The 67369-nt window shown below is 37.8% G+C and overlaps 2 protein-coding genes and 2 long non-coding RNA genes across 5 annotated transcripts in view; 1 reads left to right on the top strand and 3 right to left on the bottom strand.

Annotated features, from left to right (window-relative positions):
* Positions 1-16221, bottom strand: part of IKZF3 (IKAROS family zinc finger 3) — an 85812-nt gene extending 69591 nt beyond the window's left edge. For both annotated transcript variants that reach the window (XM_069074261.1, XM_069074262.1), the window contains exon 1: positions 16083-16221. In XM_069074261.1, coding sequence (XP_068930362.1) covers positions 16083-16221 — 139 coding nt within the window. The remainder of the gene's footprint in view (positions 1-16082) is intronic.
* Positions 16222-23297: 7076 nt separating this feature from the next.
* ZPBP2 (zona pellucida binding protein 2) lies at positions 23298-38085 on the top strand. The gene is made up of 6 exons (XM_069074258.1): positions 23298-23391; positions 29119-29280; positions 31528-31746; positions 32702-32787; positions 37074-37251; positions 37989-38085. Exons 1-6 carry the CDS (start codon positions 23313-23315, stop codon positions 38081-38083), a joined length of 819 nt encoding a protein of 272 aa, XP_068930359.1. The 5' UTR covers positions 23298-23312; the 3' UTR covers positions 38084-38085.
* On the bottom strand, positions 30372-47927 carry LOC138150805 (uncharacterized). The gene is made up of 4 exons (XR_011165655.1): positions 46683-47927; positions 36281-36448; positions 34151-34203; positions 30372-31353 (listed from the first exon to the last, which is right to left on the bottom strand). It is a non-coding gene; the product is annotated as an uncharacterized lncRNA (long non-coding RNA).
* Positions 47928-60462: 12535 nt separating this feature from the next.
* Positions 60463-66548, bottom strand: LOC138150802 (uncharacterized). The gene is made up of 2 exons (XR_011165654.1): positions 66373-66548; positions 60463-65467 (listed from the first exon to the last, which is right to left on the bottom strand). It is a non-coding gene; the product is annotated as an uncharacterized lncRNA (long non-coding RNA).
* Between the last annotated feature and the right edge of the window lie 821 nt (positions 66549-67369).

The following is a 67369-nucleotide window of genomic DNA, read 5'->3' as shown; positions in this document are numbered from 1 at the left end:
AGGAAGGAAGGAAGGAAGGAAGGAAGGAAGGAAGGAAGGAAGGAAGGAAGAAAGAAAGGAAGGAAGGAAAAAAGCTTCTCTTTGAACTTTCTACCCCATCTGTAATACCATCCTTCTCCTCCTAACATTAATTTCTTTTAAAAGTTATACATACTCCATGCCTCCACTTCCTTACTCTTCACTTAAGCCCTTGCAATCTAGCTTCATTCCTGATCACACTAGGCAAAATTGCTCTCTCAAAAAGCACCAATAACTTCTAATCATCAAGCTCAATGGTCTTTTTCAGTCTTCTTCCTCACTAGTCTATTTTCAGTTTTTGACACAGGTAGCCACCCCCTACCTTTACTCCCAAACAGAACATTCTCTCCTCTCATTAATCATCACATTTCCCAGGTTTTTCTCCCACCACTATTATGGCTTCTTCTCTTCTTTCTTTGTTCTCTTCCAAACCCCTTAATATGGGCAGGCCCCAAGGATCTGTCCTTGGTCCTCCTCTCTTTACCCTCTATATTCTGTCCCTTGGCAATTTCATTTACTTTCAGGTAGCTTCAGCTACCACCTCCTATGCAAATGACTCCCAAATATATCGCTCTAGTCCCTGACTCTGCTTCTGAGTTCCAGCCCAGAATCTCCAACTGTTTTTGGAACATCTATACTTGAATGTCCCACTGGCACCTTAAACTCAATGTGTACAAAACCAAGCTTATTATCTTCTCCATGAAACCTGTTCTTCTTTCTAACTTGACTATTTCTGTCTGTGGCACCATTGTTCAACCCAGTTTCCCATGGTCAAAACCCTGGGGTTAGCCTTGACTTTTCCCTCATCTCTCATATCCAGTCAGTAGCCAAGGTCTATCAATTCAACCTCTGCTACATCTCTCCCATCTGTCCCGAAGCCCCAGGGTACAAAATGAAGAATGCTGGATTTAAAGGGAGAGGATGTCAGTTCAAATCTCAGCTCTTCTGCTTCTTACCTATACGAATTTGTTCAAATCACCTCACTTGTCTGGGTCTTCATTGTCTTATGTGATATGAGATTAGAGTAGATGACTTCTAAGGTTCCTTCAAAAATCATATGAATAATCTTTTAACAGGTTTTTCTGCCTCCCCTCCCCTTCCTCTTCAATCCATCCTTCATTTCCCTGCTAGAATCATCTTTTTTACAATAGTTAGGTCATTGTTTCATGCCTACAAGAAATGGCATAAAAATATTATCCAGGAGTTTATGATCCTCTCAACTTCTTTTCTGAGGCAGGAAAGTCACATAACAAGGAGAGGTTAACAGATAAACAATCCAAGTGGCAATGTTAAAAGAGCTAGGAGAAGGTCTATGTGGCTCCTCTATGCAGAATTTATTTATTTATTTATGCTTTTTGGAGGGCAACTGGGGTTAAGTGACTTGTCCAAAGTCACATGGCTAGTAAGTGTGTCAAATGTCTGAGGCTGGACTTGAACTCAGGTTCTCCTGACTCCAGGGCCTGTGCCCTATTCACCTGTGCCACCTAGCCACCCCTCTATGCAGAATTTAGAAGAGAATATGGACAAAAGTAAAAATCTGTTAGAAAGTGTCAGAGGGCTGCAATGTACTGTTGGAAGTAATATTCAGCAATGAATCCACCCCACTGAAATAGTCAATTATTAAGTATGCTTGGATCTACTCATACTAATCCTCTCCTCAAAAATCTTCATTGGGTCCCTCTGCATATTAAGCTAATATACTTTGACTTCCAATATGGCACCACCCTATCGCCTTTCTAACCTTAATCTTATTTTCCTTTGCTGCCTTCCTTAAAACCCACTGTTGAACTTTATCCCTTCCTTTGAAGTCCAACTCAAGTCACTTTCTCTAATCCCAAATTTGTAATCTCACAGAATAGTTTGTTTTGCAACTTTGTAATATCTTTATTATATAATATTGTACATTATAGTTATCTATGTTTGTATCTTATCTCCTTACTAGACTGTAAGCTCCACTAAGGCAGGAATACCATTTATTTAAACTTTGCATCTTCTTCAACAACTAGCGACTTGCTCTGCACATAGTAAGTGTTCACTGAATTATGTGATTTATCCAAGGTCACAATGTTATTGTCACAACTAGGAAATAAAAAACTCTCTTGCATTTATTTCAATGTATGTTTTCCCCACCATTGCAACAAATTTTTAAAATAAATTTAAATGGTATTTAAAGTTTTCTCTAAACATTAGGATAATCATTATGACAGCAAGCGCCATTAAATGTCATTACAGTTCCCCAAAAAATTATGTAACTAATATTTATTTGGGGACTAGAAAGACAGTCAAGTTATAATAGATCTACTTCTTCAAGGTTATTAAACAGACTACAGGATCGCAAATTTAGAGATGAAAGGCACTTTAGAGGTCATCCAGTCCAATCTCCTAATTTTATGAGCAAACAGAACACCAGAGGAATGATGTGACTGGCCTAAAGTCACACAAATAGCAAATATCAGAGCCTGGATTAAAACCCAAGTCTCTGACTACAAATGCAAAATTCTTTCCACCTTTACCTCTACTGTCTCTTACATAGCCCAAGAAATTTCTAGTATTTTTCACTGTAGGTAGTCTCTAGAGGAGTAGTTCTGAACCGTTTTGTGCACTAGAGCCCTCTGTTCATCTAGTAAAGCTGATTGATCCCATTTTAGAAGAGCTTTTTAAAGCATAAAAGAAAATACACAAGATTAAAAAGGAAACCAAAAGTGTGTGAAAATAGAGGTGTAATTTTTTCCCCATCAAAGTTGACAGACCTCCCTGAAATCTACCTAGAGACCCCTTGAAGGCTTGTGGACCCCAAGCCAAGAACCCCTGCTGTAGAGGAAACTATGGATTGTGGGAGAAAATGGGGGAAAAGTCCAATTCTAGGGTGACTTGACAACTTCACAAATGTCTATCCTACATTTCCCTACCCTAAATTTTTAGGAAAATAAAGGTACTATCTTCACACACATATGTATGTGTACATATGTGCAATGTACACATATATGTTCACATATATAGGCTCTTCAGCTTTAAGATAATAGGCATGTGTGTATACACATATATACATGTGCAATACAACACAGTATAACAAAAGTCTTAGAGCAGTTTTAAGCTATTAAGAAGCTTATATACCTTGTCTATATGATATATAACACATATATACATACGTATACACCTTGCCTATATGATATACAAGACATATATGCATATACATATATATTAAACAGCATTATATAATATATGTATGTATACATATCATTGGAGGAACAGTATAGCTTAGTGATTAGAAAGCTGTCCTCAGAACAAGGGAGGCCTGAGTTCAAATCCTGTGTAAGACACATATTGACAGTTACCTTGGACTAGTTACTTAATCTCTCATTTTTCTAGGCAACTACCTAAGTTGCAGAAAAAATGCCAACCTGCATTGGTAGAGAGGATTTTTTTATTCAGGAGTTCCCTATATTAGTTAAATGATAGGTCAATTCTTTATCAATTATCTCTATACATTTATCCCTAAATAAAGAAGTTAAAGAGTCTCAATGATATTCAACACATATTTGTTGAATACCTACTATGTGCAAGGAACTATGCTAGGTGGTAATTAGGAAAAGAATAGGCATTTCACACACTATGGCTTTGTTTCAAAATGTTTGAGCTAAAATAATTTCAATGGTGGAAATGCTAAGATCGCAGTGACACATTTTATATACATTTTTATAACTTTCCTTCAACAAATTCTTTAGTTTTCTTTCTTTGTTAAGTGAGAGTAAACAAAAGCATCTTTTGAAAAAAAAAAATACCAGCAGCAATCTTTTAAAAACTCCAATGAAGACTATAACATAATTCAAAATATTAGAAATTCAAAGAACATGAGTATTATGATTAGTGCATGCGGTCAATTTTCCCACATTTAAAAAAGATTTCATATTCAAAGTTACTTTATCATTTCTATGCTGCACTAGTTTAAGCAATTAGGAGATTCAACACATATTTGACAGGGACTTGTACAATGAGCTGTGCCAGACAGAGGCAAAGGAAAGGTATGTCTATATCAGTTATATATTTAACAGGTATTACCTTGAAGTTTTCCTCACTAATTCCAACTAAACAAAGAAATTATTCTCAATGATATTCTAATTCTTACCAACCAAAACTTATATTCAAGTTGACATTTCAAGCTATGTCTCAATTCTTTAAAAAAAAAATTTTTTTTTTTTTGCTTTTTGGAGGGGAGAAGACAGGGTAATTGGGATTTAGTGACTTGCCCATGGTCACATGGCTAGTAAGTGTTAAGTGTCTGAAATCATATTTGAGCTCAGTTCCTCCTGACTCCAGGGTAGGTGCTCTATTTACTGTGCCACCCCTCTTAACATTTTTTAAACAAACTTGGACCTACTATTTAAAAAAATATTTTATTTTTTCCAATTTCATGTAAAAACAATTTTTACATTTTTTTTTACGTTTCAAATTCTATCACTCCCTTCCCTACACCCTCATTGAAAAGTCAAGCAATTTTATATAGGTTATACATGTGCAGTCACGCAAAATATATTTCCATATAAGTCATGTTGGACTATAAGCTGTAGAGTTTATTGGATATAGATGTCTTCATTTTTCCAGAAAAGGAATGGGTTTCTTCAGACCATCAAATGTGATCCAAAGGCCTCAGATGATTTTTCAAGAGGTCTGTGGTTAGAGCATCTCTGTTAGAATATTTTTCTGCTTCTGATGTATGATTGAACAATAAGATACTTGTGTATTGATCTACTATTCTATTAAGAGAAAAAATAAACTCACAATTTAAAAATAATTTTAATATAATATAGCATCCTCAAAGCCAGGAAGACCTAGGTTCAAAGTCCTGCCTCTAACACATACTGGGTTTATGACCCAGAAGAAATCACTTAACATCTCAGAATAAAGGCAATTCTTTAAGACTAAGGCAGAGAAGGTGCCCTAACCTGCACTGGTAAAAGTAGTTAAAAAAAAAAAAAGTTCTCCATAGTAACGAAATTACAGGTCCCATTCCTATCCCTATCTCTATCCCTATAAAAAAGTGGACTTAACACACACAAAATAAACATAATCAGTCTATTTTTTGATGATTCCAAAGTTACCTTTTTGCATGGTTACTATGAACATACTAAATGCATATTAAATGTAGGAACTGAGGTGGGTACCATATTATACAGTTATAAAGTTATACAAAATCTGGTCCCTACCCTCAAGAGACTCACAATTCAGTAAGGGAAATCAGGTATTAGTAAATCTCTACTACAGCAAGCATTATGTTGTAAGGATTAATGAAAAGTATTAAATGCTACTGTGATTTGTACTAAAGGCTGGGGGGGGGGGAGGAGTAATTTCCAGCTTGGAGGGTAGGGGTCAGAAAAGATATTGCAGATAAAGTAGTATTTGGATTGGACTTTAAAGGATGGACTTTAAAGATTTTGACTGACAAATGTGGAAGAAAGGTCTGGTCCTTCCAAGTAGAGGAAATGGCACAGGTATGAGGAAGAACAATGCCCAGAGAATGGAAATAACCCTAAGAAGCTGGAGAGGGATAGAATCTGAAGCTTTTTTTTTCTTTTTGGAGGGGGAGAAGGCAGGGCAATTAGGGTTAAGTGACTTGCCCAAGGTCACATGGCTAGTAAGTGTTAAGTGTCTGAGGTCAAATTTGAACTCAGGTTTGTCCTTCTGAGTCCAGGGCTGGTGCTCTATTCACGGCACTACCTAGCCACCCCAGAATCTGAAACTTAAAAAAAAAAAAAAACTATGAATGTAGGAAGGTATAGAAAGATGAGGCTCTAAAGGTATCTTGGTGTCTATCTGTAGATACACTTTTTTTTTTTGCTTTTTGGAGGGCAACTGGGGTTAAGTGACTTGCCCAAGGTCACATGGCTAGTTTTTGTGTTAAGTGTCTGAGGCCGAATTTGAATTCAGGTCCTCCTGACTCCAGGGTCGATGCTCTAATCACTGCGTCACTTAGCCACCCCTTATAGATATACTTTCATACTTCTGGATCTAGAATAAGAAAACCCCAAATAGGGTCGCAAAGAGTTGGACACAACTGAAATGACAGAACAACAACAAAAAAAAAAAAACTACTGTTGTAAAGGTGCTAAAGTATGACTTAGCAGACTCAATGCACCCTGAAAACTACCTAGTTAAAATAATTCCTCATATTAGCTTTTTTATTCATCATTTGTCTCTTTGTGTGAAATGTTGGAGAAGAATTATGATTATTTGAGTTTCTGAATGGGTAGGCTATGACGTCTATGCTTCTGGATCTAAAATAATAACACACATGTATAAAGCACTTTGAGATTTACCAAGTGTTTGAAACACTTTGAAGCAATTTTAATTTTTATTGATATATTTTGTTTTCATATAGTTTTCATTCACGGATATATTGTTACCCTTTCCTTGTAACAAAGAAGGAAAAAAATCAGTTCTGCATACCTAAGCAACACATAAACCTAGTTGGGTTATATGGTCAATGTTCCACATCCACAATTCCCTACTTCTGCAAAGAGTGGAAGGAAGCATATTTTCACATCTTTTCTTTTAGGGACAAGCTTGATCACTATAATTACTCAGCTTTCAGCTTCATGTTTTTTGTTTTTCAATTAGCATTGTCTACATAATTTCCAGGTTCTGCTTACTTCACTTTGTCTCAGTTCATCTATGTCTTACCTGCTTCTCTGTATTCGTATTCATTGTTTCTTAGGCACAATAATATTACATTACATTCACGTACTATGATTTATCTATGCATTCCACAAGTGATGGACATCTACTTTGTTTCTACTTCTTTGCTACTATAAAAAATGTTGTTAGAGATGTTTTGGTGCAAATGGGATCTTCCTATTTTTAACCTCTGTAGGATATATGACTAGCCATAGAATCTCTGGATCAAAGGGTATGGATATTTCAGTCACTTTCTTAGCAAAATTACAAATTGCTTTCCAGAACTGTTAGACCAATTCACTGTTTCACCAACAGTGTATTAATGTGTCTGTCTCCCCATAATCCCTACAAAAGCAGCTATGTCTCTTTTTCTGGTCATCTTCATCAAAACCTCCAAGTTATTTTGCATCTCAATTCTCTTGTTATTAGTAAATTTGGAGCAATCTTTTACATGGTTGTGGCTTGTATTTATTTTTCTCATGATAAGTTTGCAAAGTATTATCATTTTTGTTTTACAAGTGAGGTAAAATGGACTCAGAGATTAAGGGGTTTGTTTAGAATGGTAGACTAGATAGAGTGCTGGACCCAGAGTTAGAAAACTGTAGATTCAAATCCTACTCCAGACACATTTACTAGCTGCCTCCTTGACAATAAGTTAGTCACTTAACACCTCAGAGCCTTAGGTCCAATGTAAAATAGGGCAGTATAGGGAAAAGGGCATTGTCCTGAAGTCACAGGACCTGGGTTCAAATTCCACCTGTAATACTAATCATGTGACTGTGAGTGAATCACTTAACCTCTCAATGCTCCCATTTTCTCATCCATATGATAGAGATTGGCCTCTGAGGTCCCTCCAATGCTAGAGCTATGAGCCCATGATAATAATACTTATAATACTAACCTTTGGGGATTGTGGTGAGGAAAGTCCTTTGTAAATAACCAAGTAAATGTAAGTAACTATTAATATTGCTGTCAGGCTTTGAGACCAATTCTATTGACTTCCATGTCCAGTCTTCTCTTTCTACTATACTTTCTTCCTTTTCTTTTCTTTTTTACATTTTTATTTAAAGTTTTAAGTTGCAAATTCTACCCCTCCCTCCCTCCTTGAGATAGTAAGCAGATATAGGTTATATAGGTGCAATTATGTAAAATATTTCTGTATTAGTCATTTTGTATAAGACTCGGATAAAAGAAAAAAATGAAAGAAAGAAAGTGAAAATAGTATGCATCAGTTTGTATTCAATCAATATCAGTTCTTTCTTTGCAGGTGGATAGCATGCTTCATCATTAGTCCTTTAGGATTGTCTTGGATCATTGTATTTGTGAGAAGAGTTAAGTCATTCAATTTTTCATCAAACGATATTGTTGTTACTATGTACAACATTCTCCTGGCTCTGTTTGTTTCACCATGTAAGTCTTTCCAGTCTTCTGAAATCATCTTGCTTGTCATTTCTCATTCATTACAATCATATACTACAACTTGTTTATCCATTCCCCAATTGGTGGGTATTCCTTTGATATCTAGTTCTTAGCCACCACAAAAACAGCTGCTATAAATGTTTTTGTACAGATAAGTCCTTTTCCTTTTTTTGGATGTCTTTGGCGTATAGAACTAGCAGTGGTATTGCTGGATCAAAGGACATGCACAGTTTTATAACCCTTTGGGCATATCTCCTTCACTTTCTACTACATGCCCTTCACAGCAGGTGTTGGACAGGGCTAAAGGGAGAGGGGATATCCCGCTCAACTATAACTAACCTCGAGGTATTATACTTTAGAGTTTTTCATAACTTTATATTTTACACAGCATTTGTTACAATCCCTAACACATAGTAGGCACTCATTTGTTGAAATAAGAGAACATTATAATCTTCAATGACAATTTATGTTCACATTTCAATTGTTTTAGCTTGCATACATAAATAGTACTTTAAAGTTTGCAAAGTGCTTATTTGATCCTCACAAGGTATGTGCCAGGGTTATCCCTATTTTGCAAATGCGGAAACTGAGGCTGACAAAAATTATGTGACTTGTACAGGGTCATACAGCTTATAATTATCTGAGATGGGATCTGAACTCAGGTCTTCATGACTCCAAGTTCAGTTGTCTGCTAACAATAAATTGTGTATATAAATATAAACTAGAATGATAAATAGCAATTTTTACCCAAATGATGTGATGAATAACCTTAAACAAAGTTAAGACTGTAAAACCAAACAGTCTCCTTTGATCTCACTCTAACCAATAACACATAAATGGGAGACAAATGGATGGAATTTGGAGTTTGGTCTGTGGCTATGGAACAGGGTAGATTTTTGTTTGAACCTAAAAGTTTGATGTGGGAATCAGAACTGAAATTTCAGTGCTATCAACATGTATGATGACAGCATAAATAGTTCCTTAAATTCAATCTCTATCTTTATTCAAAAGTTAAATTGCCTTACAATAGTATAATTCCAGCTATTTAATAGTACAAGTCCTACAAATTGTTTTAAAGAGGATATACATAATTTGGAGGTTACTTTTTCTTTTATTCTACTAAATAAATCTATAAATCTACCTTCAAGTTGAGAGAGTTATTTCCTGGAATGAATCATAGAAAGTAAGATTAATTTAACCAAAATGCTATTTGAGACAACTATGAGGCATAAGAATCTTAGCCTGGTCATTAGGATGCTGGAGCTCTACCCTGTCTTTCACTTTAATCATTTGTGACTTTAGACAAATAACTTCTATCAGCCTCACTGAACTCAATGATCTCTAAGAAGACATACCAGGAAGAGTACTGAATTTAGAGTTAGAAAAGATGTGTGTCACCCTTATTGTTCAGTCTTTTTTCTGTCCTGTTTGCCATCTTCTTCTCCAGCTCATTTTTCAGATGAGGAAACTGAGGTAAGGGTTAGGTGACCTGCCCAGGAAATGGGCAGCTAGGAAATGTCTGAGGTCAGATTTGTACTTGGGAAGATGAGTCTTCCTGACTCCAGGCCCAGCACTCTATTCACTGAACAACCTAATTCTGCCCTAGTCACCCTGGACAAGTCCCTTAATCATGTTAGATTACAGTTTTTCACTGCTAAAGTAAAAGGATCATCAGATCACATATTTAGGGCTAGAAGTGGCCTTAAAGGTTATCAAGTGCAAATCCCTAATTTTTACAGATGAGGAAATGGGTGAAGAGAGAGGTTAAGTGCCCAGGGTCACACAGTTAGTAAATTTATGAGGTTGGATTCAAACCCAGGCTTTCCTGACTCTGAGGTTAGGTTTCTTTATATACCATCCCATGCTCACTCTCACTAGCTACATAATATTAAAAACCTAGAGAATATATATATATAGCTTACTGACTTACATATTTACTGTTCTCTATAAATGATCCATCCCATAGTAGTTCACACAATGACAGTTACAGGAAATTGTTCTGATAGGTCAAATATCCTGATAACAGTTAATAATCACTATTTGTTACCAAGAATCAGGTCAGCATATAGCAAGCAGGAAATGAACAGATTCTGCAGTAACAGAGAACTCTGAAATAAAGCAAAAAACATTCCTTTTTATCAACTGTAAGAATGGAACACTTTTCATAAGGTATTCTATGGAGGATAACTGCATTGCTCCGGGATAAAAGAGAGAAAAGAACTTTTAAAAAAAACACATAAGCAAATAATCAAGGGATGTATATTTTTGCAAAAAGAACAGTCAATTTGGGATGTGATAGGGGACTCCATGAATAAAGTAACCTAGACCATTCAAAATTCCCTTTTAGTCAACATTTTGTTCTCTTCCCTCATGAAAATTTTTACTAAAGTTTTTAACAGATCAACAAAATTAACACAGATCTTCTTGCTCAATTTTTTTCAGTAGAGACCTTTATAAAATGAGTTTTCTTTTCCATATTGCATAGATTGCCAGAAATATGATAAAAGAAAGTCTAACTATAGCACTCATTTCAGAGTTGTTGTGAGTTTCAAATAAGATCATACATGTAATGTATTCTGTTGAATTTTAAAACCTACATAAAACAGCTGTTGTTAGCAATTCTAAAGAGTAACCATTAGTGAATACTCATTTGGTTGCTTTATAACAATTCCCAATTGGTATCAAGAGTCAGAAGATGTATTAATTTTCAATTAATTAAAATAAGTAAACAATATTGCTCCATAAAAGTTAACTAATCACTTCTCATATCTTATATGGGGATGAGATTCACATACAATACTTTATAACATTAATTCCTCACACAAAGTTAACCACTTTGGATTCTCTAATAATTTTGTTCAGTTAGAGAAATAAGGTATCAACTTAGGCTTTTAAAAAATACAGTAAACTCTCTTAGCCAATATTACTAGGAAATGAGGTATACTGGCAAATAAAATATTAACAAAAAAGTTACCATTATATGTCAAATGTAAACTACCAATTTTCAGATAATTAAAATACAAGAAAAATTAAGATCATTTAAAAATAATTTTATCTTTCTTTGATTATTCAAAGGACACTTAAGATCTCTTTATAATATCCACAAAGCACAGAACCCTAAACTACCCAAAAAACAATGTGCTAACTCTTTAAAAACAGGCAGCTAGTAGTTATCAGTGGACAGAGCACTCGGCCTGAATTTAGGAAGATGTGAGTTTAAATTAGCCTCAGACACTTACTGCTCTGATGCTGGGCAAGTCACTTATCCTCTCTCAGACTCAGTTTCCTCATTTGTAAAATGAAAATAATAATACCATCTATCTCCCAAGCTTCTTTGGAGACTCAAATGTAGCAATGTTTATAAAGTGCTTATCAGAGTAACTGTAGTAGGCACTATATAAATGCTAGCTATTATTATCATCATCATTAATATTAAAAACTAGGTAACAATTTAACAGATGAGACATGAAAAGAGTATGTACTTAACTCAAGATCTGACAATGACCTCTTGTTTCTAAATAAGTGATGATGTGCATAAATGTATTTTCAATAGAACGGTTATAATGGAATAAGTTTTATTCAAATACTCAACAGAAAAAGCATATATCATTTGTATGGAACCATCCAAACCAAATTTATGGGCAGGCCGATATCTGATCAATATTTGATCCATACTTTTCAGGAGTAACGTTTTCTTGAATCTTTGCAGATATAAAGAAAATGGGCGCTTTTGTTATCACATAATATAGCCAAATAATGGAACAAAATGTTTACTGTTAATAGTGACACTTTTTCCATGTCATTTAATGTTCCTAAATCATTTAAGCATTCATTTAAATGATTACATTCTATGAAACGATGGTTCTAATGCCTATCAATAAAAATCTCTATCGAAAAACACTGTCCTCAGAAATAAATTGAGGTCCCACTAGAACTCCCCTGGAACTATTTGTGGCTTTTTTTTAGGGCAATTGGGATTAAGCAACTTGCCCAAGGTCACAGGACTAGTAAGTGTTAAGTGTCTGAGGAGGGATTTGAATTCAGGTCCTCCTGACTTCAGGGAATGTTCTACTCACTTCGCCACCTAGCTGCCCCTGTGGCTTGTTTTAAAGTTCCTTAGAGGAGCGACCAGGTAGCACAGCGAGTAAGAACACCGGCTCCAGTGTTGAGAAGACCTGGAGATCGAATCCCAGGCTCAGACACTTAGCACCCACCCAGAAACACCTGGCCGTGTAACCTTGAGCAAGTTACTTAACCCCAATTGCTTAAAAGAAAAAAAATAAAGTTCCTTAGAGCCAGTTCATGATCTTCATTTTACCTCTTATTCAATCTCTATGTGGTCTCATACCTCTTCCCTCATAGGAAATCTCCCTCAATAATCTTTCTCTCTCTCTGTCTCTCTCTTTCTCCACATATTTATGACACATGTACATACACATATCAAAATTCCAAATAACTGAAGGTTAACCTTCTATCAACCGCAACTATTTATAAAAGAGGAGAATATAGATGTTAAAAAGACTTCTTAATGTTTCTGAAGATAGCTGTTACAGGTTATGCTGAAAGGACTTTGTAATAACAGTAATAGCTAGCATTTATATAGCATTTACTATGCAATAATTATCTCATTTGATCCTCACAACAACCTCATTTGACAAGAAACTGAAGCAAACAGGTTAAGTGACTTGCCCAAAGTCAGCCAGTAAGTGTCTACAGTAGTATTTGAACTCAAATCTTCCTGGCTCCAAGCCCAGTGCTTAAGAGAAGGCCCTTAGGTCCTCACCCAGGTAGATGTGGAAAATAAATGAGTATATTAGAAGCCAGAGAGCACACCAACATCAACCAAAAGTGACAACTAACAGCAGAGGGAGGACAGGAAAGAACTAATACTAATAAAGCACAAATTGGATCCATTTAGTAAAGGAGCAAACACCATTTCATGACTCAACAAACCTTAAATGTGTCAATACTCTACTATATTCCCAAAATGCTAACACAAGCTAGCAAAACTGATATCTTTATGATTCTTTGACAGTAAGAAATGATTAAATTATGTTCAATGTACTCTAAAGGAGACTTCTCAAGTGTTTTAGATGGAAAATCTAAAAAAAGGTTTAGGATTAAAAGGGTGAACTTCAGTTAATGCAGTAAAATTATTTATGTGGAACATTTTATTTAGATGGAAATGTCAGATAATTGAGATAATAAAAGTATCTGAAAAATTGATTATGTAAAAAATAACTATAAAAGGCACTCCCAATTCAGTAAAATATAAAATAGCCTTTGGAGGAAAATATTTAGGGCCACAAATTTTGAGCAAGGATAAATAAAGGTTTTCAAGATCGATTTATAATATGCATTAATATCCCCGCACTGGTGTGCCAAGATTTGCACTTATCATAGGCTCATAGATTTAGAACTGGAAGAGCATTTCATTTCAAGGCCAATGAGTCTAACACCTCTCCCTACCCCCACCCAATTTGCTGATGAGAAAAATGAGACAGAGTATTTAAGTGATTTGTCCAGGGTCATGCAGTTAGTTAAGCATCTGTGGCAAGATTTAAAGTCAGGTCTTCCTGACTTCAGGTCCAGTGTACTATTTGTTCAACCTCTTAGCTAGCTGCCTTCAAAAATCTTCTTTTGTCTGATTCCCCCAGTACAGAAGGAAAACAAATAACTACACATATTTCTACATTTCAATTATGTTATCTGTACTCTTCAGCAACAAGTTTATAACAGGTAAAAGATGTTAAATTTGCCATCACTCCAAAGAATAGGCAGGAAAAATGCAATTCGATGGCATTCTTTTTAAGTATCTCACATTAGAAAGAGGTCAAATCCCAATACATAGAAGTGGGATTAAAAATGTCAACATACATAAGGATATTATTTTACCTATTTAAAAAAAACTAAGAGCCACATCAGTCAGTGGTGAGTGCCCACAGTGAACCAGGTGGCACTTACTCAATAGTGCCCTGCCCTCAACAAGCTTGTACTTGACCAAGTCAAACATATCCCATCTTCTTTTCTTGTGGTGTTTTTGGTTTAAGTTTTTGGTATTCAGTTTTTACAATGGGGTTTTTGTATGATGAATATTGTACCTAACCCTTGGCATTTCTAAACTCAAAACTAATCACAAGTTCCTTTATTTCCTACTTCACTTTTCTACTTACTAAAATGGGTACATCATTAATTTAATTCTTCATATAGCTCTTCATACAGCAACTTTGCCTCTTTACTTCTTTGTTTATTCTCTAAAAATTCCTTTTAGTAGATAGGTATATTAAATTCCATTATTCAGACAAATCTGTTTCTTCTCTTCATACATAATAAATCCACTGTTATCAAAATGTAGGAAGCCAATCACCTCAGTGTCATTGACTTTTCAGGTTTCCACAAGTGAAGAATGAGAAGCAACATTGTTAAGGCTGGGAAAAATCTAATTTCAGACTGATAACTCCATAGAAACATATTCTTAAAGTGACAAAGTCATTCCACTTGAAAAGTAGCTAGTCGCTGACTTAAAATATTTTAAATGGATTTTTTATAAAATAATTTCTCTCACACTCCAGACTTATTCCTTTGTGTTTCTAACCACTGCAGTTTTCACATTTTAAAAATACATGAAAATGTCTTCAGATTTTTCTTATAGTTATTTTAACCCTTTAACATCTTGATTATTTAACCCTACACTGATTATTTTAGCAAATAAGCACGCTATTTCACATGAAAAGATATGTCAAGTGCTATGATGGTCATATATTTTGAATCTTCTTTTCAGCAAATCAATATCTTGGTTCACCTTCCATCATTATTGTGTTGGTTGACCTGGGAAGATATGTTTAGCTGGACAGAAATGTTTTCATGGATCAGAACAGCCAAGAAAAGTATTTTTAAAAATTAGGAAGAGAAAGAAAACTGAAACAACCTAAGATTATGATGATAGATAGATATGGCACTCAACTATGCTATGAAACAATCAATACAAGTTAGTTAAATTTCAGTAACTTTCATATGGTTGAACTTGAATGCTGCTTCTAATACTACATGTTTGACATTTGACACTCAATCTTAACCACCAAAAAAAGTTTTCATTTGCATTAATAGAAATCCTTCAATTGCAAAAGAAAAATAAATTCATGATATTCAGCATTTCAACAACTTGAGGTTTCAACTTACCTTCTTGTAAATGAAGAATATTTTGTCTTACAAATCTAGATTCTTCAAAAACACATCCCCTCAAATGAACAGTTTCAACTTGAGCTAGATAGGCCATTTTCAAATTTTCTGAAACTTTAGATTGCTCATTTTCTCAAAGCTGAAAATGCCCGTTTGAGTGGGATTTTTATGAGTATCAGAGTTCAGATCTTCATAATTTCAAAGAAACACACACTGCAAAAATTTTACCAGAAAGAAAGATAGCATGTAGCTTTCTAACATAGTATAAAATGAACATTTCCCATAAGGTTAGCCTAACTTATCGGCAGATGCTTTGGACAATCTTTGTGAGGAGAGAAAGAGAAGCTGGTTCCAACACCTATACATGCCAACAAAAAAATAACGCCTATACTTTTTTCCTAACTAAATTGCTATTGAAAACAAACACAAAACAACAAAAAGAGTACCTACTTTCCTTCACAATTAGTGCTTCAAAATTAACCCAATCCCAATGGGCACTTGATACTCAAAAGGGAGTCTGCCTTGTTTCCTAGTTTTGTAGCAATGGGGCACTTCACAACTTGGGGATTCTAATGGGTTGCCATCTAATTTCCGACAACCTCCGTGTAAAAGCAACTTAAAGAAGACAAAAGGTCTTTGCACCAAAGGGGTGAAAACCTTCAAGCCTTTGCCCTCTGAAATAGAACATATTTGCTTTCTGCAAAATAAACAGAAGTAAAACTGAGAGAAGGGACTCCCTTATAACTGACGGAGTTTTTCAAAGACCCCTCAAAAGAATGAGGTTCTCCTCTCACCTTCCATCCTCCTGCTGCTGCTGGGGCTGCTACTGCTCCTGGGGCTGCTGCTGCTCCACGTGCTCCTCCAGAGTCGCTGGGATCCTGCGCTGCAGCTGGCGGGAGATTCCCTGAGCAGGGACTTCCCCTCTGGATACATTCGAGTGGCGTCAGCGGAGCTTTAAAGTGACAGGAACTAGGTACGACTTCTGTGTATGAGGTTAGAGCGGCGCTGGCTGGTGGTGGCCTTTGTAAAGGACTTTTATTACAAAGGGGTTGCTGAGAATCATATATTCCTTTTAGTTTTCCCTCTTAAATGTCAAACTTGTGAACCTAAACGTGAGCCTCTTTTTTGGAAAGAGAAAAGGTGGTGGAACAGTGGATGCTTCTTTTTTACTTCGTAAAGGAAGCTATGCATGAAAAATCGAGTTGAAATGGTTGCAAAAACTCATGTTAGAAGAACGTGTGGGAATGTATAATACTGTTTTAAGCGGGGTTTTTTGTTGGTGTTGGTGTTGATTTGGTTTGTTTTCTTGTAACTCTTTATTCAAAGCATTTAGCTAGATATGTTTCGATAAAGTTTCCCACCGATTTCTAATACATCACTCATTCTGGACCCCTCCCAGAATTTATATTCCAACTTGTATTATAATTATTTGCATAATTATCTCCACCTATCCTCTACCCATTCCCATCTAGAAGCTACTTGAGGGAAGAGGTAGTGTCTAGTTACTATCTTAATTCATCAACACTTGATTTTTAATAGGTAATGATTAATGTGTGTTAAATTTAGATTGAATATGTCTGGGACTTAAAAATAGACTAGGACTAGATAGTCATTAGAACTCACTTGGTTCAAAGTACTAATAGAAGTAATTTTTTTAACCTTTCCATTTCAGATCTTTTATTCCTTGTACTCTTAACCACTGCATTCTCCACGTGTTAAAAACTGCATTAAAAAAAAGCAACTAAGTACAAATTCTCCAAGTGATCTATATGTAAGCAAAGTGATGTTTTGAAAAAAGTTGTAGAGAGCTAGAAATCAAGATGGTTCCTTCAGGGGCTTGTGTTGCCACTGTCCCTGGGCTTCATTCAGGCAAACCCTTAAGGGCTCCACTTGGATTTGTTGAATATTTTGTACTCAAAACTACCAAAATGACAAACCTCCAACAACAAGATGCTGGGTTGGGGGGGGGGGGGGTTAACTTTTCTTTTTTTTTTTCCTTTTTCATTTCAGAACCAGAAAGGCATGAAACTAATAGGGAGGAGGAAGGAGAGGAACTATGAAGATATGTTAACCAAACTAATGGAGTAAGCAAAATTGCAGAAAACCCATTTAACCTATTTAAGGGAACAAATTATTTTAAAATACTTTAAAAGTGTTCATTTGCATATATTCTATACACTAATAACAAATTGTTTTTATATGTTCATTCTGCCAACTCTTGACAAGATGTTTTAGAAAAGCAAGCTGCACGTGAGAGATTTATAGTTTCGTGTACAGCCTTCTCCTAATAGACATGGAAAAACCCATTAATTTCAAAATAAAAATGATTTGTTTTCAAAAGATATTTTAGATCAGGAGTCCTTAACCTTTTTGTGGGTATCCTAGACACCTTTGGCAGTCTGGGAAAACCTATAGAACTCTTTTCAGAATATTTTTAAATGCACAAAATAAAATACATAGGATTACAAAGGAAACCAGTCATAATAAAGATTAATATTTTACAAAATTATGAACTCCTTGAAATATATCAATGGACTGAGGGTGACATGGACCCCTGTTTTAAATTACAAGAGCTTTCTCTTATGAAATGAATGAAAACAAAACATTTGCACCCACTTAATCACTAATTTTGAGCTCTAAAAAAGAATGACAGTAGATTTGTTGATCCATTAATATCTCAGGGGAAAAAAACAGTATCTAAAAATAATAGTTTGCAATATAGTGTCTTGGGGGCAGCTAGGTGGCACAGTGGATAGTGTGCCAAGCCTGGAATCAGGAAAACTCATCTTCATGAGTTCAAATCTGCCCTCAGACACTTCCTACTTGTGTGACCCTAAGCAAGTCATTTAATCCTGTTTGCCTCAGTTTCCTCATCTGTAAAATGAGGTAGAGAAGGAAATGGCAAACTTCTCTAGTATCTTTGCCAAGAAAACCCCAACTGGGGTCACAAAGGGTTGAACACAACTCAATAACAACATATGGTGTATTAAGGTTTCCAAATAACTTTACACATATTCTTACTTGATCCTCACAATAAGCCTCTAAGTTCTCTTATTATCCCTATTTTATAAATGAAGAGATTGAAGCCCATAGAAGTTGCCACTTACCCAGGGTCAAACAACAAGCATATGAGATAGAATTTGAAACCAAATCTTCCTAAATTCAAGCACTGCATCTAAGCACTATATGACCCTATATTATGTCAGCATTTTTGTTTAGTATCATGAGATATACAAAGAGATGTACATCTGAGGGGGTATAGAGTGGAGAGAAAGAGTAATAGATTTGGAATCAAAAGACCTGATCTGAATTGCAAGCATTTTATATGTCAACTAGGGCAAGTCACTTAAATTGTCTGGGCCTCTCAGTTCATTTGTTTGTGAAATGTTAAGATTGGATTAGGTAATCTCTAAATTTCCTTCTAGCTCCAAATTCTATGCTCCTGTGATTCTTATCAGAATTTTCGGAAAGGTTCAGTGGCTGACAAAGGCATTGTTATGGAACCATATCAGAAACAACTTTTTTCATTTGTGGAGTTCTTCCCCTTCTGCGACCTCTTTGTTCATTCCACAAGCATTTATTAAAACTGCCTACTATGTACCAAAGACTGTGCTAGATATATAAAGACAAAAAAAAATCCCTGCTGTTAAGGAGCTTATATTCTTCGGAAAAACAATATCAATTCAGATGAGTTAATACCAAATACACACAAAGTAAGTAAAAAACAATTTGGCCTGTCATCTATCAATTATCAAAATATCACAGAAACGAATGATTCTGAAATAAGCTATTGCAAGCCTTTATTAGACATGTGCTTTGCTTTCCTGCAAATGTAGGTGTCATATATTTGGGACTGAAAGTTGTTAATATTAATGAGGTTACTACATTAGCAGGCCATGTCAGAACACATTCACATTTGTAGCTAAAGTATATATGTTTTGGTTTTGTGTTTATTTTCCTTTGCCCCTAATTATGTCTTGTACTCAGTAGACACTCAATTAATGTTGAATGAATGGATAAACTTGCATTTTCTTTTAAAGGTTATAATAAAATAGTAGCATCTCAATGCCTTGTTTTGACTGGAGTTTTAAAGGATAATGCCAATTTCACAGCATAGTGTAAAACACTCTAATTTTAGTGCAGAAAGGGGAAATTTGTTATTTGTTAGTTTCTAAAGGCAAAAATAGCACATTAAAAAGTAGAAGAGGAACTGTAAAACTTTACAGGGATGGTGTGAGGATGAATGGTTGTTTGTTTAAAAATACCTTTATATCTCTCCTGCAACTGTTCTATGTTTTAATGCATATGTTTTAATCACGAAATTCGGTCTATTTCTTAAAGTCTGGATTAAATATTAGGTATTTCAAACTCCCTAAGGGTACTACTGTATAATTAAATTGGGAGATGGGTGGGAAAAATCCAGTTTCAATGACTAGTTATTACTCTTCCCTTTCCTAGGATTTGATTCTCTTTCTCTCACAAACCTAACGAAACTTACGTAAACTTAAAATGTTTATAATCACTTGGGAGATACTGAAAGACTGGGTATTATGGTAATAATGAGTAAAACTGGAATAACACGTTTCTGAGCAACAGAATATACATTCAGGCTAAATTTGCTTCCATCTCCTCTAGAACAAGGGGACAGTTGAGACTGAGACTCGAATCTTGAGACATGGGGTAACCGACAAAGGGTGGGTCTGACTCACCGAATCACTTTTCACACTAAAGCCCATATAGGCAAAATTACCACTGACTAAAATTGAAAATCACTGACAAAGGCTCCTCTTGGACTATTTGAAAGAGTCCTAGGACTGACTCGGCTCAAAGGAACTAAAACTGAAAACCCTCAATCTCACCCCAAATAATCATTCTGCACCCTGTCTGAACCTTGGGCTCTCTCCCACCCACAAACATGCCAAAAATCAGAAACAGGCGGGGGTTGTCCCTCTACCGCGAAGGAGAGACTACAAAAACGGAAGAGGCCACTCTCTCATTACTCTGGCCCCCCTTCCCCATCTCCATCTCCATCCCTATTCCCATCCCCACTCCACCATACCCCAGAGGTCTGAAGGAGCCTATGAGGCTTAGCCTTGGTATTTGGGGTTCGTAGTTATTTGGGCCTGTTTACGTGCTCGCTAATAGCAGTCTTGGGGGAGGGGGAAGTGGAAAGTAGCCAAGCTTTGGTTGCCATGGCAGCTGATGACAGCGCCTTCCCTTCGATGCGCGCTCGTCCAGAGCCAAGCCGGGACCGGGAGAAGGAAGGCGGGAGCCTCCTTCACACCTCTCCGCTTTTCCATGCCTCGCTTTGCGCTCTCCTGGCAGCACTTCTGGATGGACTTCGGCTTAGGGTGGGGGTGGAATAATGATGAGTGCTTGCTTTCAGGCAAGATTTCGTGAGAAGAAATGGAAATGGCGTTCCCACGAGAGGCTGGCTCTTAGGGCTGTTCTAGGAGAAAATTCTCCTCACACGTTGGCGACTATAGATAGCCGGGAGGGGTTGGAGGGGAGGGGCTGTGTCATCACTCGGTCCCCAGACTCAACCACCTCCCTCCTCCCTCTTCCCCGCCGCTAGTACAGCCTGCGCTCCTTTCCCTCTCCCCTCTGTTTTTCCCCTCCGCTTTCTCTTTTCCTTCTGCCTGCAATTTAACGGACTTTCCCCTGGGGGCGAGAGAGGCCGCCTTTCGTTCGATTGGGGACCGACGTCCAGTGCATGGTCCAGTCCTTCCTATGAGACGCCAGTCCCAGTTTGCGACCCAGCTCCCAGCGTGCGATACAAAGAGATCTTAAGAGATGCAGCCCCTCGTAGGAGATGCAGCCCCTCGTAGGAGATGCAGCCCCTCGAAGGAGATGCAGCCCCTCGTAGGAGATGCATCCTCTAACGCGCGCCCTGCGTCCAGCGCGCGGTTCAGCCCCTAGCACCAGCCACAGACCTAGCGCGCGGCCCAGCCCCAGCGCGAGATGGCTGCAGCTTGCTCTAGGCCAGAAGACCCGAACGCAGGCAGAAGGTTGGGAGCGGTTTCCAGGGAACACTTAGCTGGAGGGGAGGCGGCTGAGGGAGGGCGAAGGTGAGGAGGCCAACACGTCCTCCCGACACCTCCCTCCCACTCCCACCTTCCTTTGGAGGAAAGTCTCTAGGCCATGAAGCTGCTGCCTGTGGTGTTTCTGTACTTTGCAGGAGGTAGGCCAGGACGACATCCCATCCCTCAAAGGAGGAGACCACTCCTCTTACACTCCTGGGCTCCCAGACCTCATCCACCCTTGAGTTTCTTTTGCTCATTGTTCTTCAATGAGGTTTTCTTAAAGAACCAAGTCTCCTCCCCCACCCCATTTGACGGGTACAAGAGTGGGGAAGTGATTCGGCCAGGGTCACACAGCTGATTAATGGCAGACCTGGGATTAGATTCTTCTGATACTAAATCCCTTGCTCATACACTAGTGGGGATTAAAATATTACTCTATCCCTCTCCTTCAATTTTTTGGCTTCCTCACCTCCCCTGGACCCTAAATCTCGCTAAAGAGACCTTGTTGGCTTCTTTCCTCAGGAGTAGGAGAGCAGCTTTCTGTCCCAGAAGACAAAAACTACATTTATGGCAATATAGGACACCCAGGTAATATGTGAGACCTTTCCCACTACAGGTTGCTAAATCCCACGAAATCCAGCTCTATATTTTAATAATCTTTCTTACAGTGTTGCCTTGAAATGGGGAGAAATTTTCCTTATTTTATGACAGAGAGGAAACTGAGACTCAATGAACTTGACAGTAACTTTCCTGACTGTGTGATAACCCAAAGTGTCACAGAATGGTAGTGTGGTCCCCTTGCTCAATCTGAAACAAAATAGTTCATAGCAGACAGTGGCTATCATCCCAGACCTTCCTACATTCCTATTTATTACTCTAAATAAACAATATGGAGGTCACGTATACTTGAATACAAAATTGTCGTTGGGTCTAACCATGAAAATCTTGCTCAAGCTTCACAATTAATTGCCTTACTAAGCCTTCCCAACTCCATTGACTCTTCCAGTCTGTGATACTTTAGGACTCTGAAGTAGGCTCTGAATCTGTAAGACAAAAGTTGCATTACATGTCTTTTCTGATTAAAAAAAACTTTTTTTAAGTTCAAAATCCAGTGTCTCAGAAAAGAAGGGAAGAATACTTTAATGTGAGCGATGCCTAAAGCAGTAAGAGTATCTTTATGGGAGGCAGAAGGGATATGCCAGACACTATAAGGTCTAGGGACATATGACTTTTATTCCTGTTCTTAAGGAACTTGGGGGGGGGGGGCAGGTTGGAAGAAGAATATCCACAGTTTAGTAAATGCAAAAAATATACAAAATTAATTGAGAGTAATAAGGGTGAGGTGTTACCCTGGGGGAGAGGGAATCAGGCTTCCAGTAGCACTAGAGCTGAGCTTTGGGGGATCTTGAGGTTACCAGAGGTGGAAGAGGAAGTATATTCTGGTGGGGTGGGGGTGGGCTGGGGAGAAGGGTGTAGCATTTGCCAAAAAGTCCTAAAGTTTGGTAATAGAATGTTTTCTAAAGGGGGACAGTAAGTGGGCTAATTTGGTTGAATTCTAGAAAGTGAAAGGAGTGTTTAATTTATTTGGAAAAATAGGATGGAGTTAGACTTCAGGTTTTAAATGTCAGACAAAGGAGTTTTTATTTTATCCTATAGGCAACAGGGACCTATTTACTGTTCATTGAGCAGGGGAGTAATAGAGTCTGACTTGTTCTTTAGGAATATCAAGTTAGGAGATGCCAGGGGGATGGATTATAGAGGAGAGAAGCTGGATTCAAGGAGACCCCTCTCGATTGGCTTAGATGTTGAAAGTTTGCTTTTCTTTGTAAACTTTTGATTAATACCAAAGCACCAATAATTTACTGTATTAATTTAAAGATAGAGAAGTACTAGGTAGTTTTATGTCATTTTACTGTAATACTAAGTGCTATTTACCTTTCTTCTTCTACATTAGTGAAAATCTATGTAAAAATGCACCAAAATAGTCCATTTCTTGTCTGCATGGATATGGAGCTTTCTCAAACAGAAATAGTAGACCCCATATCTTTGTGGATGGGACCAAATGGAAAGCATTTAAAAGGTAAATTACTTGAGTACATCTAATCCAAGCTGATCCATTTATTAAGTACCTGCTACATCCAAGTCACTGTATCAGGCAGGAGGGAAACAGAGATGAAACTAAAAACAACCTCCCTTCATTTTTAATATTGTAGCATTTTTGAGTGCACTGGATAGAGCAATACGAGGGTAATGGGATTTTAACCTCAGTTTCACTTACTCTGCTTGGCCTTACTACTGTGAGTGTGGGCAAAGTCAGGTTCCTTATCTATTAATGAAGAGGATAGACCAAGTGACCTCTTAGGTCCCTTCCAAATCTAAAATCATAATTCTACTTCCTTGGGGAAGTTATCCTGTGTTTTGGTCGGTCATTATTTTCTATAAACCCTTGGGTAGGGGGAACATTGGTAACCTACCTCTGCAGACTATAAGGGATTAGGTGATTCTTGTAGTAAGGTATTTAAGTAACTCTTTACCCCCAAAGGCTAAATCTTCTTACAAAACCTGAAACTTATCCTCAAAACACTCATGGTGTGCAGGTGTTGAAGACTTTGGTCAAAGTTTTGATGAGGGAAGAGAACAAAGTATTGACCAAAGGGGAGTTTCAAATGGTCTGTTTACTTTATTCATGGAGTCCCATGTCACATCCCAAATTGACTTTTTGGGGGTTGGCTTTTTGCAAAAATATACATCACTTGATTATTTGGTTATGTATTTTAAAATTCTATTCTCTCTATAACCCTGGAGCAATCTAGCCATCCTCCATAGAACACCTTATGAAAACAGTGTTCCATTCTTACAGTTGATAAAAAGGAATGTTTTTCACTTTATTTCAAAGTTCACTGTTACTTCAGAATCTGTTCATTTCCTGCTCGCTATGTTTGACCTGATTTTTTGGTAACAAATAGTGATTATTAACTGTTATCAGAATATTTGACCTATCAGAACAGTTTCCTGTAACTGTCATTGTGTGAACCACTGTGGGATAGATCACTTGTAGAAAACAGTAAATATGTAAAGCCATTCTTGCTAACCTTTATATTTTCTCTCTAGTTTTTTTTTTTATATATATATTTTGTAGCTAGTGAGAGGTAGGACGGGATAGTGTATAAAGATACCTAACTTCAGAGTCAAGAAGGCTGTGTTTGAATTCAGCCTCATAAATTTATTAACTGTGTGACCCTGGGCAAGTCACTTAGCCTCTCTGTTCCTCAGTTTCCTCATTTGTAAAAATTAGGGATTTGTACTTGGCAGCCTTTAAGGTCCCTTCCAGCCCTAAATATAAACTCTTATAATCCCTTTACATTATCAGTGAAGAAACTAAAATCTAGCAGGATTAAGGGGCTTGTCCAGGGTGACATGGGCAGAGCTAGGTGGCACGGTGATTAGGTACTAGTTATAACAAAAATGAAATGACACAGCACCTGCCTTTAAGGATGATTACCTTGTAATCTAATGGAAGGAAAAGAAATAATATAAATAACACATTATAAAATAACAATAATAGGGGTGGCTAGGTGGCACAGTGAATAAAGTGCTGGCCTGGAGTCAGGAGGACCCTAGTTTGGTTCCGGCCTTAGACACTTAACACCCACACAAAAAAACTAGCCCTGTAACCTTGGGCAAGTTACTTAACCCCAATTGCCCTCCAAAAGGCAATCAATCAATCAATGAAATAACAATAATAACATACTGTAATATGACATCACACAGGGGAGGTTTAATCCTAAAGAGATGTGAAAAGACAGATAATGTCAGGAAGGGTGAATCAGAGGAGGTTTCATGGAAGAGCTGGCGTCTGACCTGGTCCTCCCAGGAAGGTATTTCAATAGAGAAGAGGGAAAGAGACAATTTTAGGTATGAAGAAGAATGTATGCAAAGGCCCAGGTACAGGAAAGAACAGGATAAGATCAAGAACATTGAATTTGCCTTTTGATCGTGGTGAGTTTGATGCCTTTTGTTTGTTTGTTTTTCACTAAAGTCACCAAAACCCAGAACCCTCACTGTAACAAAGAGTGTTAACATTTGTCTTATAACAATGATAATGGCAGCTGGGTGGCACAGTGAATAGAGCACCAGCCCTGGAGTCAGGAGGACCTGAGTTCAAATCTGGCCTCAGACACTTAATACTTACTAGCCGTATGACCTTGGGCAAGCCACTTAACCCCAATTGCCCTCCAAAAAGAAAAAAAATAACAATAATGATAGCTAGCATTTATTTAGCCCTTTAAAATATGCCCATATAACCTTCCTATATAGACATATATATGTATGTATACATATATGTATATATACACATTTATATTCCCTTCAACTATTCTCATACTGAGAAAAGTTTCCTAAGTTACAATTATTATTTTTCCATGTAGGAATGTAAATAGTTCAACTTTGATAAGTTCCTTATGATTTCTTTTTCCTGTTTACCTTCTCATGCTTCTCTTGCTTCTTGTATCTGAATGTCAAATTTTCTATTCAACTATGGTTTTTTTCATCAAGAATGCTTGAAAGTTCTCTATTTCTTTGAATTACCATATTTTCCCCTGAAACATGATACTCAGTTTTGCTGGGTAGGTTATTCTTCGTTTTAATCCCAGCTCCTTTGACCTCCAGAATATAATATTCCAAGCCCTTCAATCCCTCAATATAGAAGATGCTAGATCCTGTGTTATCCTGATTGTGTTTCCACAATATTCAAATTGTTTCTTCTTGGATGCTTGTAATATTTTCTCCTTGATCTGGGCACTCCGGAACCTGGCTGTAATATTCCTAGGAGTTTTCTTTTTAGGATCTTTTTCAAGAGGTGATTGGTGAATTCTTTCAACCTCTATTTTGCCCTCTGGATCTAAAATATCAGGGCAATTTTCCTTGAGAATTTCTTGAAGGATGATTTCTAGGTTCTTTTTTTTGATCATGGCTTTCAGGTAGTCCAATAATTTTTAAATTATCTCTCCTGGACATATTTTCCAGGTCAGTCATTTTCCCAATGAGATATTTTACATTGTCTTTTCATTTGTTTGGATCTGTTTAATAGTATCTTGATTTCTCATAAAGTCACTAGCTTCCATTTGCTCCAATCTAATTCTGAAGGAATTATTCTCTTCAGTGGGCTTTTGAGATGCTTTTTCCAGATGGCAAATTTGGCTTTTTAAGGCATTCTTCTACTGGCTCTTTGAACCTTTTTTGCCATTTGAGTTAGTCTATTTTTTTTTAAAGTAATTGGGGTTAAGTAACTTGCTCAAGGTTACAAGGCCAGTTGTTTCTGGGTGTGGTGCTAAGTATTTGAGCCCAGATTTGATTCCAGGTCATCCTGACTCTGGGGCTGGTGCTCTTACTCACTGTACTACCTGGCCTCACAAAGTTAGTCTATTTTTTAAGGTGTTATTTTCTTCAGTCAGGTTGTTGACTCTCTTTTCATGATTTTCTTGCATCATTCTCATTTCTCTTCCCAATTTTTCCTCCAGTTTTCTTATTTGGTATTCAAAATCCTTCTTAAGCTATTCTATGGCCTGTAACCAGTTCATATTTTTCTTGAAAGCTTTTGGTGCAGGAGTTCTGACTTCGTTGTCTTCCTCCTCTTCCATGCTTTGATCCTTTTTGTCCCCCAAAAAAGAATCCAAAATTGAATATCTGTGCTTGCTTTGCTTCCTTTGCTTGCTCATGTTGCCACTCAATTATTTGACTTTTGAGCTTTTTGACACAGTAGAACTCTGCTTCCAAAGAGGAGAGCTTTAAATCTCTGGGGTTTTCTCAGCTGCTGGAGCTATTAGTTGGGTGCCCTATCAGAAGCCTCCACTGTCTCTGGCACACTGGTCACTCATCCTAGGACATCCATCTTAGACAGCAATCCAGATCCAAGCAGGTTAAAGCAAGAGCGATTACCCCTCAAACTGGTCACTTGGTCCCCCTACAATTTTCAGGCCAGGAGCTCTGAAGCAGCCACATGGCAGTGGCCACCACTCCTTAGCTGCTTCTCCCTCCAGGGGCAGAAGCTGGACCACATTCCTGGACCCCCTGTTCCCATAAAGTCCACACTGAAGTCTTACTTTGTCTTTGGCATTTATGGGTTGATAATTCAGGAAACCACCACAGCTTCTGGTGATCCACTCTCCCAACATCCCTCCAGCCGGGAGCTTGTCGTGGGCACCCTGAAGCTAAAAACACAGGGCTGGTTTCAGCTCCCAGTAAGCTGGAATGGATCCTTTCTGCCAGCCTACCAGGCTGCCTTCAGCAGGAGGTTTGTTTCTCTCTGTCACTTTGTGGGTTCTGTAGCCCTAAAGTTTGTTTAGAGTAATTTTTATACTTATTTGAGGTGGTTATAGAGGGGGCATATGGAGTTTTCCTGCTTCTATGCCACCATCTTGGCTGCACCCCCTACTTTTGTTTTTGTTTAAGTTAATCATGGTCATTGTATATGTTGTTCTCCAAGTTCTGCTTTCTTTGTATCAGTTGATAGAAGTCTTACCATGTTTCCACAAATTGTTCATATTTATATCTTGCAGAGTAATAAAATTCAATTATATCATATATCAGAGTTTGTTCAATTGTTCCCCAATCAACGGGTCCCACTTTGTTTCCAGTTTTTTGTTTTGTTTTGGGGCTATAAGAAAAGTACTACTATGAATATCTTTGTGCATATGGGACGTTTCTTCCTGTCTTTGACTCCCTTGGGACATATGCCCAATAGTGGGAACATTGGGTAACAAAAGGTAGAAAAAAGTTAAATGACTTTTCTTGTGTAGTTTTAAAAAAGAAATAGTGAATGTTAGCTGTATAAACCTGTAAAGGTTGGGTTATGGTCCTGAATCCCAGGTAAAGAAATAGGTACATCAGTCAGTCATTTTTAGCAGGGGAGTGATGAGGAAGAGAAATAAGGGAACCACTGATTGGGAAGCATAGATACTGGGGACAGGGAGACAAGTTAGGAAGCTCATAACAGTCCAAGTGAGAGGTAACGAAAGTCTAAGCCTTTGGAGTTGCAATTCATAGAGACTGTAGATCAAAAAGACAGAATTTGGAAGGATAGAAGATTGGCCATGGGCATGAGGAAGAAAAAAGAGTCTTGAGCTTGAGTGACTAGGAGAATTTGTGATATCATTAGCAGCAAGAGAGAGGCTAGAAGAGGCAGATTTCTCAGAGATTTGTGGTACTCCAGAAAAGTATAATTTCTAAATTTCTAAATCTAAATTAATTGCTGTGGTGGTGGTGGTAGTGGTTCAGTTGCTTTCAGTCATGTCCAGCTCTTAATGACCCTATTTGGGGTTTTGTTGGTAAAGATACTGGAGTGGTTTGCTATTTCCTTTTCCAACTCATTTTGCAGATAAGGAAACTGAGGCTAGCAGGGTTAAATAACTTTCCCAGGATCTCGAAGCTAGTATTTTGAGGGCAGATTTGAACTCACAAAGATAACTCTTCCTGACTCCAGGCCTGGCATTGTATTCACTGCACCACTACCTACCCACCCCATCCGAATTATTGGCATAGATAAATTAAGCAGGTAGAATTAGCTTTTTTGCAGGAAAAGATTCAGCATCAAAGAAATCTAAAATCTAAAAACTTAAAATACAAAAAGGTCGCTAGTTACTATGCCTCTTTTTTTCTGTAAATATAGCAAAATTTCTGTAATACAGCAAAATCAAGATTGTACTAGATTTTGTTTAGTAAAACTTATTTTCAATGCTATATTTATATGTATCATTAGGTTTTGAATCAATTATGTGCCTAATAACTCAAATTTGGTTTTTTTATTTAGAGGAAAATCATATAAAACTAACTTCAACAGGAAAGCTAATAATTACAAATTTTCAAGAATTTATGTCTGGATCTTATATATGTAGTCTTACTTATAAAATCATCAGCGAAGAAACACAGAAAGAACAAGAGCTATATAACATGTATGCATTTATGGTATTTGGTAAGTGTATAAAAGCATTGCAGTCAGTACTTATGATTTGAAGCTCAGTTAGTTGTATGATTTCAACATTTGGCAGAGTCCATTAAACTATAATTATAATGTAGAGTATGACTGATCTATAGAATGGGCAGGGAGGTGGCACAGTGGATATAGTGCCAGGCTTAGAGTCAGGAACATTCATCTTCCTAAGTTCAAATCTGTCCTCAGTAGCTCTGTGACCCTGGGCAAGTAACAACTTGGTTTGCCTCAGTTTCTTCATCTGCAAAATGAGCTAGAGAAGGAAAAGGCAAACCACTCCAGTATCTTTGTGAAGAACACCCCAAATGGGGTTAAGAAGAGTCAGAGACAATTGAAACAACAGAACGACAAAAATCTACACAACACTTAGGTGTGTCTACCCAGTCAAAATCTTAACTTTTTACCAAATTTTTTATTACTGAAATTTTCCCTTCATTGTTGACTGAGTGAACAGAATAAGTTGGTGTGATAAGAACAGAAAATCTATCTTCAAAAAATGACAAGTGTTAAGATATCAACCTCAGAATCTCCTGACTTTAGAACTCTGGAGCCAGATCATTGCCAAGGATGAAAAAGTCCATTTTTCAGGTTTCCTTGTCACTGACCTAGGCTAAGGGAAGAAATAATTAAAGGATAAGAAAGTCTTGAGGAATTCAGGAGCTCATGCAGGCAAACATCCATTGCTAGCCATGATCGCAAGCCACCATTGCATTTATGGGGGAAAGAGAGATAGATAAAACACTTTCTCAACCAAGAAGGCCAAGAGAAGGGAAGTACATACGGTATTGGCAAGAGGGCCCAAAAGAGGGCTAAAGAGGGAAGCCTCACTCTTTAACTAGCAAGGGAGGAGGTTCCCAGACAAGAATCTATTACCCTGTCCCATACCCCACAGTACCCAGTCACTTTCAGTTCAAACTCAGGCATTGAAGACCAGTCACAAAGGAAGGTTCCTGTTACCAAAGTCTTTGGCACTGTCAGATGGCTCAACGTCAGAATCTCAGATTATTTTATCGTTGAAAAGGACCTTAAAGAATTGGCATTACCATCTGCTTTGTCAGTGTGACCTAAGGAACATGGAACTTTCCCATCTGACTTGTAGCTGAAACCTTTCATATGTCTTGTCTTCTGCCTTAGAATGTGAGCTACTTGAGATCAAGAACTAACTTTCTTAGGTGTATCCCCAGCACTGAGCCAGAGTACTTTGCACATAGTAAGTGTTTAATAAAGGTTCCATTTATTTAATCAATCAGGAGTTGCTGTATCATCTCAGCAAGGCATATGTCTTTCAACAAGGGACAGAGCACACGTTCTGTGGGAGGTGTGCCATGGAAGGAATTCCAGAAAATCAGGGATTCCTCTGATTACCACACTCAGATCCTTTTTAGATCTACAGGCAGAAAATAACCATCATATTTCACAAGATGGAGCTGATAACTCTTCTGCTAATTCAGAAATCGCTTTCTCCCTCTACACACACACAAATATCATTGTTCCATTCTTTCAAGGAAATAATGACAAGAGCAGATATGAGTGTATAGTTTTGTTTCTTCACTACCTCATCTCTATTTCAGAACAGCCCTACAAATACAGAAAATAGCTAAGGAAAAAAATGAGGAAAGCTGGGTGTTGTTAATAGTCTTCTTGATAGACTTTACTTTTCTTACCAATTTACCAATTGCCAACTTACAGAAGTAACTTGTCTATTTGTGCTAGGTAAGTAATTACTTAAGCCAGCTGAAAAGAAAAGAATATAGCATCCCCCATAAGAGCCCCTCTTTGTAACAAAAAGTTACACAAAACTGACCAACAGAATGTCCTTTTATGACAATACATGTCACAGTCCACTGCCATGGCCATAGCCTCTCCACTAATAGGCAAGTATATTCTCTGGGTCAAAAACTGGTTCTTTCTAAGTTCCAACTACAGTTTAGTATTATTTTCATTTACATTCTTATAGTCATTGTATATTTTGTTTCCCTGGTTCTGCTTTCTTTGCTCTGTATGATTTCCTATAAGTCTTCTCATTTTCCTCTGCATTCCTTGTAGTCATTCCATCTGGAACAATAAGAATAGTGATTTTATTACTCTTGTCTATTTATGGATCTTGGATGAAGGACAAGGTGGCAAAGCATTTTTTCTGAGTTGGTAAATTTTGTTTATTTGCAACTGATATGTGTAGCAAAGAAAGTCATACTGAACATACATTATTCATATATCCATCTGCTTTAGGATACCAGGAACCTGATTATGCATATCAGATGACTGTACGATTTACCACAGATTCTTGTGATGGAAAAAAAAATTTTCAGTTCTTCAAATTACTGATAAGGATCTTAGATAAAATCATCTTCGATTTGACATGCCACATCGAAGAACCATCATATAAATGCCATTTCCTTGAAATTCCAAAACATGGCCTCAAGGATGAACTATTTATAGCCTTTCAAGGTAGAATTGTTAAAGTATTTTATGTAGCATAACCATTAAGATAGTAGCATAATTATCATTAATAGCAATGTAATGGAATTTATTGAATCATTTTGGTTATGTCCAACTCTTTGTGACACCATTTGGGGTTCTCTTGGCAAAGACATTTTGACATTTTCTACTCCAGCTCATTTTACAGATGAGGATCTGAGGCAAACGAGGTCAGGTGACTTGCCCAGGGTCTCACAGCTAGGAAGTGTCTGTGGTTAGATTTGAACTCAGGATAATGAGTCTTCCTGATTCCAAGTACACTGCCCTATTTACTGCACCACTACTACTAAGTTGTGTCCTCTAAATATTATACTTAATATTGAATGCTATAAGGAGTGAGTAGCAAATATTGACTAGCTTTGTAGTGGTAAGAGTTTTTAATCTTAAATTACTGTCATTTTCCTTGCTGAATTATTCTATTAATTTTTGATTCACTTGCTTCAAATTTTGAAATGTTGTTACTTATACTTTGCAATTCAACCTGGTTATATAGAATATAACCTTTAGCAATGCTGCTGATAGTTATTATATTATTGTAGAATTATATCATTTTAAGCAAAAGTCACTATAGCGAGAAGAGGGCTGGAGTTGGTGTCAGAGGGACTAATGTATGAATTTCAACACTGTTACCTACTACCTATGTGACCCTGATCACTTAAGTCCTGCAACTCAATTTCTCCATATGTAAAATGAGGAAGCTGGACTATATGATCCATTAAGGTATGGTCCAGCACTAAATCCTCCAAAAGAACTGACTTGTAAAGTCTCTTCCTTGTAGCTTTCTCATTAGCCCATAGGTGGAGTAAAAGCACAGTTACCAACAGTTACCCAGACCTGCCTCCCTTCATTCTTAGGTTCACTGAACATCTCTGGACTATGTGATGCTGCAGTCCTTATTGAATCTGTTATTTTCCTTGTTCTCTAGTAAGACCTTTTCCACCAGAGCAGAAAGCAGCTTGCAGAAAACTTTCTGTTGACTGTGAAGAAATCACTAACAGTAAAGTTCACCAGGTGGGAATATCAGTACAAGGTAAAAAAAAAAAAAAATGTGAAAATTGTGGTTCATTTGCATCTTAAAACCAGCTAAATTTCTTTATTCATTAAGTTCATTATGAAACTTTCTGTTTGCTTAGCAGCCTCTGCTATTGTCATAGCAGCATCTGAAAGATAAGTAGTTTTAAAGGAGGTCCTCTTAAAATTTAAAAAAAAACTCAAATGACAAGTATTATTATCTCTTATACTTGACTTTCTAAAATAGCCCTGGGAAGTGTTTGTGGACTATAGAACATTCTATATAATTATTTCATTAAATGGGATAATGCATTATTTTACTTGATGAAAAGATGGTATTTGTAATTCTTGTATCTGTAATTTGTAAAAAGATGGCTTTGTAATTCTTATTCTCCTGTACAAATAGATCAGCATTTAACATGCTATGTCTCTTTTTTCACATTTCCTAAAAGTTAAACACCTAGAACATAGCATAGTTTTTTTTCTCATTATACATAATAGCTTTAATTTTATTTAATTTTTCCATGAGAACAGGACAGAATTTTTATTCTTTATTCTTCAGATAGTGATGAGATTCAGCTAGAGCAACCATGATATTATTCTCAGAGGTTAGGGATTTGTTCTAAGCATGGAATATATTTAAATATAAGAGAACTGAGACTCAGGTTACCTTACTTGTCCCTGGTCACATATCTAATAAGTGGCAGAGTCAAGATTCACAAATTTAAAGACTTGAAAGATTTTAAAGACAAATTTAAGTCTTCCTAATTACAAATCCAACACTCTTGCCAGTGCCATGTTGCTTCTTTAGCATAGGAATGATATGATCATTCTGGCAGTTTGTGGGAGATGGATAATAAAGGGATATATTGAAGGCAAGAAGACCCAGTAGAGGCAAGATCATAGATCATAGACTTGGAACTAGAAGGGAGATGAAGGCCTGAACTTAAGTGCAGAGGAGGAGCTAGATGCAAGAGATAAAGTAGAGGTAAACTGCACAGGACTTCCCAACTGATTGGATATGTGTGAGAGGGAAGAGGCAAAGATGTCTCCAAGGTTACAAGTCCAGAATGTGGGCAGATCAGGGGTACCATTAATAGAAATAGAAAAGTTGTAAAGAAAAGTAAGTTCAGCCCTAGACATGTTGAATTTACATATCCTACTAGCACCTTAAGTAGGAATACTCTCAAAGTCAGCTGGAGCTGGGGAGCTAGAACTCTAGAGAGAGTTTGATATACATTTAGGGATCATTTTACCAGTTGGTAATAATTGACATGGAAGTAGGTGAGATGAACAATAGACAGGGGAGATTGTAGAGTGAGCAGACAAGAGGGTCTAAGACAAAACCTTGAAGAATACTCACAATTAAGAAGCAAAATGTTCATGAGGCACGAGCTTGGAAGACTGAAGGAGCAGCTACAGAGATAAGAACAACAAAAAGAACAGTGTCACAGAAGTCAGAGTAGGAGAGGGTGTCAGGAAGAAGTGATTGTCAAATGCAACAAAGGTATTAACTATTTCCCCTCCAGGGCAACTTCTTTAAAGCTAGCTTTTACCACAGTTCCTGGCACATAGTAGGTGCTTAATAAATGTTGATCAACTGACAGACCAACAAGCTCTGAATCTCTGATTCTGTGATCCTATGAGAATTGGGGCAGAAAAAAAGATATTCATGGAAAACTCTTTATTCTAAATTTTAACTGCCACAAAAGATCCAGGATTTTATCATTGAGAGCATTCCCTCTACCAATGCAAATTTCAGCCTCTCCATGTCTTCCTTTTTTTTTTTTTAAAGCAATCGGGATTAAGTAACTTGCTCAAGGTTACACGGCTAGTTATTTCTGGGTGTGGTGCTGAGTATCTGAGACCAGATTTGATCTCCAGGTCATCCTGACACTGGAGCCAGTGCTCTTACTCGCTGAGACACCTGGCCACCCCTCATGCATCACTGTGGTTTAAAATAAAATCTGGGGGCAGCTAGGTGGTGCAGTGAGTAAAGCGTGGCCCCAGAGTCAAGAGGACCCAAGTTTGGTTCCAGCCTCAGACACTTAACACCCACACACACACACACACACACACAAACTAGCTGTGTAACCTTGGGCAACTTACTTAACCCCAATTGTTCTCCAAAAGGCAATCAATCACTCAATCAATAAAATAAAATAAAATCTGTTGGTGACCTATAGTCTGGCAATAGCCTTTCTAATGTTAGCTAGGCTGGTCCTCAGACATAGCCTGTTGCTGATCATATGTTGTAGGCCCTGCCAATTCTTGAGTTCTGATAAACTCTTTTTTTTTTTTTGCTTTTTTGAGGGGGGAAGGTAAGGCAATTGGGGTTAAGTGACTTGCCCAAGGTCACATGGCTAGTTTTGTCTTGTGTCTGAGGCTGGATTTGAACTCAGGTCCTCCTGACTCCAGGGCCAGTGCTCTATTCACTGCGTTACCTAGCTGCCCTCGGATGGCATAACTCTTAAGAACCAATCATTATATCATGAGGATACATAAATATCTTTAGTGGAAGCTCATAAAAATTACAAACGGACTTTGGTATTCATGTAGGACTACAGACTTTTGTTACAAAATGCCATTTCAGATGGAGGTCAGGGAAAGAGAAATGCCTTTGTTCCATTTCTGTATTCTCAAAGAGGCGCAAGGGGAAAAGTGAAGGACTTCTCCAGAATTGGGTTCTTTCCTACAATCTCAGAAAAGTTGTCCTTCCCACTAACACCACCACCAATTCAGAGACATGTCTGTTGCCTTTGCCCATTGTTTCCCCAGTTTCCTAGTCCTTTCATATGCTAATGATCAATCAGTGGCTGAAAGGGGTACATATTTTGTGGGGTACAAATAAGCCAAAGTTTCATGCCCTTTATAATCAGGCCACTCAAAATCTGAAAGGTGCATGTCCTTATGCTTCATTGTCTCTATTACTGTCCCTTACATCCTGTGATTTTATCAGTCAGATTGAGAGAAGGCTTAATTATTAAATAATCCCCATATTCAAACTGTCTTGCCGCTCAAACAACAACACATGTACTAAGCTAGGCTAAAAATTTGAAGGGTGAATCAGCCAATAGAAAAACACATTGAAACCCAAGTAATTATTTTGTCCATCTTACTATTTTGTAATCCCCTTGAGATCAATTATTTAAAGTTTTGAATCATCTATGCTACCATGACTTTCCACTAGCATGTAATTCTAGTTCAAACCAACAAAATATGTACTAAGCGCCGATATGCAAGTTCTAGAAATGCAGAGACAAAAATGGAGTAGACACTGCCCTCAAGTAGCTTACCTTCTATCAGAGGGTTACAGCATACACCCAAATAAGGAGTGCAAGGGAAGATGAAGGATAGACCAATCCCCAAGGAATCAGGAAAGACTAAACTTTAAGGAAGTTAAGGTTTCTAGGCTGTGGGAATGAGGAGAAAGTACATTGTAGGCATGGAGGATAGCTTGTGGAGGAGTTTTAAGTTAAAAAATAGATCTTACTACAATTTTTCTGAAATGTAAGGTTGTTGTTGTTGTTTCTTCTTCATTCTTGAAGAGGGCTGTGACGTCAGGAAGATGATGCCATGACTTGCAAGTGAATTGGATATAAGTGAAGAAGGGCTGTGTAAAGTCACCAGCCTCACTTTCGCTTCCTGAGCCATCTAGGTCCTGTGACAAGATATAGTTTGGGATGACTAGAGGTGGCCCCAGATGCAGTGGGAGACCACCCCAAAAAAAAGAAAAAGAAAGAAATGTCGAGTGGCCAGGAAGAGGAGGAATATGAGATAAGGCTGGAATATGTAGGTAGAAGGCAGACAGGTAGGTAGAAGGTAGAAGGTAGAGGGCCTTGAGTGCCAGCCTAAGGAGTTTGCATTGTATCTTCCAGGCCATAGGGAACCACTGAAGGTTTTTGAGTAAGAGAGTGACACAGACTTGTACCTTAGGTAAATTATTTTAGATATATTGAGGAGATAAATTACAGAATACTCATCTTCAAATCATATGAAAGACATTTACAGAATAATGTCTCCATGTTATGAGGCAATAAAGCATTATATAAATGTGAAGTTCTTATTACAAAGGGCTTCCTTCCTGAATTTGAAATATTATGCTTAGAAAAAATTTAATTTACCCTGAGCTCTTCAGGAACTCCTTTACTGTACTATTGATGTGCTGTGCTGTACTGGACTGTCCTGTCACTGTTCTGTATTTTTTTGGTACTTTCTAGTAAAAGGGAAGCACTGGTACAAGCTTTTCATAATTGATCTTCTTTCTGGTATTTTCCAAATTTTAGGCAAGAGATCGCACAGAGGAATTCTTTCTTAAACAGACAGATATTTTGAAACATGAATTTTACTATATACCAAATATCCATTATGTTGACCACAGCTTTAAAGTTATACGCATTGACAGCTGTCAACCAGGCTTTGGGAAAAATGATATTCTACACAGTGATTGTGCTAGCTGCTGCGGTAATTATAAAATTTGAATACCTACTTTTTAATATGATGTCATCATCAGAAGAATAGATGAATAACTTGGACTTGACTTGAATAACTTGAGTTGGATTAAACTGGATTAAACATTTTTCTACCATGTTGCTGTCGATTGTCTTAAATTTAACTGAAGGTAGGCAGCTAGGTGGTGCAGTGAATAGAGCACCGGCCCTGGAGTCAGGAGGACCTGAGTTCAAATTCGGCTTCAGATACTTAACACTTACTAGCCGTGTGACCTTAGGCAAGTCACAACCCCAATTGTACTACAAAAAGAAAAAAAAAACACAAAATAAATTTAACTGAAGGAAGTAAAAGTTCATGCTCGGGGTTCCAAATAATCTTACCATTAGTATTCATTAAATGAGCCTCTGTTTGTATTAGACATAATCTAGGTGACTGTACAGTGAAAGGAACTTGAATAGTTCTATCAAAAATAAATTGAGAATAAATTCAGTACATAATGCAAGTAGAACACTGTAAGAACACATTGTAAAAGCAGCTAGAATAAAAACTAGTAAAAAAAAATCAAGTTAAAATTAGTATATCTGCCCCTTCTATATAACGTCATCTCATCATAGATTTTAAAGCACTATCACAAATAATAATCTTAGCTGATTGATCAAATGTTGCTCAATATAAGAGTTGCATGAACTAGGTAAGTTGTATTTACCATCAGTATGCAAATCTACTCTGTATATTTGTTTTCTCTGTAGTGGTTTGTGATCCAAGAACATATAGTCCTGACACTGATGTAACTTGTCAAGCTTGCTTAACTGTCCACAGCTATGGAGCTAAAACTTGCCTGTAAACCAAAACCTGGAAAACTGAAGATAAAAGGTGAAAACATCATTACTTGGCTTGTGGAGGGGAGGGGAGGAGAGGATGTGGAAAGGGCGTAAAGTCATCTGTTCACATCAGATTTCACCATAGCTACTGTTACCCTTGAATCTTAGAAGACACTAATTCTGAATGATCCAAAAGATGGCAAATATACATTTTTCAGGGACCAGATAATCTACTACCATCAGAATACAAAGCCAGAATTAGGAGGTTTGGGGTTTGTGCAAGTAACAGAGTCCAGCTACTGCTTTGTACTTTGCTTAAAAACAAATGAAAAATTAAACTAAGGGACCATATAAAGTTCAAGAAAAGTGATGATAGTACGGTGAAATTGCTGTAGAAGCAATATGGTGACATCTGCTTGAAATTATGTTGGTAGCTGGAAATACATATTTCTATAATATGAACAAAAAGTTATTTCTTTTGTTCTTTCTATTTTAGTTTAGTTTTGTTTTTTGATATATCCAATTGTTGCAAAATCACCTCTTCTGAACTAGAATTTTTTTTATCAATGTACTGACATTCTAAATTGTTTTTCTAATAGAAAAGCTGGGGGAGGGGTACTTTTCTGATTCAAAGTTATAAATATGTGATGACTTTTGCTATTCAATATGTTTTCCAAAAGATATGATGCCCCTTCCCCTTTTTATTTGGATATTAACTGCTGATTGTATTCAGTAGTATTCTTAATGTTCAGTACAATTCAACTACTATTATTAAGTACCTTGCTACATTCAAGGCATTGTGCCTAGGGGATTCAAAGATAAATAAAAACCAGTGTCTGCCCTCTAGAAGCCTGCAATGTGTGAACAGAGAAGACATACAACTAACAATAATACTTGACAAAATGTAGTATAGCAAAGTATTATGAGAGATTTAAAGAAATTTCTCTTCCAGTTGGGAAGATCAGGGAAGACAGGTAGCATCTGATCTGAACCTTAAGAAATAGGGGAAGCATTCAACTTCAGATATGAGAAAGAAAAAGTTTGGTCTAACCATAATGAACAACAAAGACATGAATATGAAAGAGAATTATGAGCAGTGGTCCAATTTATCTAGAATGTTTCCCCCATCCCCAGACATATCTAGAAGGTTAGAGTTAGATTATCAAGAACTTTGAATGCCAGGATAAAGAATTTATACTTTATTTGATAGATGATATAAAACTGAAGTTTTTGAGTGGAAAAGTATAGGGATGAGAGTGGTGCAAAAGGAAGATTACTCTGGCAATGATGTGAAGGATGGCTTGGAGTGGGGAAGACTAGAGGCTGAAAAACCAGGTAGGAACCTATCCCAGTTGATCAGCCCAGGGGCTATGAGGGTGGGACCTAAACTGGTGGCAGCAGCAATGGAAAGGAAGAAACAGATATAAGAGATATTGTGGAGGCTAATCGATAGGCCAGAGCAATTGATTGACTATAAGCCAATAGATACATGAAAAATTACTCCCACAGTTTCAAATATGGATGACTAGGAAGATGGTGGACCAGTGGCCTAAAAACTCAAGGATCTCACAATCTGATGGGATATGTGGAATGTAAGGTAACAGGTGGAAATATCCAGTAGACAGTTAGATATATAGGAACAGGGGCCTGCAAAGAGGTTGAAACTAACGCTACAAGTTTGAAAGTTATTGCTGTATTGGTGATAATTGAGCCCCTAGGAAAGAGTGCAGAGAAAATAGCGTGTATAGGTAGGGCCTAGATCATTTTAATTCCCATATGTGTTTTTATTGACATCTTAACTCCATGAAGCTATTTAGCATTTCTTTTGCAACTTTAGTCATCATTTTAAACAAGTAAAAGAATATAGTTTTAGTAAGGGAATTTGCAGATTATTTCTATTTTGAAGATGGTCACCATTTCCTTCACTTTTTTTTCAAAGTTTGTTAGTTTATTCCTGTGTTGAAACAGTCAGCTACATTATCTTTTCAAAGTTACATATGGAAAATTTACAGCGTCTTCAACTCATATGACAGTGATAACAACTGGCTCACTTTTCACCCAGATTTACTGTAATATTACCCTGTAAAATAATCCTTGTTAAGTAGGTCACAGACTGAGCCTGCTTGAATCTAAAGTATAAATCTCATGTTTCATGGTTTTGTCCTTTAGCTGTAGGTGAAAATAAAAGATCTTGTCAAAGCTTGAAGGAGATTTTTCAAAATTATTCTTTTTTGCGAATAGAAAGCTTATGTCATTCTTCCCAGAATGAAACAATGAACTTCTTATACTATATCATGCAAAAGCAGAATTTAAATTAGTTACATTTTAAGAGACTTTATATCTAATTGCTAAATTAATAGCTATTTTGTGAGTATTTTTTGCTATTAATGTTTATGGCCTTTTTAGTGAAATTGAATGTACATATTTATGTGAATATTCTCTGTATAACAGAAGGAGTTAATCTGGTCAGTATATGTTGATATTATCTGTACATAAACATCTCTGCAAGTTACTAGCTATCATATACACCAATTATTTTTTAATCAAACCTAGACTTCAGATCATGTTTGTTCAAGTAAAATGTCATTCTCCTTTAAAATTTAAATTCTAAAGCTTATAAACTCAGAACTTCTGATGCTTATCTACTGTATAAGATACACTGAGAAATTAAGGATAATTCTTAGATGTTTGCATGAATGAGACCTTTTGTCCATTAGAGTGATAGGTGGCAATAGAAAGAAACCAAGGAATTCTAAAAATATTTCTACAGATTCAAGAACTATTTATATAATATTTGTACTGATGGTTAACTTCTCAGGATTTATGGGTTTGGCCCAGCCAAATGCCTTTTAAGTATGTTAGTGTTCTAGTCATTGGTACATGTTTTATAGCTCCCCAATATGCTGTAAGTCACTTTAAGGCAGAGATGCTCATCTTATATAAACTTTACACCTCCTCTAGCACCTGGCTCAGTGCTTCTGCACATAGAAGGTTCTTAATAAACATTTACTGAATTACATTCTCATTGAACTCTAATTACCTTTGAAAAATTTTCTACCAAGCAGTCTGGTTGTGTTGACTGAGTTTAGGAAGCATTTTAAAAACACATATCCCTTCCGCTTGGACACAGATATTTATTACTTTATTATAATAGATATCTTTATATAAGAATGGTATAATATATAGAAAACCAGCTTTAATAACATGAAGACCTGAGTTCATGTCTCAGCTATGACACAGCCTGGCTGTGAGACCCTGGAAAACTTACTTAACTATACTGTTCGATAGGTGTAGCTCTCTAAGACTGTTAATTGCAAAGAGGGCACTGACCTATCTTGGTAGAAAGTTTCCTTTCTTGGTAGTTACCTCTACTAATAAAATCACAGGTCTACTCCCTATCCCCTTTCCTCTTTATGTAAGGAGTGCAGGACATTTTTTACCCCCAAAGAACCACCCCTTCCTTCAAATTAAGAGCCCCACACAAAAAAAAAATTCATCTTAATTTAGCTTTTTTAAAATGAGAAATAAGAAATACTTCCCTTAAAAAAAAAAAAAGCTGTTGGGGCGGCCAGGTAGCATAGCGAGTAACAGCACCGGCTCCAGTGTTGAGAAGACCTGGAGATCGAATCCCAGGCTCAGACACTTAGCACCCACCCAAAAACACCTGGCCGTGTAACCTTGAGCAAGTTACTTAACCCCAATTGCTTAGGGGCAGCCAGGTGGCTCAGCGAGTAAGAGCATCGGCTCCAGTGTCAGGATGACCTGGATCAAATCCGGGCTCAGGCCATGTGACCTTGAGCAAGTTACTTAACCCCGATTGCTTTAAAAAAAAATGTTTATAAAGTTGAGAGGGGTAAATTTGAATACACATTACAAAAATGCATTGTACTTTAGTGTTATAACAATTATGAATGTTAAAGGAGAGAAATAGGACAAACAAGAAGCATTCAGGCAGGGAGAGGGAAAATCAGGCAGGGAACAAAGAGGAACAGGGAAAAGGAGGAAAAGGGAGAGAGACCAGAGAAAGAGAAAACAGACAGGGAATCGAGTTTCCCTGCTCAGAAACTTTTGGTGATTTCCTGCCATCTGTTGAATAAATACATCAAAACCCTTAGGTATTCAAGGTCTTCCACCACCTGGTCCTAAGTTTCCTTTCTAACCTGTTTATTTCCTATTACTTCTACAGTGGGCTGAGTTGACGTCTGATGTCACATCCAGCTAGAAGCTCCTAGATTTCAAACACTTGACCCATTCCCTCCAACCAGAGAAGCCTCTTCACAGTCTCCCACACCTCTTCTCATGCTGTTCCCCCTTCTCGGAATGGTTTCTCCTTTTTGTGTGCCTGTCTATTTGTCTGTCCATCCGCCTATCCATCCATCCTGAGTACAAGATTAAGTTCCATTCTTTTCCTAAACCTTCCTTGACCACTACAGCCAACATAAATCCCTCCCCCCACAACAACCTTTTCTCATTGTCTCTGCCACTATGATGTTTAATCTTACACATTTTAAAAATTATTTTTATTTCTGAGCTTCAGGTTCCTCCTATAAAAATGAAAGAGGTGAACTAGATGGTTCTAAAGTTCTTCCAATTCTAAGATTCTGTTTTATTTCTATTTGTCTTGAATCCTAAGATTGTCAGTCCAGGAATGAATGAATATATAAAACATTGATTAAGCCTTTACTTTGTGCAGAACATTGTACTGGAAATACACATAGAAAAGTAAGATTGTGTTGTCATTTTTCATTTGACCCCATTTGGGGTTTCTTGGCAAAGATACTAGAGTAGTTTGCCATTTTCTTCTCCAACTCATTTTACAGATCAGGAAACTGAGGCAAACAGTGTTAAGTGACTTGTCCAGGATCACACAGCTAGTAAGTGTCTCAAGCTGGATTTGAACTTAGGAAGATGAATCTCCCTGACTCTGGGCCTGGTGCTCTGTCCACTGCACCACCTAAAATAACAGAAAAGTGAGATAGTCCCTGTTTTTAAGGAGCTAACATTCTAATTCAAGAGAAAACAGGAAGGTTTCAGCTGTGATTCAGAGGGAAAGGTCCCTTCGTTCTTTGAGTGCAGGGACAAAGTAGATGTTAGTGCTTTTTCTTTGATGTCATTTCCAGCAATAAAAACAGAACAATTTCTGATGTTGAGCCATGTGATAGTGCCTTGAGGACTGAGTGGGTACTCATTTCTTATTTCTCAATGGCACATAGCACCGTGCTATAATACATACCTACAGTAAAAACATCATACATGATGATTAAGAGTAATTGGCTGGGAGTAAATTTTTCTCATTGAACCATAACTTTTGGGGAATTTTTATCAGTGAAATATCAATGCAATACCCTCCCCTTGCCCCCTACAAAACTAAGCCAATCAAACTGTTAAAGGTCATTGGCATTTAAAAAAACAAACAGATGTTGGGCTTTTGTTTTATGGAACAGTAAAACTGGAGGAAGAGAGTGAAGTAACTTTTTACTTCTGTCTCAGTTGGCATAGCTGCAAGTTTGTGAATAAGGTCCTGAAGAGGCAAAGAAATCACCTCTTGTGATGACAGAGGAAGCTGGAGCTGTGACAGAAAGAAGTTCAGCCAGCCTGCCCAGGAGAAGCCCATGGTCTTACTCCCTCTAGGGACTGGGCAAATCCCACAAGCTCAGAGGTTCTCAGAAGTCCCAGGCCCCACAGCTTCCACCCATCAGAGGAGTTATAGTTGAACAAATTTTTTTTTTAATTTTGCTTCTCCAATAGTATTTTCTGAAACAACTGAATTATTAATAATAAACTACTGAACATGGTATTCCCCGTTTGTTTGTTTGTTTGTTTGTTTTAACAGTTTCTACATTTGTGTGTTGCCCTGGTGGTTCAGGTCCCCAGTGCCATGTCACAAGTGCTCTTCAAAGCAGGGGGAAGATCTTATGGGTTTACTTGACCCAGAGCACAAAAATGGAAGCAAATTTTGAGGGCCTAGTGAATAAGTAATGCAGTGAATAGAGTATTGGACCTAGAGTCTGGAAGATTCACCTTTCTAAGTTCTGGTCTCAGACAATTACTAGATCTGTGACCCTAGACAAGTCAGTTAACCCTATTTGCCTCAGTTTCCTCATCTGTAAAATGAGCTGGAGAAGGAAATGGCAAACCACTCCAGTACCTCTGCCAAGAAAACCCCAAATGAGATCATGAAGAGTTGGACAGGACTTAAAAATGACTGAACAGCAGTGAATACGTGAAAATATTTCATTTGCTGAAGAAAAAGAAAATCTACAATAATTACCCAGAGGTAGTTGTACACACAGTAGTACTAAATGTTTTTTGAAAAAAATATATGTATATATTTGGAGGCAATGAGGGTTAAATGACTTGCCCAGGGTCATACAGCTAGTAAATATCTGAGGGCAGATTTGAACTAAGGTCCTCCTGACTCCAGGACTGGTGCTCTATCCATTGTACCACCTAGTTGCCGCAAACTGAACATATTTTAAATCTATTTACTCTGTCTACATCTCTACCAGAAATGTTTTCCAATGCTTCATGTCATTGGCTCTGGGTCCTTGCAGTCCAGGTTGGAAAGGATTAAGAATAATGGAAAGGCTACATAATGGGCTATTATCCAGGGCCCAGTCTAGCTACTAAGTTCAGAGAAATTGATCATGTGGTGATAAAATTTTCAGCTATTTAAAAAAAATTTTTCAGCCTTAGCAACTCACAAAACTGCTATGTCATTGAAGGGCTGAGTCTTGTGTCACTGGAAGGGATTCCCACATTTTCAATCTACAGCTCACCTCTCTTTAAGGTCATTAAATTGATCTGGCAACTCCCTCGATCCATCCCTTTATAATAATGATCCCAGATCCTTGAAGCATTAAAGAACTGTATAAACATAACCTGCCTTTAGGGTTGTCACTGTCTGAGAAAGAAAGACCACGGGCTTTCTTGTCTCAGCCTGAGACATCTCTCATAACCTTAAAGAGCCTTCTTAGTATATAGTACTGTTCTGTGTTAATTCTGAAGGGTTTGCTCTTAGCTAATGTGGCTTTCTACTTTATGTAAATGACAAGATCATCCTCAATTTATTGCTTAAATGCCATTGCTTGACACATAAAATAAATCTGTAGCCTCCATTTATTCTAGAATATCCAGGAGAAGAAATTATCAAATGTGATCTGATGGAAATTATGTCTAGTTTGTATATTGCAACAGACTGCAGACTAGGGGTTTTAAAGTTGCTTCTCCTTTGCTTTTTTTTTGGGAGGGTCAATTGGGGTTAAGTGACTTGCCCAAGGTCACATAGCTAGTAAGTGTTAAGTGTCTGAGGCCGAATTTGAACTCACATCCTCCTGACTCCAGGGCCAGTGCTCTCTATTCATTGCTCTACCCAGCCACCCCCTCCATTACTTATTAACATTGATAAAATGACCCTAGAAGCAGCATAAATCTGCTGACTGGACTTTAGTATGTTTCTTTTTTTGATTCACATTAAATTTATGGAAAATGAACTAAAATTTTTTTCACCATTTTTCATCATAATTTTTTCCTATTTCTTCATAGCATTTTAGGAGTAGGGGGTAGGAACTGTGTGGTATAATGATATCTGCCCTGGTACCTGGTATAGTATTTTACATTTGGCAGGTATTTAATAAATGCTTGTAGAATAAATATGAATTTCAGCTGTCTCCTCTATTTGCTGGTGGATCCACTCTCAAACCATTAAAAAAGAAGAAAAAAAAAAGAAAAAATCCACAGGCCACCCAAAGCAGTCCATTATAGTGCCTCCTAACAGACATTGGTCCCATAATCTTATAGTAGGCCTTCCTTAAGCAAAACAGCATAACAAAAAAGGACAATTATCTGTTTTTGAAAGATTAATTGTGAAACCAACTTGTTGTTATTTAGTTGTGTCAGACTCTTTGTGACCCTATTTTGGATGTTTTGGGCAGAGATAAAAGAGTGATGCTATTTCCTTCTTCAGTTCATTTTGCAGTTGAGGAAACTGAGACCAATAGGATTAAGTGATTAGCCCAGGGTCATACAGCTAGTAAGTACCTGGAGCCAGATTTGAACTCAGAAAGATGGGTCCTCCTGATTCCAAGCATACACTCAAGTCCACTATGCCATCTTGCTGCCCAACTAGCCATTGTCAAAAAAGAAAGAAAATATGTGAAGAAAACCAGAATTGTGGATGAATTCAACTCGTGATGGCATTGGAAACATGAAAATGCTCCTTGCCCTATTTGATGTTATTTCAGTTCATGCTTTACTTATTTCCCTCAAAGATCCTAAAATGTCTGGAACATCCTACAGTGGTTTCTCTGTGTGAGTTGTATTCACATTATCATGTTTTGGATCCCAGGTGCCCTGACTGCATGTACAGAGTGTACTTCTCTTGGGTTTTAGACTCATACTTTGAAATTTAACTGACCTTCCCTTATTGTTAGTGAAAATTAAATTTTTTGTTCTTAATGTGTGTGTTACCAGGTCACTCCCCCACCCCCCACGCCCATTCAGTCAACTCCAGTGACTCCCTATTACCTCCAGGATCAAATATAAAATCTTTTTCTTTTTTTACGGCCCTCCATAACTTGGCCCCTTCCTACTTTTCGCATCTTCTTACACATTACACCTTACCATGTACTTTGCAATGTGGTGACCCTGGCCTCCTTTTCTGTTTCTCCCACAAGACTTCCCGTCTCTCAATTCCAGGCATTTTTACTGGCTTTCCCCCATGCCTGGAACTTTCTCTTCTTCCTCATCTGTGCCTCCTGACTTCCTTTAAGTCTCAGCTAATGCCCTACCTTTTTAAAGTAGTCTTTCCCAATCCTCTTAATACTACCGTGTTTCCCTGATAATAAGACACTGTCTTATTAATTTTTTTGGAAAGAAAAACCCAGAGGGCTTATTTTCAGGGGAGGGCTTATGTTGTCCTGCCTCAGCTCTCCTCCGCGGCACTGCTCTCAATGGCGCCAGCAAGCAAATCACTGGGGAAGAACAGGATGACGCGCTCACTGCTGCAGCTCTGATTGGATGCATTGGATGCAGCTCGGAGCGCGGCGTGCGTTTGGGGGGGGGGAGGGGGGACGGTGCATACAGAGGGTACCGTAATGTAGCGTGTAGCGCAGGGGATCACCTTCACTACAGTAGCAATCTCAATATGGCTTATTTTCGGGGGAGGGCTTATTTTAGAGGAATCTTACACAGTAAGGGGAGGGCTCATTTTCGGGATAGGTCTTATTATAGGGGAAACACGGTAGCTGCAATAATTACACTGTGCCAGCCTAATTCTACACAAAGAGACATCTAGAAGGCAGAAAGCACTGCAGAAGGGTCCAGTCAAAAAAGCCCAGACTAAGAGCCCAGATAGAAGTAGTCTTCTCATATAAAGACCAAGGGTGAACCAGTAGCCTGATGTAGGTACTCCGGGTAAAGGAAGCATTGACCAGAGACAAGCCAGGGACAAGTGGAGTATGCAGCTCTCAATCTAATTTTCAAGGAGTCTGGTACTTGCTAAAAAGCAGTGACAGAACCCCATATGATACAGGACAGGTCCAAAGTCCTGTCACCTCTTCCAGAAGTGCACTCAGCCTGACCCTGACACAAAGTCTCAATTCAAGAAGTAAGGCTGGAAAAAAAAAAGGCAAAAAAAATTTTAACTATAAATATGATAGAGCCAAAGTTGCCAAGACACAAATCCTGAAGAACTCTTCAGAACCTACAAGCAAAGCTCCAAACAAAACACAGCTGTGTCACAAGCTCTACCAGAAATGCTGGAAGAAATTAAGCAAGAGTTTAAAAATGATATAAATTGAATGAGAACACTAAAGGAAAAAATGGAAAAGACAATGAGAATTACAGAGGAAATAAATGAAAGCACAAGAAACATCTTAGTACAGAAGGTAAAGAACTTTACCTAAGTAACTGATTCCTTGAAAATTCAATTGAAACAGACAAATCAGTGGCTCCATAAGTCAACAAGAAATCCTAAAACAAAAATTTAAAAATGAAAAAATAGAAGAAAGTATAAGGTTATCTCCTATCTAAAATATAAAACAGGAAAACAGGTAAAGGACAGATACTCTTAGAATCATTTAGAATCACCTGAAAACTGTGATTTTTTTTAAAAAGCCACATTTCAGGAAATCATGAATGGAAACTGCCCAGAACTATTAGAATCAGAGGATAAAATGAAAACAGAAAAGATCCACCAGTCATCTCCTGAAAGAAAACCCAAAATTAATATGCCGGGAACATCCATAGCCAAAATTCAAGTTTTAGGTCAAAGTGCATCCAGAAGGACTTCAAGTACCAGGGACACAGCGCCAGAATCACATATGACCACTATAAATGAGAGGAACGTTTTGAATGTTATTCCAGAAGGCAAAAGAGAAAGCCTTACAACCAAGAATAACTTGCGTTGCAAAACTGAGTATAATCCCGCAAGAGAATAAAATATACTTTCAAGCATTCCTGATGAAAAGACCAGAGTTGTATAGTTACTTTGAAATACAAACATATAATTCAAGGGAAATATAGTAAGCAAAAAACAAACAAACTGGGAACAAAGAACCTGTCTATCAATCAAAAAATAGCTGAACAACATGTGATATATGAATGTAGTATATGAATAGGACATTACTGCCCCATGAGAAACAATGAAAGGGTCGGTCTCAGAGAAACATGGGAAAACTTGTATGAACTGATACAGGATAAAGTGAACAGAATCCAATAAACAATTTAGGCAATAACAACATTGTAAAGAAAAACAACTTTGAAAGACTGAAGAATTTTGTACAATGAAATAAACAACCATGTCTCCCAAAGAGAATAAAGCCTATCTTCCCCTCCCAATGGAGAGGTGATTGGACTCAAGAATATAATTTCAGAATTCCATAACTGCAGTGCTTGTGTTCTATTACTAGTTAGTCATAATTCTGTTGATTTGAGTTGCTTGATTTATAAAGTAACAAAAATACACTGGAGACAAAAGTAGAAAAGGAGGTAAGGAGAAATCTGTTGTTTTGGCTAACATTGGAAAGAATTTCAGAATATAATTTTAGATATGGCAAGTGTGAGAATTTGTTTTGCTTAACTTTTGTCAGAAGAGGTCAGTTTTCTTCTTTTTTTTTTCCAATGGTGGGAAGATGTATTAGGAAATAGAGAAAAGTGATAGGGTTGCTATTAAAAAAAGAAAAGAGGAACAATGAAGTATTTTTAAATGCAAAGAAGAGAACAGAAGGAAGACCAGAAGAAAAGAGAGATAACTAGGGCAGCTTTGAAATTTACATATTAAACTTATTATATATATATGTAAAAAAGAAAAACAAACTACATAATAGAGAACTCCCAGCTTCATGTACAATCCTCTTTTTTTGTTCTACTTTGCATATAGAAATGCTCGTTTTATTTAGTATTTAAGTGCAGAATAAAAACAATTTAAAAAACAAAACAAATGGGCTAAAAACCAGAGGTAATCCAGAGCCAGGCTGAATTTGGTAGGAGACACTAGAGCCAACTCTGAAGCAGAAAAATAATGGGGATAGAAGCTGGGCAAGGCCATTTAAGAAAAGATTCTCTCCAGGGGAAGCATTATAGGTTACCACAAGACAAAGTGAGACCTAGAGACCAGTTAGTTAAAGAAGAATGGGGCTCTTTAGACCCAGGAGGCTAAGCCAAGCATTCATGGTTAGAACAGGAATATTAGAGGATAAGAATTCTATGCTCTCTCAGCAATGATGTACTCATTGGTTTTACAGTCTTTCTCTTATTAAAGCTCTTTTAGAAAATCTCTCGCCTGGCTTTGGTGAACCAAAGGAAACAAAGGGTAAGTCCATGCCTAAGCTAGGAGAGTTGTGGAGTCAGGGTATCCCAGAGGCCAGGCTGGGGCTGGTCCAAGCAATGGGAGAACAGAGAAGCTGTTGTCCTAACATCTCTGGGACATGGGGCTATTAGAGAGGAGTGCCCAAAACCTCCAGGTGGGGGAGGCAGTATACTTAAGGGACCTTGGACTTTGATTTTCTTCTTTGAAGTACACAGAGGTCAGACTTCTTCAATCCCTTCCAACTTGGAATCCTGTGGGGTTTTTGTTTATTTGTTTTTATTTTGTTGTTTGTGCCACCCCCCCACCTCTTCCATAAACTTATGTGGATCTCTGTTACCTCTAGATTAAATGCAAAATCTTCTTTGGTTTTTAAAAGCCTTTTATAAGCTGACTCTTTCCTAATTCTCCTTATACCTTATTCCCTTCCACATATTCTATTGGGGTTACTTATAGAAGACGTTATCTCCCAACTCCAAGCATTTACCCTGACTGTTCTGGATGCCTGGAATGCACTCCCCTCCTCAATCGCCATCTCTTGACCTCCTTGGCTTCCTTCAAGTCTCAGCTGCCTTTCCCACCTAAGAAGTCCTTCCTGGTCCTCCTCAATGCTATCACCCTCCTTCTATTGATTCCAAATTATCCTGTGTATGTATATATATATATATATATATATATATATATATATGTGTGTGTGTGTGTGTGTGTGTGTGTGTGTGTATACACATATATGTATATGTAAATATGACCTTATTTATACATAATTGTTTGCATATTTTTTCCCTCATTAGACTGTGAACTCTTTGAGAGCATGTAATGGGAATGCAAATTTGGAAGATCTTCCCTGCCCCTAGCCTAAAGTGCACCTGAAGCCTGGGGTGGGAGGCTTGTTTTTCAGTAGATACTTTTTGATTGGCCAGTGGGTCAATAAGGTTGTTACATTCTCTGAGCCAGGAGAAGGCTATATAAGCCCTGATGTGTAGCTTTGTTTTGGGGGCTCACTTTGAGAAGTGTTCTGTGATTTGATCTGTATTCTGGGAAGCCGTTGTCCAGGCCCCCCCCCCCCGGCTTTGAAAAACCCAGATGTGGAAACCCAGATGTTGACTAGGTATGGATATAATGGTTGGACAGTTTGGAAATCTGTCTACTTGATCTGTTTCTGTCTTGATAATTCTGCCTGTATACTTTGAAGTTCAGGGTGCTGACCTTTTCCCCTGAACAAGGTAAACGATATATGTCTGCCTGATTAAAGTAAGCTTGTTAACCCCTTTTGAGTTGCTTTCCTTTATCAAAGCAGATCCAAGAACCTGTGCGAGCAGGCACCCTGGGGACACTGGGGTGCTTGCTGCTACAGAGCAGGGATTTTTTTCTTTGTTTATATTTTGGTTTTCTTTGTATCCCCAGTACTTAGCACCATGCTGGCACAAATTGAGCATTGAGAAATGCTTGCTGATTGATTAATAGAACAAAAGCACCATACCCTGGAACAAAAACTAATCCTCAGGAAAAAATTAAGAAGGAAGAAGCCACGATTGAAACATTTCCCCAACAAGTTTTTACAGACTTCAGTGGTCAATCTGGTTTTTTTCACTGCAGCAAGTCTATTATGTCATCAGTCACCCATTACCCAGAATTAAAAGTTCAGGAAAACAAGGAAAGAATCTTTGTACTCCTGAGCTGGAATACTGCAGCTGGCAAGAAGCCATCATTTCAAAAATCCATTGCACAGCAATGAAGTTTGGACTGAAGGCCCCTGAGGCTGCAGACATCTGCTGCCAAAGTATAGCTCAGAAGGTCAGGGTCAAAGATGATATTTACAGAAAAAGGAATCCAACTTGAGGAGGGTTTTAGGCAAACAGATGAAGTTGCTGAATAATCTTTGATTTTGCATCATAACAAAACCCCAGTGCTGAGTTCTGACTTGAATCAGAATTCAGGCATAACTATTCTCAGGTTTGGTAAAAAGAGTAAAAAAGCAAGGGAAAGGGGTGGCTAGGTGGCGAAGTGTTTACTCACTGCGCCGCCCTGGAGTCGGAGGTTCCGGCCTAAGACACTTAACACCCACACAAAAATACTAGCCATGTAACCTTGGGCAAGTTACTTAACCCCGGTTGCCCTCCAAAAGGCAAAAAAAAAAAGGCAAGGGAAAAATAGGAGACGCTCAGTTTTTGTGGTAGCAAAAAAAAAATGGAAAAGGGGGTGGGTACACCTTGATTAGAGAAAGGCTGAACAAATTGTGTATAAATGGAACAATATCATTGCCATGATATTGTATGAGGAGTCAGTGAAGTGTGTGAAGAGCTATATGAAATGATGCAGAGAGAAGAAAGCAGAACCCGGAGAACAATCCACATAATGGCCAAAATAATGTAAATGAAAGTGTCCTGGAAAAGCAACCAGACTCAGATTCATTGCAATGAACAATCTTGGGCCTGGAGAATAAATGATGAAGATCGGTGTGATCCTGAGGGATCCTCATGGTGTGGCACAAGTACACTTTGCAACTGGCAACAAAAATTTTGAGAATTCTAAAGTCCAAGGGACTTGCCCCTGATCTGCCTGAAGATCTTTATCACTTAATCAAGAAAGCTGTTGCTGTTCGAAGGCATCTTGAGAGAAACAGAAAGGATAAGGACTCTAAATTCAGTCGGATTCTGAATGAGAGCTGAATTCGCCAGCTGGCTCGGTACTACAAGACCAAGAGAGTGCTCCCACCTAATTGGAAATATGAATCATCCACAGCCTCTGCTCTGGTTGCATAAATTTTGGTTTACATACTCAAATAATAAAGTCACATCTAATTGAAAAAAAAAATAAAAAAATATCCCTTTTAAAAGGGGCAGCTAGGTGGTGAGTGAATAAAACACCAGCCCTGGAGTCAGGAGGACCTGAGTTCAAAACAACCTCAGATACTTAACACAAAAACTAGCTGTGTGACCTCGGGCCAGTCACTTACCAACAATTGCCCTCCAAAAAGCAAATATGTGTGTGTGTGTGTGTGTGGATGTGTGTGTGGATAGATATAGATATATATACATACATATATATTTATTTATCTTTTAAAGCAAATTCATGGGCCCCAAGTTGAGAACCTCTGGTTTAAAGTGACATAACTAAGGTGGGGCAATTGGAGCTTTGGCCCTTTTACACCAAAATTTGGAGGGTAGTAGGAACACTTACATTCTTTCAATAAGCTTAGAAATAATTGAGTTTATCACTGGTTAGCAAGAATAATTAAAACAGTAATCTAACAGGTGTTTTTCCATGTGAGCTTCTGCCTCACCATTGCCTACTGCCTACCTCATATCTTCCCTAAAAGCAACTTTGCAGTGTCTCTACCTACCTCCTCAACTACATTTGCATTTAAAAGTTTTTTTGTGGGCATTATTCATGCTGCCTGCCTCAGAATTTTTTGTGGTGCTAAAATTATTATGGTCCTGCCTCCTTGGGTCTCAGTTTCCTCATCAGTGAAACAAGGAGGTTGGAATCAGTGACCTCTAAGGGCCCTTCTAGCTCTAAGATTCTCTGATTCCTCATATCACACAATGATAGAGTGGTAAAATGAGGGTCACATTGTCTGCTAAGATCAGAATACAGGCTGATGGATTCTGGTTCAGTCACAGAGGAGCTCTGGACTGAGATCGATCCATCCCACTTAAACCCTTAGCTGACAGAACGGTAGTGCTTTCAGAATTTGGTGACTGTTGGACTCTCAGATCTGCTCATTGCTACTTGGATGACCTTAGGCAAGTTCCTCCAACTTTTTGGATCTCAGTTTCCTCCTTCATAATGAGATGAGGTTGGATTCAGTGATACTGTAGGGCCCCTTCTGTGTCCAACATATGATTCTGTGACCCTTTAAACCCAAAGAGATGCAAGAAACAAGGGACCAAAGCGAGGCTGAAGATTTTGAGTGGTTTCCCTTCTCTTCCTTTAAAGACCAGCTAAGCCCCTTTGGACTTAGATCTTGCTACAGAATCTATAAGAGGTCCCCTCTTCCCATGAATTTCAGAAGATAAGTGAGGTAAGAGTGATATCTGTTTGGAACTAGTTTCCCTTTAAGAGAGCCGGGAGGCCATCCTCAGAATTTTGCAGGCCCAGGGTACTAAGTCTTTAATTTTTAATTTGGTTTGTTTCACTTTCTGAAGTGTGAAAGTCACAGCCAACGGGAAGCTGGTGCTTGAGAGATTTTAGTAAAATTCGTTGGTAATCTATAATTATGACCCTTCTATGACCTTCCAGTTCTTATGACCAGCCTGCTTCAAATCCAATGACATCAGATTTGAGCCTTCCCTGCCAGACAAATCTATGAGCCAGGAGATTAGGGAAGTCTCAGCAAGCCAAGCAAACAGAGCTGTCCCTTCAAATGAGCCCTTTGGAGAATGATGGGAGGAGCTTTTGTGCCCACATCCATAATAAGATGACTGGAGGATAATGATACTCTTTCCATTTCAGACTTTCAGTTTGGTTTTTGAAACATGGGGTTGATGAGATGATTGAGGGTATGAGAGAGTCACTAAAACTGTACTGGGATATCCAGGATGGAGCAGTCGGGATCCTTCTGCCTGACCCAAATTAAAGACATTCCAAAAAGGACCCACAATGGCTAGTTCTCCCTCACCCCACCCCACCCCATTCTGAGCCACCTAATTCTGTATCCAGATTTGGGAGACTATTGAGATTTCTCCACTCCCAACTTAGGATAAGGGCTGAGGCTTCCCCCCACCCCAAAAGGCTCAGGTTGTTCTAACAAAGACACAGGCCATGGATTCCAGTCACTATGGTTTATAAAGCTTAGGAGAAATAGGGGAACTAAATTTGTAAGTGTCTGCTAGTTATTGGCAGCTAGCTACTACTATAATAAGGAACCTTCAATAGATCCATAGGAGTAGCCCAGTTTCCACTGGGATCTTGAGATAAATACTAGGAAGGGATAGCATGCCCTTAATCAGGTAGAGTTTGGGTCCTGGTGTTGGTCACTAATCACTAGTCTATTATAAACACAGATATAATGAGTTCTTGAAAGTCACGCATTTGTGGAATTATCTATGCTGGTTATTATGGGTAAGACCAGATGGAAGCAGGGGCAGCTAGGTGGCGCAGTGAGTAAAGTTCCTGCCCCGGAGTCAGGAGGACCTGAGTTTGGTTCTGGCCTCAGACACTTAACACCCACACAAAAAAAACTAGCAATGTAACCTTGGGCAAGTTACTTAACGCCGATTGCCCTCAAAAAAAAGGCAAAAAAAAAAAAAAGACTAGATGGAAGCCCTTGAAGTTGCCTAAACCATCTCATTCATTCACCATACCACTTCTAAAAAAATTGCTTGTTATTATTTGACTCTAGTTGTTACTGAATGGATGATGCAGGTCCATGCCATCACCCTTCCTCCAGATGGTCCTTCTAACAAGATGGGTAAACCATAAGTGTTTTCTCTTGTTAAATGGAAGTGGTACATTCAAGAGCTTGCTCATTTGGACCTCTCGAGTATTACACTTCATGAGTATGTTGGGAATTTACTGAATACTGGAAATTTCCAGTCCCTGCCCCAGTGCTTCATCAGTCAGTCAGCAAGCATTTATGAAGGACCTACTCAGCCTCAGGTGCTGTGGTAACACTGGGAATAAAAAGAAAGACAAAAGACAGCCTCTGCTTTCAAGGTATTCGCAGTCTGGTGAGAGACAAAAAGCAAACAACTGCGTATAAACAAGCCATAGACAGAATAATTTGGAAATAACCAATAGAGGGAAGGCCGGCCTACAAGGAATTAGCTCTTGAGAAATGTCATGTTACCTGGTTTGCTGTTGGCTGTGCCCATTATGGGAAAGAAATGTGCAACTGGAACTCAGCACCTATTGATCCATTAACGGAGGACATCCTGAGACATGAGAGTCTTTGTAAGTCCTCCCAAAGGACCAGGCTGCAAGCTGTATGACTTACGTGTGGTAGAATTTTTAGGGATAGAACAGACAAAATTTTTGCTTGTATTTATTCCTAGGTGGTAGTCACTGGTCTGGTTGAGTGGTCTAGGATCTGGTGAGGCCAGAATTGGATAATTAAAGGCTCTCAACTTTGGGGTTACTGGAAGAATGCTATTGATGCCTCCTACTATTTACAATTTTTGTAGGGCACCTTCAGCCTTCTGCTGAACTTAATCAGGTTATTGCCTTAAAAACAATAGCAGAAATTGAGGATTGGGCATGAGGGCCATGATGCTGTGTTGTAGAAGGTCTGAGACCATATGCTCCCCCCTTTAACTAGGGGTGATACTCATTGATACTTATTAATCAAAGTGTCCACCTTTGAATGATCAGTATAAAATGATCCCACACGATCTTCAATTTACCTTTGATTTGGGAATTGATTATTTTGGCCCTCCATCTCAGGGCAAGAGGTTTGCCCCTATTATAGTATGTAATTATTCAGGATATGGGGTTGCTATACCAGTTAAGTCCAATGTGCCATCTGTCTTCCTTATGGGTCTGTGTATACTGTTGTCTTTGATCAAAGTACGGAGTTTACTAGGGAGAAGGCCCCAGACTGGCTCTTTTACCATTACATTCACTGAAATCTTCATCTTCTGCACCATTATTAGGCAACTCAATTTATTGATCATTAGAATGGATCAGCAACAACTCTGTCATCACACCCCTGATTATGGGGGTTGTATATCCTGTCTCCCAGACGTCATGTCTTTGATAAGTCAGCACTACCCCCAAGAAGAGGGAAGAACTCCAGTAGAGCAGTTTCTTGGATCTGGCCTCCAGGACTCATCTGAGAAGGATGAGCTACTTTTAGGTATCCTTCTAATTGACCCTATCCAGCTCTTCCTTAATCCATCCCATACCAACTCTCCCCCATGACTGTAGCATGTCTAGTGGCCACACCCTGGCTGGTAAATCATCTCAGCAGATGGCCTAAACCAGTTTGAGTGTAACTGACAGGCCTCAAACCCATCAGAGAGTTATGGAGATGTCTACCCCAAGCATGTGAATACTTTCTTTGGCAGCATGCGCAGATGAGGACAATTTGTTCCAACAGCCATAAAGGCTGCAGATGCTGTGGAACACTTAGAGCTTGTGAAGACCCCAAGGTCTTTCATTGAACTCCATTCCCATCACCAGCATCCTGACTTTTATCTTATCACTGAGTCCAATGACTGGAAGAGTGAGTGAAGTTGATGACTTTATTTTGTGCAACTCTGCCTCACTTAAATCCAATTCATGGGCAAGTCAAGACACCACCCAGTGATGTGACTGGTACTTTTAGAAAATGAAGGACAAATAATTTCATTCCCTGCAGAGCTACTTTAGGTCTCCTTGGTATAAAAAGTGCCCCTAATACTTCTTGGAAACCAACTGGGGGAGATAGATCAGTGAGTTCATGGGAGGAGTATCCTCAAATTTCCTCTTCTCTTTCTCCTTGAAGAGATTTATGGTCCACCTTTCCACTCCATTCCTTCCATGCACCTGGGAGTGGAAAGCTTTTTGAGTCTGTGAGTTCTCAGTGGGGCACCAACCTAGATATGCTTCCTAATTGTACTTCCTGCCATGGATCCTGGGCCAGCTGCAGACTGAGTTGTGCTCTGTGAAAATTAAGCTGGGTAGATCCTAGAAGGCAATGGTGGTCATAACAGAGATCTGAAGACGAGACAGAGCCAAGGCATCTGAGATGCGAGACAGACTGGCAACCTGAGACTAGCATGGAATGACACTGAATGGGAATTTCAGTTTCTGCAGATCTCCCAGCAGGATTGGAGCCAAGTGGTAATCAGCTTGTGCCAAACCTTGGCACCTCCTTCTGTTTTCTTTGACTACTTACTGAGTCTGCCACAGTAAATTCCAAGCCCACAATCCCTTCCCTAATTGTCTCCCATCTTGAGGCCACCCTACCCACAAGTTTGCTTACTGAGAGGAGAGAAGTCTATTGGGAAAACCAATTTTTTCTTACAGTTTTAGTATGCCTCTATTATATTTATAGATTTTTACATTTTATTATGTCTTAATAATGCATGTAGTAATTTAAAAAAAAATAATTATAGTATTCCAGTTAAGAACAAGAAGCCCAGCTTTCCCACAAATACACCAGCAAAGATATAAAATGAACATCAATCCAAACAATAATCAAGAAGTCCAAATAGAAGCAACAGTAAACTCATTAAACCAGCTTGAGAACTGCTCAAAAAAAAAAAAGGTACCCAGAAGTCTGGGGCACTGAGAAAAGAATCGCACCAAGGGAAACCAGTCTGAGCTCAGGGAAACAGGTCTGAAACTCGCTAGCACACATTTTCCCCCATTGTTGTTCATTTGGAGTCATTTATTAGAGGAAATACACCCATCTCTTTCATAACACACAAAGGTAGAAACACTCCAAAAATATTAAAGTTTTGATTTATATCCAGGCCAGGCCCAGTAAACTAGAAGATAAAATATACTTTGATATGGAAAATTGTTCCCAAGGAAATTAATTCCCTTACACTCCCCAGTAACCACAGAAGTCAAATTCTGACCAGATCCATGTTTTACCATCTTGGGAGGTGTTGGCTGGGTGGGGGAGGGGTGAGAATTGTGGGGGGAGTGGGGCAGGGTAAAATTCAACAACACTCCAGCCAGGGACACACTAGGGGTGATGGAAGCCCATAGCACTCTAATTGGGAAAGCTCCAGGGTGGTTCAAAGACTCCAAACATGCTGAAAACAGATAAACCAAAGGCAGCGGAAGAACCCAAGAACTCTAAAAATCAGAGACAGGATTAAAAAGGGGCTAAAACCCCTATGCAATAGCATTGGAGGGAGTATAGCCTGGCTCCCAAACTTTCTGGAAAATAAAATGAAACAAAAAACTTAGAAACTTTGGGAGATTACAAGAAATATCAGAACAAAGTAAAAAAAATTGAAAAAATAGAACTATAAGATGTCTGCTATTAAAAACAACTGATTTAGAAAGCAAGTTAAGGAGGAATAATTTCAGAATCATTAGAGTGCTTGAAAATCATGAACAAATCTAAAAAAAACCAAATCTTTCAAGACATCATGAAAGAAAACTGCCTAGACATATTGGAACCAAAAGACAAAGTAAAAATAGAAGGAATCCACAAGTTACCTGAAAGTGACTCCAAATTTGAAACATCTATGTATGTCATTGCCAAAATCAAGAACTTCCAGATCAAAGAAAAAAATAACACAAGCATCCAGAAAGAAAAAGTTCAGGTACCAAGGAGCCATAGTCAGAATCACACAAATTTGTGTTGCAATTACTATATAGCAAAGAAAATCTTATAATATCCCAAAAGGCAAAAGACAAAAGGTTAACTACCAAAAATAACTTACCTACCAAGACTGAGCCTAATCTTTCAGGGGAACAAATAGATCTTTAACAGAATAAAAATCTTTCAAGAATTCCTGATTAAAAAAATAGAAATGAATAAAAATTCTGAATTGAAAATACAGACATCAAGAGAAACCCAGGGGTGGCTAGGTGGCGAAGTGAGTAAAAGCACTGGCCCCCAGAGTCAGGAGGACCTGAGTTCAGTTCCGGCCTCAGACACTTAACACCCACACACACAAAAAAAAACTAGCCATGTAATCTTGGGCAGGTTACTTAACTCCAATTACCCTTCAAAATGAAAAAAAAGAGAGAGAGAGAAACCCAGAAAGGTAAGTACATTTGAATAATAAAATGGAAAGGACTAAATAATTAACAATTTGCCCCTTCAGAACCTCACTATTTTCAAGTCATAGAGGAAGTTAAGAAAAAACAAATACAGCCTGGAGGCCAGGTGAGGGGCCATAGTTTGTTCTATCTTGAGAGTTTAAAAAAAGGAAAGAAGTGGTAGGGGAAAAGAAATAAGCTAAGAAAGAAATGAAGAAGTGGGAAGAACTTACTATTTCTTATAACCAAAGTGAATTTGAAGAGTATATAAACATGGAAGAAAGGGTGGGATGAACAGGCATCTCATGAACTTCACTCTTAACATGAACAAAAGACCACATATAAAGTCTGGTATAAAATATCTCAAAGTCAATAGGGAGAAAGAAAATAAAGAGGAAGAATAAAGTTGAGGAGAAAACAGAAATGAAACAAATCAGCTTTGGAGAATGGATTAGAAAGAGGAATTAAAAGGAAAGAAAAATAGTATAAAAACAAGTGCTAGGGGATGGGCAAGGTAAAAAGAAGGGCATAGGAGTAGAAGCAGAACACTTCCATTATAGATTACCAGTACTGATCACATTTTCTTTTTTTCACCACCTTTTTCCTTCAAAAAAATGTATTTTTTATAATTATAAACTTTATCAAGTTCACTAATAAATATGAATATTTCCATATAACAAAAAAAAACAGAATTGCACATGAAATCACAAGTCTGTTATATAAAGCTGTTTTTTAAAAAAAAAATACTATTTTATTTTTCTCCAGTTACATGTAAAAACAATTTTCAACATTCATTTTAAAAACTGAGTTCCAAATTCTCTCCCTCCCCACCAACATTGAGAAGGTAAGCAATTTTATATAGGATATACATGTGTAACCATGCAAAATGTATTTCCATATAAGTCATGGTGTAAAAGAAAACAGACCAAAACAAAAACCCAAGAAAAATAAAGTTTAAAAAGTATGCTTTAATCTGTATTCAGATTTCATCAGTTCTTTGTCTGGGGATGGATAGCATTTTTCATCACAAGTCCTTCAGAGTTGTCTTGGATCATTGTATTGGTAAGAATAGCTAAGTCATTCACAGTTGATCATCTTAAAATATTGAGGGCTACTCAAAAAAGGTACAATGTTCTCCTAGTTCTACTCACTTCACTTTGCATCAGTTCGAAAACAAATGCAGAAAAGCAGAAATATTAAGCACATACTTTACTGTCCACAATATCAGTCATGATTGATAAGGACATTTGAAGAAAGAAGTCAAGCTTAATATAATTTAAATAATTTAAGAAATAAAACTATAGACCAATATCCCTAATGAATGTCAATACAAAAATATTGAATATTATCAAAATAGAGAGAGCAACATATTTTAACACTCTAATTTAGAGTTCTATCAGGAATGCAAAGTTGCCTCAATATTAGGAAAACTATAAATACAATAGGATGTATTGTTAACAAAAACAAAAATTACATGATTATATGAATAGATATAAAATAGATACAGAGAAATATTTTAACAAAATGCATCACTCATTTGGTCTAAAAATACATTAAAATCATAGAAACAAACAAAATTTTCCTTCATGCCATATAGCATATATCTAAAACCAAGAGCTAATATTATCTGTAATAGATAAATGCCAGAGACATCTCTAATAAGATCAAAAGTAAAGCAAGGATGTCCATTTGTCACCATTATCATTTGATATAGTTTTAGTTATACTAACTATAGTACTAAGACAAGAAAAAGAAAGGGAATAAGCTTAGGCAAAGAGGAAACAAAATTATCACTTTTTGCAGATGATGTGATGGCTTACTTAGGGAACCCTAGAGATTCAACTGAAAATTAATTGAAATAAATTAATTAAAAAACTATGAATTGAAATAACTTCAGTAAAGCTAGTGAATACAAAATAGACCCACAAAAATCATCAGTCTTTCTGTATCTTATCAATGAACCCCAGTAGAAAAAAAACAAAAAAAAATTTTCATTTAAAAGAACTACAGAATGTATAAAATACTTGGGAACTTAATTACCAAGACACATAGGAATTATATAAATGCAAATCTTTACTGAAATACAGGAGATATTGTTCATACTTGAGCTGTGTTAATATAATGAAAATGACAATATTACCTAAATTAATTTGAAGATTCAATGGCATATCAAAGTAACAAAGAATTACTTTATAGAGACAGAAAAAAACCTATAACAAAATTCATATGGAGGTGGGGAGAAAGGTCAAGATTCCCAAAAGAAAGAAATTTTATTTAAAAACCAGACTCCAAAAAGAAACAACTTTAAAAACAGGAAGGAAGAGGTGCTAGCAGTAAGATATCTCAAAACCATATTACAAAATAGTAATCATCAGAACTATTTGGTACTGCTTAAAAATTTTTTTTAAAGTCAATCTGTGGTACAGATTAGATAAATGCACAAGATCCAGAAGTTAACATAGTAGCACAGGATTTAATAAATGAAATAAGGAGTCACTATTCAACAAATATTGCTGGAGACGCTAGAAAGCAATCTGGCAGAAATTGGGCTTGGACCAGCTTCTCACACAACATATCACAAGAAGTTCTGAAGTTAAATGTGACCTAGATATAACAGGACATATGATACATAAATTAGACAAACATGGAGGGAGAGAATTTTCATCACTATGTAAAAGGAAAGAATCTATAACCAAGCAAGGGACATAATGAGAGATGATCACAGGAGATGAAATGGACAATTTGAAGTACATAAACAAAATGCAGTTAAACTTAGAAATGAGACAATTAACTGAGAAAAAAATATTTAAAGCCAACCTCTTTGACAAAGGTCTGAGATCTAAGATGTATATGGAATTGATAAAAAATGTATAAGATTTTAAAAAGCCATCACCTAGTAGATAAATGGCCAAAAGACACAAACAAGCAATATTCAAAAGAAAAAAAAAGTAAGCTATCAACAACTATGTCCAGTCACTAATGATAAGAGAAACGCAAATTAAAATTCTGCAGTTCTACTTCAAATCCATCCTATTGGCTGATGAAATTTTTTTAAATGACAGCTGTTGGAGGTGCTGTAAAGGAGAAGCACATATAAATTGTTATTGGTGGAGCTGTAAATTGGTCTAGCCATTCTAGAAAGCAGTTTGGAGTCAACTCAGCACAATTTTTGACCTTGCAAGGACACTACTAGGTTTATTCACCAAGCAGATCAAAGGAAGAGGAAGAGAATATACATAAATGAAAATATTTATAGCAACACTTTTTGCAGTAGCAAGAAGCTGGAAACAAAGTTGGCATCCATCAATTGGGGGATGGCTATACAAATTATAGTATATGAATGTAATGGAATATTATTGTTCCATAAGAAAGTACAAGAGAAATGGATTGATAAAAACCTTAGAAGATTTATGTTATCTTATACAGAGTAAAGTGAGCTGAACTAGAACAGTTTAAACAATGATTAGAACATGGTAAAGGCAAACAACTCTGGGAGACTTCAGGACTGGCAGATTCAATGACCAACCATGATTTTAGAAGATAAATAATGAATCATGCCTCCCACCTCTCCACAGAGGTACAGAATGAGACATATCTTTTCAGCCAATTTGTGGATTAGTTTTGCTTGACTATACTTAGTTACAAGGGACCACTTTTATATTTTTCTCCCAAGGAGAAAATTGTGGGTGGGAGAGGGCATTAGTAAAAGAAATGCAAAGAAAAAAAAAGGAAAATAAGATAGTGAATTTTTTTTAAAGCATAGAAGAAAGCAGAAGGAAGTTCAGAGAGGGGCACAGGCTAGCAGGACAGTTTCAGAACTGTGATACTGAATCTGTTATAACCTTCTATAAAAAGGCAAGCTCTATGTGGTAGGAATTTGCTACTTCATGTGAAACTCTTTTTCTGTTCTCTCTTTTTTTTTTTTTTAAGTGAAAAAGGGGGTTGACAGAGAGCACTGAGGCTGGTGCTACACTGAGGAGTCAAAGGAACTGCTTCTGAAAGAGCTGTGATGATTTGTAACAGAAGTGTTGTGATAAATATGTGGAAATGCTGTAACTGGTTCTGGTCTGGTAACCATGTGGTGGGCAGCAGCTTCTTTGGCTGGCTTTATTTGCAGCATCAGAATTTGAGACACCTTCAAAAGACCTTAGTTGACCTCAGCTTTTTTTTTTTCTTTCTTGGTGGATTTTCTATGGAATCCAGAGAGATAACACTGAAAAGGCAAAGGCCTTAGGTCTTCCCCCTCCAAGAATGACAAAAGACCCACAAAAATGAGTCTTGGTGTTTGCCCTTTTGTTTTAGGTAAAGGAATTCAGAGGCTTGCAGTTTGTGAGTTTGAAAGGTCAGGAAAATGAGATATCAAGGCGTCTGGGTATTTGAGCACCCAATTGGCAAGGACTTAGGGAGTCCAGGAGTTGAGTCCATTTAGAATTTTGCAACCAGCCATAGTAATGATGCCCTGGGCACGGAGAAGCAACTTTAGAACATAGTCCAGCAGTAACTGATATCAGGTCTTATCCAGCTGCAATGTCACATTTGTATGGAAACTTGAAAGGACCGCTTCTATGTCCAAACTAGGCTAGGTCCAAATCTACTCTCTCCAGTGACTGAGGCAGTGTAGATTCCTCAGTCTGCCTCAGAGGCCTTGGGGAGAAATGTTTGTGCTTTTGTTCTTGCGATATTTTCAAAGTAAATATCCCAGTCTAAACTTTAATTGATGTTAAATGGTTAAATTGATGTTAAACCAACCGAGACTATGGTTTCTAGTGGCTAATAATGAGAGAGGCTAGGAGGAAAAGAAACGTAATCAGTGGTGGGAAGGAGATTGAGTCAATAGCATTAGAGAAGAGACACTCTACCCCTGGATCATTGAGGGGGAAATGTAGTTGACTTGAATTAGAGATTGTGAGAGGAGCTCATGCAAGACAAAAATTGGGTTCTTTGCATTTGTAGGGACTCAGAGAGGTACTCCAATCAGGATTTTTGTTTTTGGATACCTTAATTTTTAGGATCCTAGAGAAATTAGCAAGTTTTTTTTAGCCTTTTTGAAGGCTTCTTCCATTCTGGTTCCAATACTGCAGCCAAGCAAAATGGCTGCTCTCTTCCATATAGAAACCAGATACTGAATGTCCACACATGTTCCAAAGTATCTCTAAGCATTTCCATTATGTGTCACCATGACTGTACTAGAAAGAGACTTCAGAAGAATGTTACGCATGTTCTAGTCCCTTGTTATATTTGTATATGGAGATGATGTTTGTTGACATTTGTTAGATTTATAATAACAAAATAGAATAAAAATTTTAAATAAATTGAACTTATGACTGAAATTGGTAGGTTGAGAACATAAAATTCCCCAAGTATAGGACTGGGAGTTCTAGATCAGAGATGAAATATTTTTAGAAATTTGGAAGCATAATCTATGCTTTACTCCTAGATCTATATCAAATCCTGGGCCAATCCCTAGATGCCATGAACTGTGTAACCTTGGAGAGGGTGGAGGGTAGGGAGGAGGGAGTAGTATAAAAATGTATAGATGAGGGCCCCTCTGATGAGCAGTAAGGACACTACAGCCTTTGAGAAAGCCAGAACCTGGGTCCTGAATATCATCTGACAAAGCCAGGTATGTGGCAAGTAGCTGGAGGGTAGCATCATCTTGTTCCCAAATTATTTATATACTATCTTCCCCTGCCAACTGATTAAGTAAATGAATAGCTAGTTATAATTTAGAATATTTACTTTTCTCCTGGCTAAGTGCTATTTCAAATGATAAATGTACTTCTAGTTAAATTGTATATTGCTTCATTTTTAGCAATGTTTATATATAAACTAACCTTTGTACAGAATCTCTTCGGAGGACTTTCCTCTCTTCTACCACTGTCACACAAGTTACCCTTTCACAGAAACTCTACTGAGTGACTGATCAGTATTGCCAACCAATCCATTTGAAAATCTATCAGAAAGAAAAATAATAACATAAGCAAAGGATAAGTTTAGAACAGAAAACAGTTTTAATATTACAACGAGAGGCAATATTCATTAGATTGTGAGCTCCTCCAGGACGAGAACTATCTTTTGCCTTTCTTTGTACTCCTAGCACTTACCCCAGTGCCTAGTCTATAGCTGGCACTTAATAAATGTTTATTGACTGGCTGACTGATAAAAGCTTTGTTTTTGATGCTCCGTGATAATTTCAAGATGATTGGCAATGTGCATGCCTAGTAATCATGGTTTTCAAACAGCCTGATGTTTGCATTGAAAGAACACAAACATTAGTGACATCTTGATCATGTGGCAATGAGGTACAATTACAGGGTTACAGAGGGATGAGGATGCTACTGATGTGGTGTACAGAACAAATGAGTGTATGTGCAGGTGTCTCAACATCCGTTGGGAATTGGTTCATGCTTGAGTACTGAACCCTTATGGCATTTTGGAAACAAGTTGATGACAGGTTGAAAAACTGCAAGAACATATTCTGCTTAGTCAGAAATGGTCAGAATTTGGGATGGCTAGGTGGCGCAGTGAGTAAAGTACCAGCCCTGGAGTCAGGAGGACCTGAGTTCGGTTCTGGCCTCAGACACTTAACACCCACACAAAGCACCCACACAAAAAAAAAACTAGCTGTGTAACCTTGGGCAAGTTATTTAACATCAATTGCCCTCCAAAAAGGCAAAAAAAAAAAAAAAAGACAAGAAATGGTCAGAATTTGATGTAATCACTGCGGGAATACAAAGTTGTGCACGTGATCATAATGGTTTCAAATCATTACAGAAAAAAACCAATAATGCTTCAAACCCGCACACACTTATTGTCACAGGGGGAAAATATCTGTAACCTATTTGGATAATTACTTACTACTTAAAGTACCATTAAAGAATTTAATGTGGAGACTATTCCCGGTGAATGGAAAGATGAGAACAATTTGTTCCAACATATTGGAATGTCCATAAAGGCAGGTGAACTACTTAGATCTTGGTCAGACATCAGAGAAGCCACAGTTGCTGACTGTATCCCGGGTCATTGCCAGTCATCCTTTTGTCTTGCCACTAGGCTTTGATGACTCTGGAAGAGAGAATAAGGCTGTAACTCTTCCTCCCTTAAATCTTAACTCATGGACAAGTCCAGGCATCACCATGATAGCACTGATCCCCTTCCAGAATGAAGGATGAACAACAGACACCGTCCCAAGTTCCCAAGGGAGTGAGAATGAATGTTTTGTGCTTCTGTTCTTACTATATCTTCTCAGTAAATATCTTTTTGTAAAAGTTAACTGACTTTAATGGCTTAAATAATAACCATGTGGAAGTCCCTGTGGCTGCTGTGTTGTGCCGTGGGGAAGGGAGATAGCTTTCTGAGTCCCAGAAAGGGAGATCTCAACTTCCTGAAGCTGGTATCACGCTGAGACTCGACACCCCACCTCAAATCACCCCCGGTGAGAAGCATTCATTACCAGCTCTGACCAAGAAGCAATGTCTTCAGCTGAGGACCACTCATTAAGTGCCAGGCACTGTGCTAAGTGATGGGGGGTAAAACGGGATCCCAAAAGGTTCAGCAGATATTCTGATCTTATCCAAGACCAGAAAACCTGCAATATCGTCTGGAAAGAATTCAAGGTCTCAGGCTTAATTGGAGTGAGAGTTGTAGAAGTTTATTGTTATACTTCCATGAGAAGTGGGCAAGAGTCCTTTAGGGGACCTGCTACACTTCCATGAGAAGCGGGCAAGAGTCCTTTAGGGGACCTGCGAGTGAGAGGGGTACATGCTTTTACTTTTAAAGGGTAGGGCTGCCATTGTCAGGGCTGGCCTGACGGGAGGGGCTTCAATGCATAGACAAAGGTCAGAGCAGACCAAGA

Source organism: Petaurus breviceps, unplaced genomic scaffold (genome assembly GCF_028583685.1).
Source record: "Petaurus breviceps papuanus isolate PSGF00001 unplaced genomic scaffold, PetGlider_PUasm1.0 90887, whole genome shotgun sequence".
Lineage (NCBI taxonomy): Eukaryota > Metazoa > Chordata > Mammalia > Diprotodontia > Petauridae > Petaurus > Petaurus breviceps.
This window is presented reverse-complemented; position numbering and strand designations above follow the sequence as displayed.

Excerpts from the sequence above, each read along its gene's own strand:
- ZPBP2 (XM_069074258.1), top strand. The coding sequence starts at position 23,313 with ATGGATATGGAGCTTTCTCAAACAGAAATAGTAGACCCCATATCTTTG. Across the intron at positions 23,392-29,118 it reads AAATGGAAAGCATTTAAAAG|AGGAAAATCATATAAAACTA; the intron begins GTAAATTACTTG and ends TTTTTTATTTAG. Across the intron at positions 29,281-31,527 it reads GTATGCATTTATGGTATTTG|GATACCAGGAACCTGATTAT; the intron begins GTAAGTGTATAA and ends CATCTGCTTTAG.